Below are 72,089 nucleotides of genomic sequence, written 5' to 3'. Positions count from 1 at the left end.
CTAAAACAATAAACGGTCATACTGAAACTGGCAGTTAAGCCAGAACCAGGATTGCCCTACCCCTTTGTAGGGTGGATAGTACCCTACACACCTGCAGAGTTTCAGCCTCCTAGCTTTTTCCCTCTTGGAGAAAAACAACTTTCCAGGGTTATTTTTCTCTATGCAGAAACATGCTTGAAATGCATAGGGAAAGCTAAAACAATAAACGGTCATACTGAAACTGGCAGTTAAGCCAGAACCAGGATTGCCCTACCCCTTTGTAGGGTGGATAGTACCCTACACACCTGCAGAGTTTCAGCCTCCTAGCTTTTTCCCTCTTGGAGAAAAACAACTTTCCAGGGTTATTTTTTTCTCTATGCAGAAACATGCTTGAAATGCATAGGGAAAGCTAAAAACAATAAACGGTCATACTGAAACTGGCAGTTAAGCCAGAACCAGGATTGCCCTACCCTTTGTAGGGTAGATAGTACCCTGCACATCTACAAAGTTTCAGCCTCCTAGCTTTTTCCCTCTTGGAGAAAACCAACTTTCCTCAGGTATTTTTTTCTCTATGCAGAAATATGCTTGAAATGCAAAAAGAAAGCTAAAAACAATAAACAGTCATACTGAAACTGGCAGTTAAGCCAGAACCAGGATTGCCCTACCCCTTTGTAGGGTGGATAATACCCTACACACCTGCAGAGTTTCAGCCTCCTAGCTTTTTTCCTCTTGGAGAAAAACAACTTTCCAGGGTTATTTTTTCTCCATGCAGAAACATGCTTGAAATGCATAGGGAAAGCTAAAAACAATAAACAGTCATACTGAAACTGGCAGTTAAGCCAGAACCAGGATTGCCCTACCCCTTTGTAGGGTGGATAGCACCCTACACACCTGCAGAGTTTCAGCCTCCTAGCTTTTTCCCTCTTGGAGAAAAACAACTTTCCAGGGTTATTTTTTCTCTATGCAGAAACATGCATGAAATGCAAAAAGAAAGCTAAAAACAATAAATGGTCATACTGAAACTGGCAGTTAAGCCAGAACCAGGATTGCCCTACCCCTTTGTAGGGTGGATAATACCCTACACACCTGCAGAGTTTCAGCCTCTTAGCTTTTTTCCTCTTGGAGAAAAACAACTTTCCAGGGTTATTATTTCTCTATGCAGAAACATGCTTGAAATGCAAAGGGAAAGCTAAAAACAATAAACGGTCATACTGAAACTGGCAGTTAAGCCAGAACCAGGATTGCCCTACCCCTTTGTAGGGTGGATAGTAACCTACACACCTGCAGAGTTTCAGCCTCCTAGCTTTTTCCCTCTTGGAGAAAAACAACTTTCCAGGGTTATTTTTTCTCTATGCAGAAACATGCTTGAAATGCATAGGGAAAGCTAAAAACAATAAACGGTCATACTGAAACTGGCAGTTAAGCCAGAACCAGGATTGCCCTACCCCTTTGTAGGGTGGATAGTACCCTACACACCTGCAGAGTTTCAGCCTCATAGCTTTTTTCCTCTTGGAGAAAAACAACTTTCCAGGGTTATTTTTTCTCTATGCAGAAACATGGTTGAAATGCATAGGGAAAGCTAAAAACAATAAACGGTCATACTGAAAATGACAGTTAAGCCAGAACCAGGATTGCCCTGCCCCTTTGTAGGGTGGATAGTACCCTACACACCTGCAGAGTTTTAGCCTCCTAGCTTTTTCCCTCTTGGAGAAAAACAACTTTCCAGGGTTATTTTTCTCTATGCAAAAACATGCTTGAAATACATAGGGAAAGCTAAAAACAATAAACGGTCATACTGAAACTGGCAGTTAAGTCAGAACCAGGATTGCCCTACCCTTTGTAGGGTAGATAGTACCCTGCACATCTACAAAGTTTCAGCCTCCTACCTTTTTCCCTCTTGGAGAAAACCAACTTTCCACAGGTATTTTTTTCTCTATGCAGAAATATGCTTGAAATGCAAAAAGAAAGCTAAAAACAATAAACGGTCATACTGAAACTGGCAGTTAAGCCAGAACCAGGATTGCCCTCCCCCTTTGTAGGGTGGATAATACCCTAAACACCTGCAGAGTTTCAGCCTCCTAGCTTTTTTCCTCTTGGAGAAAAACAACTTTCCAGGGTTATTTTTTCTCCATGCAGAAACATGCTTGAAATGCATAGGGAAAGCTAAAAACAATAAACGGTCATACTAAAACTGGCAGTTAAGCCAGAACCAGGATTGCCCTACCCCTGTGTAGGGTGGATAGCACCCTACACACCTGCAGAGTTTCAGCCTCCTAGCTTTTTCCCTCTTGGAGAAAAACAACTTTCCAGGGTTATTATTTCTCTATGCAGAAACATGCTTGAAATGCATAGGGAAAGCTAAAAATAATAAACGGTCATACTGAAACTGGCAGTTAAGCCAGAACCAGGATTGCCCTACCCCTTTGTAGGGTGGAGAGTACCCTACACACCTGCAGAGTTTCTGCCTCCTAGCTTTTTCCCTCTTGGAGAAAAACAACTTTCCAGGGTTACTTTTTCTCTATGCAGAAACATGCTTGAAATGCATAGGGAAAGCTAAAAACAATAAATGGTCATACTGAAACTGGCAGTTAAGCCAGAACCAGGATTACCCTACCCCTTTGTAGGGTGGATAGTACCCTACACACCTGCAGAGTTTCAGCATCCTAGCTTTTTCCCTCTTGGAGAAAAACAACTTTCCACAGGTATTTTTTCTCTATGCAGAAACATGCTTGAAATGCAAAAAGAAAGCTAAAAAAAATAAATGGTCATACTGAAACTGGCAGTTAAGCCAGAACCAGGATTGCCCTACCCCTTTGTAGGGTGGATAATACCCTACTCACCTGCAGAGTTTCAGCCTCCTAGCTTTTTTCTTCTTGGAGAAAAACAACTTTCCAGGGTTATTTTTTCTTCATGCAGAAACATGCTTGAAATGCATAGGGAAAGCTAAAAACAATAAACGGTCATACTGAAACTGGCAGTTAAGCCAGAACCAGGATTGCCCTACCCCTTTGTAGCGTGGATAGTACCCTACACACCTGCAGAGTTTCAGCCTCCTAGCTTTTTCCCTCTTGGAGAAAAACAACTTTCCACAGGTATTTTTTCTCTATGCAGAAACATGCTTGAAATGCAAAAAGAAAGCTAAAAACAATAAACGGTCATACTGAAACTGGCAGTTAAGCCAGAACCAGGATTGCCCTACCCCTTTGTAGGGTGGATAATACCCTACACACCTGCAGAGTTTCAGCCTCCTAGCTTTTTCCCTCTTGGAGAAAAACAACTTTCCAGGGTTATTATTTCTCTATGCAGAAACATGCTTGAAATGCAAAGGGAAAGCTAAAAACAATAAACGGTCATACTGAAACTGGCAGTTAAGCCAGAACCAGGATTGCCCTACCCCTTTGTAGGGTGGATAGTACCCTACACACCTGCAGAGTTTCAGCCTCCTAGCTTTTTACCTCTTGGAGAAAAACAACTTTCCATGGTTACTTTTTCTCTATGCAGAAACATGCTTGAAATGCATAGGGAAAGCTAAAAACAATAAACGGTCATACTGAAACTGGCAGTTAAGCCAGAACCAGGATTGCCCTACCCCTTTGTAGGGTGGATAGTACCCTACACACCTGCAGAGTTTCAGCCTCCTAGCTTTTTCCCTCTTGGAGAAAAACAACTTTCCAGGGTTATTTTTTCTCTATGCAGAAACATGCTTGAAATGCATAGGGAAAGCTAAAAACAATAAACGGTCATACTGAAACTGGCAGTTAAGCCAGAACCAGGATTGCCCTACCCTTTGTAGGGTGGATAGTACCCTACACACCTGCAGAGTTTCAGCCTCCTAGCTTTTTCCCTCTTGGAGAAAAACAACTTTCCAGGGTTATTTTTTCTCTATGCAGAAACATGCTTGAAATGCAAAAGAAAGCTAAAAACAATAAACGGTCATACTGAAACTGGCAGTTAAGCCAGAACCAGGATTGCCCTACCCCTTTGTAGGGTGGATAGTACCCTACACACCTGCAGAGTTTCAGCCTCCTAGCTTTTTCCCTCTTGGAGAAAAACAACTTTCCAGGGTTATTTTTTCTCTATGCAGAAACATGCTTGAAATGCATAGGGAAAGCTAAAAACAATAAACGGTCATACTGAAACTGGCAGTTAAGCCAGAACCAGGATTGCCCTACCCCTTTGTAGGGTGGATAGTACCCTACACACCTGCAGAGTTTCAGCCTCCTAGCTTTTTCCCTCTTGGAGAAAAACAACTTTCCAGGGTTATTTTTCTCTATGCAGAAACATGCTTGAAATGCATAGGAAAGCTAAAAACAATAAACGGTCATACTGAAACTGGCAGTTAAGCCAGAACCAGGATTGCCCTACCCCTTTGTAGGGTGGATAGTACCCTACACACCTGCAGAGTTTCAGCCTCCTAGCTTTTTCCCTCTTGGAGAAAAACAACTTTCCAGGGTTATTTTTTCTCTATGCAGAAACATGCTTGAAATGCATAGGGAAAGCTAAAACAATAAACGGTCATACTGAAACTGGCAGTTAAGCCAGAACCAGGATTGCCCTACCCCTTTGTAGGGTGGATAGTACCCTACACACCTGCAGAGTTTCAGCCTCCTAGCTTTTTCCCTCTTGGAGAAAAACAACTTTCCACAGGTATTTTTTCTCTATGCAGAAACATGCTTGAAATGCAAAAAGAAAGCTAAAACAATAAACGGTCATACTGAAACTGGCAGTTAAGCCAGAACCAGGATTGCCCTACCCCTTTGTAGGGTGGATAGTACCCTACACACCTGCAGAGTTTCAGCCTCCTAGCTTTTTCCCTCTTGGAGAAAAACAACTTTCCAGGGTTATTTTTCTCTATGCAGAAACATGCTTGAAATGCATAGGGAAAGCTAAAAACAATAAACGGTCATACTGAAACTGGCAGTTAAGCCAGAACCAGGATTGCCCTACCCCTTTGTAGGGTGGATAGTACCCTACACACCTGCAGAGTTTCAGCCTCCTAGCTTTTTCCCTCTTGGAGAAAAACAACTTTCCAGGGTTATTTTTGCTCTATGCAGAAACATGCTTGAAATGCATAGGGAAAGCTAAAACAATAAACGGTCATACTGAAACTGGCAGTTAAGCCAGAACCAGGATTGCCCTACCCCTTTGTAGGGTGGATAGTACCCTACACACCTGCAGAGTTTCAGCCTCCTAGCTTTTTCCCTCTTGGAGAAAAACAACTTTCCAGGGTTATTTTTCTCTATGCAGAAACATGCTTGAAATGCATAGGGAAAGCTAAAAACAATAAACGGTCATACTGAAACTGGCAGTTAAGCCAGAACCAGGATTGCCCTACCCCTTTGTAGGGTGGATAGTACCCTACACACCTGCAGAGTTTCAGCCTCCTAGCTTTTTCCCTCTTGGAGAAAAACAACTTTCCACAGGTATTTTTTCTCTATGCAGAAACATGCTTGAAATGCAAAAGAAAGCTAAAAACAATAAACGGTCATACTGAAACTGGCAGTTAAGCCAGAACCAGGATTGCCCTACCCCTTTGTAGGGTGGATAATACCCTACACACCTGCAGAGTTTCAGCCTCCTAGCTTTTTCCCTCTTGGAGAAAAACAACTTTCCAGGGTTATTTTTTCTCTATGCAGAAACATGCTTGAAATGCATAGGGAAAGCTAAAACAATAAACGGTCATACTGAAACTGGCAGTTAAGCCAGAACCAGGATTGCCCTACCCCTTTGTAGGGTGGATAGTACCCTACACACCTGCAGAGTTTCAGCCTCCTAGCTTTTTCCCTCTTGGAGAAAAACAACTTTCCAGGGTTATTTTTCTCTATGCAGAAACATGCTTGAAATGCATAGGGAAAGCTAAAAACAATAAACGGTCATACTGAAACTGGCAGTTAAGCCAGAACCAGGATTGCCCTACCCCTTTGTAGGGTGGATAGTACCCTACACACCTGCAGAGTTTCAGCCTCCTAGCTTTTTCCCTCTTGGAGAAAAACAACTTTCCAGGGTTATTTTTCTCTATGCAGAAACATGCTTGAAATGCATAGGGAAAGCTAAAACAATAAACGGTCATACTGAAACTGGCAGTTAAGCCAGAACCAGGATTGCCCTACCCCTTTGTAGGGTGGATAGTACCCTACACACCTGCAGAGTTTCAGCCTCCTAGCTTTTTCCCTCTTGGAGAAAAACAACTTTCCAGGGTTATTTTTTCTCTATGCAGAAACATGCTTGAAATGCATAGGGAAAGCTAAAAACAATAAACGGTCATACTGAAACTGGCAGTTAAGCCAGAACCAGGATTGCCCTACCCCTTTGTAGGGTGGATAGTACCCTACACACCTGCAGAGTTTCAGCCTCCTAGCTTTTTCCCTCTTGGAGAAAAACAACTTTCCAGGGTTATTTTTCTCTATGCAGAAACATGCTTGAAATGCATAGGGAAAGCTAAAAACAATAAACGGTCATACTGAAACTGGCAGTTAAGCCAGAACCAGGATTGCCCTACCCTTTGTAGGGTGGATAGTACCCTACACACCTGCAGAGTTTCAGCCTCCTAGCTTTTTCCCTCTTGGAGAAAAACAACTTTCCACAGGTATTTTTTCTCTATGCAGAAACATGCTTGAAATGCAAAAAGAAAGCTAAAAACAATAAACGGTCATACTGAAACTGGCAGTTAAGCCAGAACCAGGATTGCCCTACCCCTTTGTAGGGTGGATAATACCCTACACACCTGCAGAGTTTCAGCCTCCTAGCTTTTTTCCTCTTGGAGAAAAACAACTTTCCAGGGTTATTTTTCTCTATGCAGAAACATGCTTGAAATGCATAGGGAAAGCTAAAAACAATAAACGGTCATACTGAAACTGGCAGTTAAGCCAGAACCAGGATTGCCCTACCCCTTTGTAGGGTGGATAGTACCCTACACACCTGCAGAGTTTCAGCCTCCTAGCTTTTTCCCTCTTGGAGAAAAACAACTTTCCAGGGTTATTTTTCTCTATGCAGAAACATGCTTGAAATGCATAGGGAAAGCTAAAACAATAAACGGTCATACTGAAACTGGCAGTTAAGCCAGAACCAGGATTGCCCTACCCCTTTGTAGGGTGGATAGTACCCTACACACCTGCAGAGTTTCAGCCTCCTAGCTTTTTCCCTCTTGGAGAAAAACAACTTTCCAGGGTTATTTTTCTCTATGCAGAAACATGCTTGAAATGCATAGGGAAAGCTAAAACAATAAACGGTCATACTGAAACTGGCAGTTAAGCCAGAACCAGGATTGCCCTACCCCTTTGTAGGGTGGATAGTACCCTACACACCTGCAGAGTTTCAGCCTCCTAGCTTTTTCCCTCTTGGAGAAAAACAACTTTCCAGGGTTATTTTTCTCTATGCAGAAACATGCTTGAAATGCATAGGGAAAGCTAAAAACAATAAACGGTCATACTGAAACTGGCAGTTAAGCCAGAACCAGGATTGCCCTACCCCTTTGTAGGGTGGATAGTACCCTACACACCTGCAGAGTTTCAGCCTCCTAGCTTTTTCCCTCTTGGAGAAAAACAACTTTCCAGGGTTATTTTTCTCTATGCAGAAACATGCTTGAAATGCATAGGAAAGCTAAAAACAATAAACGGTCATACTGAAACTGGCAGTTAAGCCAGAACCAGGATTGCCCTACCCCTTTGTAGGGTGGATAGTACCCTACACACCTGCAGAGTTTCAGCCTCCTAGCTTTTTCCCTCTTGGAGAAAAACAACTTTCCAGGGTTATTTTTCTCTATGCAGAAACATGCTTGAAATGCATAGGAAAGCTAAAACAATAAACGGTCATACTGAAACTGGCAGTTAAGCCAGAACCAGGATTGCCCTACCCCTTTGTAGGGTGGATAGTACCCTACACACCTGCAGAGTTTCAGCCTCCTAGCTTTTTCCCTCTTGGAGAAAAACAACTTTCCAGGGTTATTTTTCTCTATGCAGAAACATGCTTGAAATGCATAGGGAAAGCAAAAACAATAAACGGTCATACTGAAACTGGCAGTTAAGCCAGAACCAGGATTGCCCTACCCCTTTGTAGGGTGGATAGTACCCTACACACCTGCAGAGTTTCAGCCTCCTAGCTTTTTCCCTCTTGGAGAAAAACAACTTTCCAGGGTTATTTTTCTCTATGCAGAAACATGCTTGAAATGCATAGGGAAAGCTAAAAACAATAAACGGTCATACTGAAACTGGCAGTTAAGCCAGAACCAGGATTGCCCTACCCTTTGTAGGGTGGATAGTACCCTACACACCTGCAGAGTTTCAGCCTCCTAGCTTTTTCCCTCTTGGAGAAAAACAACTTTCCAGGGTTATTTTTTCTCTATGCAGAAACATGCTTGAAATGCAAAAGAAAGCTAAAAACAATAAACGGTCATACTGAAACTGGCAGTTAAGCCAGAACCAGGATTGCCCTACCCCTTTGTAGGGTGGATAGTACCCTACACACCTGCAGAGTTTCAGCCTCCTAGCTTTTTCCCTCTTGGAGAAAAACAACTTTCCAGGGTTATTTTTCTCTATGCAGAAACATGCTTGAAATGCATAGGGAAAGCTAAAACAATAAACGGTCATACTGAAACTGGCAGTTAAGCCAGAACCAGGATTGCCCTACCCCTTTGTAGGGTGGATAGTACCCTACACACCTGCAGAGTTTCAGCCTCCTAGCTTTTTCCCTCTTGGAGAAAAACAACTTTCCAGGGTTATTTTTTCTCTATGCAGAAACATGCTTGAAATGCATAGGAAAGCTAAAAACAATAAACGGTCATACTGAAACTGGCAGTTAAGCCAGAACCAGGATTGCCCTACCCCTTTGTAGGGTGGATAGTACCCTACACACCTGCAGAGTTTCAGCCTCCTAGCTTTTTCCCTCTTGGAGAAAAACAACTTTCCAGGGTTATTTTTCTCTATGCAGAAACATGCTTGAAATGCATAGGGAAAGCTAAAAACAATAAACGGTCATACTGAAACTGGCAGTTAAGCCAGAACCAGGATTGCCCTACCCCTTTGTAGGGTGGATAGTACCCTACACACCTGCAGAGTTTCAGCCTCCTAGCTTTTTCCCTCTTGGAGAAAAACAACTTTCCAGGGTTATTTTTCTCTATGCAGAAACATGCTTGAAATGCATAGGGAAAGCTAAAAACAATAAACGGTCATACTGAAACTGGCAGTTAAGCCAGAACCAGGATTGCCCTACCCCTTTGTAGGGTGGATAGTACCCTACACACCTGCAGAGTTTCAGCCTCCTAGCTTTTTCCCTCTTGGAGAAAAACAACTTTCCAGGGTTATTTTTCTCTATGCAGAAACATGCTTGAAATGCATAGGGAAAGCTAAAAACAATAAACGGTCATACTGAAACTGGCAGTTAAGCCAGAACCAGGATTGCCCTACCCCTTTGTAGGGTGGATAGTACCCTACACACCTGCAGAGTTTCAGCCTCCTAGCTTTTTCCCTCTTGGAGAAAAACAACTTTCCAGGGTTATTTTTCTCTATGCAGAAACATGCTTGAAATGCATAGGGAAAGCTAAAAACAATAAACGGTCATACTGAAACTGGCAGTTAAGCCAGAACCAGGATTGCCCTACCCTTTGTAGGGTGGATAGTACCCTACACACCTGCAGAGTTTCAGCCTCCTAGCTTTTTCCCTCTTGGAGAAAAACAACTTTCCACAGGTATTTTTTCTCTATGCAGAAACATGCTTGAAATGCATAAAGAAAGCTAAAAACAATAAACGGTCATACTGAAACTGGCAGTTAAGCCAGAACCAGGATTGCCCTACCCCTTTGTAGGGTGGATAATACCCTACACACCTGCAGAGTTTCAGCCTCCTAGCTTTTTCCCTCTTGGAGAAAAACAACTTTCCAGGGTTATTTTTCTCTATGCAGAAACATGCTTGAAATGCATAGGGAAAGCTAAAACAATAAACGGTCATACTGAAACTGGCAGTTAAGCCAGAACCAGGATTGCCCTACCCCTTTGTAGGGTGGATAGTACCCTACACACCTGCAGAGTTTCAGCCTCCTAGCTTTTTCCCTCTTGGAGAAAAACAACTTTCCAGGGTTATTTTTCTCTATGCAGAAACATGCTTGAAATGCATAGGGAAAGCTAAAAACAATAAACGGTCATACTGAAACTGGCAGTTAAGCCAGAACCAGGATTGCCCTACCCCTTTGTAGGGTGGATAATACCCTACACACCTGCAGAGTTTCAGCCTCCTAGCTTTTTCCCTCTTGGAGAAAAACAACTTTCCAGGGTTATTTTTCTCTATGCAGAAACATGCTTGAAATGCATAGGGAAAGCTAAAAACAATAAACGGTCATACTGAAACTGGCAGTTAAGCCAGAACCAGGATTGCCCTACCCCTTTGTAGGGTGGATAGTACCCTACACACCTGCAGAGTTTCAGCCTCCTAGCTTTTTCCCTCTTGGAGAAAAACAACTTTCCACAGGTATTTTTTCTCTATGCAGAAACATGCTTGAAATGCATAAAGAAAGCTAAAACAATAAACGGTCATACTGAAACTGGCAGTTAAGCCAGAACCAGGATTGCCCTACCCCTTTGTAGGGTGGATAATACCCTACACACCTGCAGAGTTTCAGCCTCCTAGCTTTTTCCCTCTTGGAGAAAAACAACTTTCCAGGGTTATTTTTCTCTATGCAGAAACATGCTTGAAATGCATAGGGAAAGCTAAAAACAATAAACGGTCATACTGAAACTGGCAGTTAAGCCAGAACCAGGATTGCCCTACCCCTTTGTAGGGTGGATAATACCCTACACACCTGCAGAGTTTCAGCCTCCTAGCTTTTTCCCTCTTGGAGAAAAACAACTTTCCACAGGTATTTTTTCTCTATGCAGAAACATGCTTGAAATGCATAAAGAAAGCTAAAAACAATAAACGGTCATACTGAAACTGGCAGTTAAGCCAGAACCAGGATTGCCCTACCCCTTTGTAGGGTGGATAATACCCTACACACCTGCAGAGTTTCAGCCTCCTAGCTTTTTCCCTCTTGGAGAAAAACAACTTTCCAGGGTTATTTTTCTCTATGCAGAAACATGCTTGAAATGCATAGGGAAAGCTAAACACAATAAACGGTCATACTGAAACTGGCAGTTAAGCCAGAACCAGGATTGCCCTACCCCTTTGTAGGGTGGATAGTACCCTACACACCTGCAGAGTTTCAGCCTCCTAGCTTTTTCCCTCTTGGAGAAAAACAACTTTCCAGGGTTATTTTTCTCTATGCAGAAACATGCTTGAAATGCATAGGGAAAGCTAAAAACAATAAACGGTCATACTGAAACTGGCAGTTAAGCCAGAACCAGGATTGCCCTACCCCTTTGTAGGGTGGATAATACCCTACACACCTGCAGAGTTTCAGCCTCCTAGCTTTTTCCCTCTTGGAGAAAAACAACTTTCCAGGGTTATTTTTCTCTATGCAGAAACATGCTTGAAATGCATAGGGAAAGCTAAAAACAATAAACGGTCATACTGAAACTGGCAGTTAAGCCAGAACCAGGATTGCCCTACCCTTTGTAGGGTGGATAGTACCCTACACACCTGCAGAGTTTCAGCCTCCTAGCTTTTTCCCTCTTGGAGAAAAACAACTTTCCAGGGTTATTTTTCTCTATGCAGAAACATGCTTGAAATGCAAAAGAAAGCTAAAAACAATAAACGGTCATACTGAAACTGGCAGTTAAGCCAGAACCAGGATTGCCCTACCCCTTTGTAGGGTGGATAGTACCCTACACACCTGCAGAGTTTCAGCCTCCTAGCTTTTTCCCTCTTGGAGAAAAACAACTTTCCATAGGTATTTTTTCTCTATGCAGAAACATGCTTGAAATGCAAAAAGAAAGCTAAAAACAATAAACGGTCATACTGAAACTGGCAGTTAAGCCAGAACCAGGATTGCCCTACCCCTTTGTAGGGTGGATAATACCCTACACACCTGCAGAGTTTCAGCCTCCTAGCTTTTTCCCTCTTGGAGAAAAACAACTTTCCAGGGTTATTTTTTCTCTATGCAGAAACATGCTTGAAATGCATAGGAAATCCAAATTTATTTAAAAAACAAAAAAGAAACACAAAAGGAAAAGAAAAACCCAAGCAAACAGAGACAAATAGTAAAAGAAAACAATAACAAACAGCCCTAAAGAAAAACAGCATCATGACCCCACCTGGAAAGCCAATTCTTTAACATAAAAATCAATTGAGGCACAGGGATAACAACCTTTTGGTATAGAGCTTTGCATCTTGCAGACCATAATAAAAACATAATGGAACAGAGAACAAAATCAGCACGTCGAACAGCAGGTGTCCAAAAAGTCCGATAATCACCCAACTGACATTTAGAAAGACCTAAAGGAAAAAGATGCGGTACATGAAAAGTCCGGCGAAATAATCTCCAAAATCCCCGTAATCTCACACAGGAAATCAAAAAATGCAGAATAGTTTCTGGTTCATTGCAATGCATAAAACATAACGTGTCAGAGAGGTTACCAGTATGTAAATGGCACCGCAGAGGCAGCTTATCCAAGGAAAGGCGCCACAAAAAATCGTGCCACTGAGGCACAGCCAGCAGAAACCGCCTCCTACCAAGCAACCCAGAGGATTGATGAGCAGAAAGAGTCTCATAAGCATTGATCCGCACAGAAGAGTCCATAACTCGATCATACCAATCCGAAAATGATGTAGACACGTCAAAATCAGTAAGTTTATGCTTCCTAACTATTAAGGAAACATCACGGAGAGCCTGGACACCACCATTCGAAGGCCGTCTGCCAGCAAATAACGCATCCCAGAAACCAGGGAAAACCCCTCTGTATAATTCTGCAACAATGGAATATGACTGAGACCTCAATCTAGAAAACAATTTATGCAAAAAAGAAACCTGAAGAAACAAAACAGGATGCTTCAGGCCACAACCACCCCAATCTGAAGGGGCACAAACCGTGCCCCGAGAAACCGGGTTCAACCCCGTCTTCCAAAAAAAGTGAAAATAAACACGAAGAAACCAGGCTGACCATGCTACAGGAAAAAAATAAACAGAAAAAACATACAAAAACTTTGCTAAAAAAATAGAATTCAAAAGCAATGCCTTCTTACGAAAAGAAAGACGGAAAGTCTGCCAAAAATTCAAAGTAACTGTAGAAGAGGACAACAGCTGCTTACAACAACCAGCAGTAAAATCAGGGGGGCCAAAGGGAACACCCAAAATATGTACCCCCGCAGTCACTACAGGAAAGGTGCAAAAAACACTAGGCAAATCAGTACGGGCGGTGTAAAAAGAGGACTTGGACACATTGACCACCCAGCCAACCCTGGAAAGCATGGGAAGAAACTGCTGCAAAAAATAAGTATCCACCATCTGTGGATCCTCAACAAACATGGAAATATCATCTGCATATGAAACAACACGTGGAATCAAGACCCCAGCACAAGAAAAAGAATAAGGAGAAAAATGAGCAACATGACGAAAAGAAAAAATAGCCGCACCCACCACCAAAGCCAAAAGATAAGAACTCAGGGGGCAACCCTGTCGAATGCCATTCAACATGGGAAGGGAAGCACCCAAATGACCATTCACCAAAGGAACAATGGTAGAACCCCGAAAAATAGAAGTAAGACAGGAAAGAACTTTGCCACCGAAACCATAAGAACGGAGAACAGAAAAAAGAACAGAATGAGAGATGTGATCAAATGCCTGTGATAAATCACAAGACAAGACACCACCTTGAAAAGCCGGAAAACGAGAAAAAACACATTTATAGATATGTAATAGATCCCAAATAGGCCTGCCCGGCACCCCATAAACACCAGGATCAAGCAACAGAGAAAGAGAAGAAGACAGCCGAATCTGGAGAATCTTAGTAAAAATCTTGTAATCCGCATTACACAATGCAATAGGCCTCCAATTCTTCAAATCAGCCTTGCATCCCTTCTTCCAGATAAACTTCAAAGCTACAGAAAGAAAAGAAACATGATTAACACCCGAACCCAACCATTCATTAAACAGTGAAACCACCATCTGCAAATGCACATCATGTAAATGAGTGTAAAAAGAATAAGGCACCCCATCCAAACCCGGAACAGAATGTGGAGAAGAAAGGGTAAGGAGCACATGCTTCACTTCAGAAAGAGTAATGGGCCGTTCAATAGCAGCCCTGTGAGAGGCAGGCAAAACTGGTAATTCCCATAAATATGAAGAGGGAGGCTTCCCACCAAACAAGGAAAGCAAATATTCCCTGACAACTGTGTGCATGCCTTCCAAGGTATTATGCAGTACTCCACCAGAAGATCGGAGGCACAACATAGTAGTAGACTTCATGACATGAGCTTTCCCCACATACGGTAAATACTCCTTCCCTGTGCCACGAAGGGAGTGGGCCAGATTAAATAGCCTAGTCCTGACTCGCTCCATGTTCAAGTCATAAAGGCGCCTCAAAGCTGTAAGAGCAGAAGGTAAATCATTAGTAGCAACCCTGAGGTAATCATAGTAAGCAGCTGTTGTACGTGACTTCAACAAATAACAATAATCATTAACATAACACTTATACCTGCTAAGCAACTTTGATTTGAAATCCAACCACCAGGATGCCACCGAGTCATACAACTCCAAAAGGGTAACATGCCCTTGCCACAAATCTTGCCAAATAACATGCCACTCAGCAGCAGCAATGTGGGTAGGATTCATTTTAACGTAGCTCTTCCCTTTACGTAATGGAGTTGCATGACCAAAAGTATACATTAACAATGCGTGATCCGAAAATGGAAGAAAAACATGATTAAAAGTGGAACAAGAAAGTGTAGAAGTATGACAACAAAAATCAATCAAAGTTTGTACTGTACCTTGCCAAAAAGAAAATGATGGAGTAAAGCCCAAAATAAGCCCTGCCTGAGACAAAACTTTATGACATAGTTTGACATCACACTTTTCCCTATAGGCAGGATCCCCCAAATGAGCATTAAAATCTCCTGCCAAAATAACAGGATATTCTACCTGCAAATAAGGCAACAAAAATCTAAACAACCTGCACCTATCCCCCAGATTAGTATAAGCATATAAAAACAGGATACGATAGTACTCATCCTTATGCTTCACATCCAGACAGAGTAAACGGCCTGGAATAAGATGCATGACATCCTGGACTGAAACCGTGGTAGCATCCCACAATACCACCATACCGGAATGTTTATCCAAGCCGGTAGACCACAAAGCTTGATACGGACATAAATGAGACCACTGTTCCTGATCCTCTGAGGACAAGATGCCGACATCCAGGAGACACAAAATATCAAAGGAGAAGGTCTGAATCCAGTCCGCCACACATAAACGTTTAGACAAAGAAACCATTAAATTGATATTACAAAAGGCTATCAAAAGATTAGCCATTGTCAACATCCAATGGCCCCTCCTGGACCGAAGCACTAGACGAAGTTCGAATCTTTGGAGCAGACCTATCAGGCCGCCTTCTGGAAACCAAACCAGCAGTCGAACCACCCTTCGATAGAACTGGCAGGGCAGACCCCACCGCAGCTGATACAGAAGAGACATCTGCAACCAAATGTGCAGAAGAAGAAGCAGGAACAGAAGAATGAACAGCAGAAGAGTCAGATATGTCCATATCTACCACAGACTCATCCGAAGAAACAGGGACTCTCTCAGGAACCACCACCGGGGATGGAAGAACAGGAGACGGGAGTTGCCCAGGAGGAACACCAACAGAGGGTAAACCAACATTAGAGGGTCCGGCAACCTGCGAGGAATGAAATCCTGGAGCCTCGCGAACAACAAAGCCACTTTGCTCTTCAGCACCAGCAGCATGAGACTTATCAGGGGGAGGAGGCACAGCCGTAGCACCTGAAACAGGAGACGAAAAAGAAGTCCCAGCATCCTCCAGGGGCGGCTCCACCAAAGGGCACTTGGACCAATGATGTGCCTCCCCACAATGAGGACACTTATTAGGACAAGCCCTTGAAAAGTGTTGAAGAGAACCACACCGGGTACATTTTTTAGCAGGGCATTCCGAAATCAAATGGGTAAAGTCTCCACAGAAAAAACAGATGCGAGGCTGCCCAGCATAACGAACAGTCCCCCTATGACCTCCAACAAAGCAAACCCCCGGAATATGTTGTATACCAGTTTCAGTAACCCCCATGGTGACCCACGCCTCCCACCCACCATCCCAAACACCAGGCAGCTCAAGAGAGCAAGACTTAGTAACAGTGTGAATCTCCGAACAGTGACGTGATAGATATGCCCTAACCATATCCGCAGACATGTAAATAGTTTTAAACTGTATCCGCAGCTTCTTCTTTAACTGCACATTTAATTGAGAAATCTCATATTTATTCCAAGGGGAAATAAGCTTGTGAGCCTGAAAAGCTGCACAAAAATTAGTAGCTGCGATTGGGGTCTCAAAAAACACCTCAATCATCGATTCATTGAGCCAGGGGATAACCCCCGCAAGATCCAACAATTTTAAACCTGCTGGAGCCAAGACATCAGCCCACAGACCTTTTAATGACATCGAGGCAGCTTTGACTGCTTTAATCCGTATGCATGACTTTTGTACAAACTTCTGTGATGTAGGGGATAAAGAGGCTGCCTGTGAATACAACCTGCCAGATTTCATGTGTGCAGGAGGTGTATCAGCTGTGCAAGCAGCAGAAGAAGTGGGCAATGCTGTCATGACATTCGCGGTATCGGAAAAGCCGGTTTTGGCGCCAATTTTAAAATGCGATGTGCACTTTTTTTCTTTAGCGTGTAAATCCGATTCTACAGTCAAATCTGAAGCATCTACAGCAGCAAATGGCCTTTTAACATGATGCTGTACCTTATCCGAAGCATTAGAAGTATGCAAAGAGGCAGGAGAAGCAGCAGAATGATCCAACAAAACGGAAGCTGCCAGTGAATCAGCCGGCGGCGGAAAGTCAGCATCCTCTTCACTCCAGTCAAACATAGCAGCCGTTTGCGCGTTTCTTGCAATGACAGAATCCTCAGGCAGCTCACTTAAAGGAGGCAGGTTAGCCATAGAATAGGAATCCACAATCTGCACAGCAGGAGAAGAAGCACCAGGAGTAGAAAGAACAGGAACAGGAACAGAATCCATCTCCACACTCTGCTGCAGTGCCACAGACCCCACCTCCTCCACTGAGGGAAGTGAGGTCATACTGAAACTGGCAGTTAAGCCAGAACCAGGATTGCCCTACCCCTTTGTAGGGGGGATTGTACCCTACACACCTGCAGAGTTTCAGCCTCCTAGCTTTTTCCCTCTTGGAGAAAAACAACTTTCCATAGGTATTTTTTCTCTATGCAGAAACATGCTTGAAATGCATAGGGAAAGCTAAAAACAATAAACGGTCATACTGAAACTGGCAGTTAAGCCAGAACCAGGATTGCCCTACCCCTTTGTAGGGTGGATTGTACCCTACACACCTGCAGAGTTTCAGCCTCCTAGCTTTTTCCCTCTTGGAGAAAAACAACTTTCCATAGGTATTTTTTCTCTATGCAGAAACATGCTTGAAATGCAAAAAGAAAGCTAAAAACAATAAACGGTCATACTGAAACTGGCAGTTAAGCCAGAACCAGGATTGCCCTACCCCTTTGTAGGGTGGATTGTACCCTACACACCTGCAGAGTTTCAGCCTCCTAGCTGTTTCCCTCTTGGAGAAAAACAACTTTCCAGGGTTATTTTTTCTCTATGCAGAAACATGCTTGAAATGCATAGGGAAAGCTAAAAACAATAAACGGTCATACTGAAACTGGCAGTTAAGCCAGAACCAGGATTGCCCTACCCCTTTGTAGGGTGGATTGTACCCTACACACCTGCAGAGTTTCAGCCTCCTAGCTTTTTCCCTCTTGGAGAAAAACAACTTTCCAGGGTTATTTTTCTCTATGCAGAAACATGCTTGAAATGCATAGGGAAAGCTAAAAACAATAAACGGTCATACTGAAACTGGCAGTTAAGCCAGAACCAGGATTGCCCTACCCCTTTGTAGGGTGGATTGTACCCTACACACCTGCAGAGTTTCAGCCTCCTAGCTTTTTCCCTCTTGGAGAAAAACAACTTTCCAGGGTTATTTTTCTCTATGCAGAAACATGCTTGAAATGCATAGGAAAGCTAAAACAATAAACGGTCATACTGAAACTGGCAGTTAAGCCAGAACCAGGATTGCCCTACCCCTTTGTAGGGTGGATTGTACCCTACACACCTGCAGAGTTTCAGCCTCCTAGCTTTTTCCCTCTTGGAGAAAAACAACTTTCCATAGGTATTTTTTCTCTATGCAGAAACATGCTTGAAATGCATAAAGAAAGCTAAAAACAATAAACGGTCATACTGAAACTGGCAGTTAAGCCAGAACCAGGATTGCCCTACCCCTTTGTAGGGTGGATAATACCCTACACACCTGCAGAGTTTCAGCCTCCTAGCTTTTTCCCTCTTGGAGAAAAACAACTTTCCAGGGTTATTTTTCTCTATGCAGAAACATGCTTGAAATGCATAGGGAAAGCTAAAAACAATAAACGGTCATACTGAAACTGGCAGTTAAGCCAGAACCAGGATTGCCCTACCCCTTTGTAGGGTGGATTGTACCCTACACACCTGCAGAGTTTCAGCCTCCTAGCTTTTTCCCTCTTGGAAAAACAACTTTCCAGGGTTATTTTTCTCTATGCAGAAACATGCTTGAAATGCATAGGGAAAGCTAAAAACAATAAACGGTCATACTGAAACTGGCAGTTAAGCCAGAACCAGGATTGCCCTACCCCTTTGTAGGGTGGATTGTACCCTACACACCTGCAGAGTTTCAGCCTCCTAGCTTTTTCCCTCTTGGAGAAAAACAACTTTCCAGGGTTATTTTTTCTCTATGCAGAAACATGCTTGAAATGCATAGGGAAAGCTAAAAACAATAAACGGTCATACTGAAACTGGCAGTTAAGCCAGAACCAGGATTGCCCTACCCCTTTGTAGGGTGGATTGTACCCTACACACCTGCAGAGTTTCAGCCTCCTAGCTTTTTCCCTCTTGGAGAAAAACAACTTTCCAGGGGTATTTTTTCTCTATGCAGAAACATGCTTGAAATGCATAGGAAATCCAAATTTATTTAAAAAACAAAAAAGAAACACAAAAGGAAAAGAAAAACCCAAGCAAACAGAGACAAATAGTAAAAGAAAACAATAACAAACAGCCCTAAAGAAAAACAGCATCATGACCCCACCTGGAAAGCCAATTCTTTAACATAAAAATCAATTGAGGCACAGGGATAACAACCTTTTGGTATAGAGCTTTGCATCTTGCAGACCATAATAAAAACATAATGGAACAGAGAACAAAATCAGCACGTCGAACAGCAGGTGTCCAAAAAGTCCGATAATCACCCAACTGACATTTAGAAAGACCTAAAGGAAAAAGATGCGGTACATGAAAAGTCCGGCGAAATAATCTCCAAAATCCCCGTAATCTCACACAGGAAATCAAAAAATGCAGAATAGTTTCTGGTTCATTGCAATGCATAAAACATAACGTGTCAGAGAGGTTACCAGTATGTAAATGGCACCGCAGAGGCAGCTTATCCAAGGAAAGGCGCCACAAAAATCGTGCCACTGAGGCACAGCCAGCAGAAACCGCCTCCTACCAAGCAACCCAGAGGATTGATGAGCAGAAAGAGTCTCATAAGCATTGATCCGCACAGAAGAGTCCATAACTCGATCATACCAATCCGAAAATGATGTAGACACGTCAAAATCAGTAAGTTTATGCTTCCTAACTATTAAGGAAACATCACGGAGAGCCTGGACACCACCATTCGAAGGCCGTCTGCCAGCAAATAACGCATCCCAGAAACCAGGGAAAACCCCTCTGTATAATTCTGCAACAATGGAATATGACTGAGACCTCAATCTAGAAAACAATTTATGCAAAAAAGAAACCTGAAGAAACAAAACAGGATGCTTCAGGCCACAACCACCCCAATCTGAAGGGGCACAAACCGTGCCCCGAGAAACCGGGTTCAACCCCGTCTTCCAAAAAAAGTGAAAATAAACACGAAGAAACCAGGCTGACCATGCTACAGGAAAAAAATAAACAGAAAAAACATACAAAAACTTTGCTAAAAAAATAGAATTCAAAAGCAATGCCTTCTTACGAAAAGAAAGACGGAAAGTCTGCCAAAAATTCAAAGTAACTGTAGAAGAGGACAACAGCTGCTTACAACAACCAGCAGTAAAATCAGGGGGGCCAAAGGGAACACCCAAAATATGTACCCCCGCAGTCACTACAGGAAAGGTGCAAAAAACACTAGGCAAATCAGTACGGGCGGTGTAAAAAAAGGACTTGGACACATTGACCACCCAGCCAACCCTGGAAAGCATGGGAAGAAACTGCTGCAAAAAATAAGTATCCACCATCTGTGGATCCTCAACAAACATGGAAATATCATCTGCATATGAAACAACACGTGGAATCAAGACCCCAGCACAAGAAAAAGAATAAGGAGAAAAATGAGCAACATGACGAAAAGAAAAAATAGCCGCACCCACCACCAAAGCCAAAAGATAAGAACTCAGGGGGCAACCCTGTCGAATGCCATTCAACATGGGAAGGGAAGCACCCAAATGACCATTCACCAAAGGAACAATGGTAGAACCCCGAAAAATAGAAGTAAGACAGGAAAGAACTTTGCCACCGAAACCATAAGAACGGAGAACAGAAAAAAGAACAGAATGAGAGATGTGATCAAATGCCTGTGATAAATCACAAGACAAGACACCACCTTGAAAAGCCGGAAAACGAGAAAAAACACATTTATAGATATGTAATAGATCCCAAATAGGCCTGCCCGGCACCCCATAAACACCAGGATCAAGCAACAGAGAAAGAGAAGAAGACAGCCGAATCTGGAGAATCTTAGTAAAAATCTTGTAATCCGCATTACACAATGCAATAGGCCTCCAATTCTTCAAATCAGCCTTGCATCCCTTCTTCCAGATAAACTTCAAAGCTACAGAAAGAAAAGAAACATGATTAACACCCGAACCCAACCATTCATTAAACAGTGAAACCACCATCTGCAAATGCACATCATGTAAATGAGTGTAAAAAGAATAAGGCACCCCATCCAAACCGGAACAGAATGTGGAGAAGAAAGGGTAAGGAGCACATGCTTCACTTCAGAAAGAGTAATGGGCCGTTCAATAGCAGCCCTGTGAGAGGCAGGCAAAACTGGTAATTCCCATAAATATGAAGAGGGAGGCTTCCCACCAAACAAGGAAAGCAAATATTCCCTGACAACTGTGTGCATGCCTTCCAAGGTATTATGCAGTACTCCACCAGAAGATCGGAGGCACAACATAGTAGTAGACTTCATGACATGAGCTTTCCCCACATACGGTAAATACTCCTTCCCTGTGCCACGAAGGGAGTGGGCCAGATTAAATAGCCTAGTCCTGACTCGCTCCATGTTCAAGTCATAAAGGCGCCTCAAAGCTGTAAGAGCAGAAGGTAAATCATTAGTAGCAACCCTGAGGTAATCATAGTAAGCAGCTGTTGTACGTGACTTCAACAAATAACAATAATCATTAACATAACACTTATACCTGCTAAGCAACTTTGATTTGAAATCCAACCACCAGGATGCCACCGAGTCATACAACTCCAAAAGGGTAACATGCCCTTGCCACAAATCTTGCCAAATAACATGCCACTCAGCAGCAGCAATGTGGGTAGGATTCATTTTAACGTAGCTCTTCCCTTTACGTAATGGAGTTGCATGACCAAAAGTATACATTAACAATGCGTGATCCGAAAATGGAAGAAAAACATGATTAAAAGTGGAACAAGAAAGTGTAGAAGTATGACAACAAAAATCAATCAAAGTTTGTACTGTACCTTGCCAAAAAGAAAATGATGGAGTAAAGCCCAAAATAAGCCCTGCCTGAGACAAAACTTTATGACATAGTTTGACATCACACTTTTCCCTATAGGCAGGATCCCCCAAATGAGCATTAAAATCTCCTGCCAAAATAACAGGATATTCTACCTGCAAATAAGGCAACAAAAATCTAAACAACCTGCACCTATCCCCCAGATTAGTATAAGCATATAAAAACAGGATACGATAGTACTCATCCTTATGCTTCACATCCAGACAGAGTAAACGGCCTGGAATAAGATGCATGACATCCTGGACTGAAACCGTGGTAGCATCCCACAATACCACCATACCGGAATGTTTATCCAAGCCGGTAGACCACAAAGCTTGATACGGACATAAATGAGACCACTGTTCCTGATCCTCTGAGGACAAGATGCCGACATCCAGGAGACACAAAATATCAAAGGAGAAGGTCTGAATCCAGTCCGCCACACATAAACGTTTAGACAAAGAAACCATTAAATTGATATTACAAAAGGCTATCAAAAGATTAGCCATTGTCAACATCCAATGGCCCCTCCTGGACCGAAGCACTAGACGAAGTTCGAATCTTTGGAGCAGACCTATCAGGCCGCCTTCTGGAAACCAAACCAGCAGTCGAACCACCCTTCGATAGAACTGGCAGGGCAGACCCCACCGCAGCTGATACAGAAGAGACATCTGCAACCAAATGTGCAGAAGAAGAAGCAGGAACAGAAGAATGAACAGCAGAAGAGTCAGATATGTCCATATCTACCACAGACTCATCCGAAGAAACAGGGACTCTCTCAGGAACCACCACCGGGGATGGAAGAACAGGAGACGGGAGTTGCCCAGGAGGAACACCAACAGAGGGTAAACCAACATTAGAGGGTCCGGCAACCTGCGAGGAATGAAATCCTGGAGCCTCGCGAACAACAAAGCCACTTTGCTCTTCAGCACCAGCAGCATGAGACTTATCAGGGGGAGGAGGCACAGCCGTAGCACCTGAAACAGGAGACGAAAAAGAAGTCCCAGCATCCTCCAGGGGCGGCTCCACCAAAGGGCACTTGGACCAATGATGTGCCTCCCCACAATGAGGACACTTATTAGGACAAGCCCTTGAAAAGTGTTGAAGAGAACCACACCGGGTACATTTTTTAGCAGGGCATTCCGAAATCAAATGGGTAAAGTCTCCACAGAAAAAACAGATGCGAGGCTGCCCAGCATAACGAACAGTCCCCCTATGACCTCCAACAAAGCAAACCCCCGGAATATGTTGTATACCAGTTTCAGTAACCCCCATGGTGACCCACGCCTCCCACCCACCATCCCAAACACCAGGCAGCTCAAGAGAGCAAGACTTAGTAACAGTGTGAATCTCCGAACAGTGACGTGATAGATATGCCCTAACCATATCCGCAGACATGTAAATAGTTTTAAACTGTATCCGCAGCTTCTTCTTTAACTGCACATTTAATTGAGAAATCTCATATTTATTCCAAGGGGAAATAAGCTTGTGAGCCTGAAAAGCTGCACAAAAATTAGTAGCTGCGATTGGGGTCTCAAAAAACACCTCAATCATCGATTCATTGAGCCAGGGGATAACCCCCGCAAGATCCAACAATTTTAAACCTGCTGGAGCCAAGACATCAGCCCACAGACCTTTTAATGACATCGAGGCAGCTTTGACTGCTTTAATCCGTATGCATGACTTTTGTACAAACTTCTGTGATGTAGGGGATAAAGAGGCTGCCTGTGAATACAACCTGCCAGATTTCATGTGTGCAGGAGGTGTATCAGCTGTGCAAGCAGCAGAAGAAGTGGGCAATGCTGTCATGACATTCGCGGTATCGGAAAAGCCGGTTTTGGCGCCAATTTTAAAATGCGATGTGCACTTTTTTTCTTTAGCGTGTAAATCCGATTCTACAGTCAAATCTGAAGCATCTACAGCAGCAAATGGCCTTTTAACATGATGCTGTACCTTATCCGAAGCATTAGAAGTATGCAAAGAGGCAGGAGAAGCAGCAGAATGATCCAACAAAACGGAAGCTGCCAGTGAATCAGCCGGCGGCGGAAAGTCAGCATCCTCTTCACTCCAGTCAAACATAGCAGCCGTTTGCGCGTTTCTTGCAATGACAGAATCCTCAGGCAGCTCACTTAAAGGAGGCAGGTTAGCCATAGAATAGGAATCCACAATCTGCACAGCAGGAGAAGAAGCACCAGGAGTAGAAAGAACAGGAACAGGAACAGAATCCATCTCCACACTCTGCTGCAGTGCCACAGACCCCACCTCCTCCACTGAGGGAAGTGAGGTCATACTGAAACTGGCAGTTAAGCCAGAACCAGGATTGCCCTACCCCTTTGTAGGGTGGATAATACCCTACACACCTGCAGAGTTTCAGCCTCCTAGCTTTTTCCCTCTTGGAGAAAAACAACTTTCCAGGGTTATTTTTTCTCTATGCAGAAACATGCTTGAAATGCATAGGGAAAGCTAAAAACAATAAACGGTCATACTGAAACTGGCAGTTAAGCCAGAACCAGGATTGCCCTACCCCTTTGTAGGGTGGATAATACCCTACACACCTGCAGAGTTTCAGCCTCCTAGCTTTTTCCCTCTTGGAGAAAAACAACTTTCCAGGGGTATTTTTTCTCTATGCAGAAACATGCTTGAAATGCAAAAGAAAGCTAAAAACAATAAACGGTCATACTGAAACTGGCAGTTAAGCCAGAACCAGGATTGCCCTACCCCTTTGTAGGGTGGATAATACCCTACACACCTGCAGAGTTTCAGCCTCCTAGCTTTTTCCCTCTTGGAGAAAAACAACTTTCCAGGGTTATTTTTCTCTATGCAGAAACATGCTTGAAATGCATAGGGAAAGCTAAAACAATAAACGGTCATACTGAAACTGGCAGTTAAGCCAGAACCAGGATTGCCCTACCCCTTTGTAGGGTGGATAATACCCTACACACCTGCAGAGTTTCAGCCTCCTAGCTTTTCCCTCTTGGAGAAAAACAACTTTCCAGGGTTATTTTTTCTCTATGCAGAAACATGCTTGAAATGCATAGGGAAAGCTAAAAACAATAAACGGTCATACTGAAACTGGCAGTTAAGCCAGAACCAGGATTGCCCTACCCCTTTGTAGGGTGGATAATACCCTACACACCTGCAGAGTTTCAGCCTCCTAGCTTTTTCCTCTTGGAGAAAAACAACTTTCCAGGGTTATTTTTTCTCTATGCAGAAACATGCTTGAAATGCAAAAGAAAGCTAAAACAATAAACGGTCATACTGAAACTGGCAGTTAAGCCAGAACCAGGATTGCCCTACCCCTTTGTAGGGTGGATAATACCCTACACACCTGCAGAGTTTCAGCCTCCTAGCTTTTTCCTCTTGGAGAAAAACAACTTTCCAGGGTTATTTTTTCTCTATGCAGAAACATGCTTGAAATGCAAAAGAAAGCTAAAAACAATAAACGGTCATACTGAAACTGGCAGTTAAGCCAGAACCAGGATTGCCCTACCCCTTTGTAGGGTGGATAATACCCTACACACCTGCAGAGTTTCAGCCTCCTAGCTTTTTCCCTCTTGGAGAAAAACAACTTTCCAGGGTTATTTTTCTCTATGCAGAAACATGCTTGAAATGCATAGGAAAGCTAAAAACAATAAACGGTCATACTGAAACTGGCAGTTAAGCCAGAACCAGGATTGCCCTACCCCTTTGTAGGGTGGATAATACCCTACACACCTGCAGAGTTTCAGCCTCCTAGCTTTTTCCTCTTGGAGAAAAACAACTTTCCAGGGTTATTTTTCTCTATGCAGAAACATGCTTGAAATGCATAGGAAAGCTAAAACAATAAACGGTCATACTGAAACTGGCAGTTAAGCCAGAACCAGGATTGCCCTACCCCTTTGTAGGGTGGATAATACCCTACACACCTGCAGAGTTTCAGCCTCCTAGCTTTTTCCCTCTTGGAGAAAAACAACTTTCTAGGGTTATTTTTTCTCTATGCAGAAAAATGCTTGAAATGCATAGGGAAAGCTAAAAACAATAAACGGTCATACTAAAACTGGCAGTTAAGCCAGAACCAGGATTGCCCTACCCCTTTGTAGGGTGGATAATACCCTACACACCTGCAGAGTTTCAGCCTCCTAGCTTTTTCCCTCTTGGAGAAAAACAACTTTCCAGGGTTATTTTTTCTCTATGCAGAAACATGCTTGAAATGCATAGGGAAAGCAAAAATCAATAAACGGTCATACTGAAACTGGCAGTTAAGCCAGAACCAGGATTGCCCTACCCCTTTGTAGGGTGTATAATACCCTACACACCTGCAGAGTTTCAGCCTCCTAGCTTTTTCCTCTTGGAGAAAAACAACTTTCCAGGGTTATTTTTCTCTATGCAGAAACATGCTTGAAATGCATAGGGAAAGCTAAAACAATAAACGGTCATACTGAAACTGGCAGTTAAGCCAGAACCAGGATTGCCCTACCCCTTTGTAGGGTGGATAATACCCTACACACCTGCAGAGTTTCAGCCTCCTAGCTTTTTCCTCTTGGAGAAAAACAACTTTCCAGGGGTATTTTTTCTCTATGCAGAAACATGCTTGAAATGCAAAAAGAAAGCTAAAAACAATAAACGGTCATACTGAAACTGGCAGTTAAGCCAGAACCAGGATTGCCCTACCCCTTTGTAGGGTGGATAATACCCTACACACCTGCAGAGTTTCAGCCTCCTAGCTTTTTCCCTCTTGGAGAAAAACAACTTTCCAGGGTTAATTTTTCTCTATACAGAAATATGCTTGAAATGCAAAAAGAAAGCTAATAACAATAAACGGTCATACTGAAACTGGCAGTTAAGCCAGAACCAGGATTGCCCTACCCCTTTGTAGGGTGGATAATACCCTACACACCTGCAGAGTTTCAGCCTCCTAGCTTTTTCCTCTTGGAGAAAAACAACTTTCCAGGGTTATTTTTTCTCTATGCAGAAACATGCTTGAAATGCAAAAGAAAGCTAAAAACAATAAACGGTCATACTGAAACTGGCAGTTAAGCCAGAACCAGGATTGCCCTACCCCTTTGTAGGGTGGATAATACCCTACACACCTGCAGAGTTTCAGCCTCCTAGCTTTTTCCTCTTGGAGAAAAACAACTTTCCAGGGTTATTTTTCTCTATGCAGAAATATGCTTGAAATGCAAAAGAAAGCTAAAAACAATAAACGGTCATACTGAAACTGGCAGTTAAGCCAGAACCAGGATTGCCCTACCCCTTTGTAGGGTGGATAATACCCTACACACCTGCAGAGTTTCAGCCTCCTAGCTTTTTCCTCTTGGAGAAAAACAACTTTCCAGGGTTATTTTTCTCTATGCAGAAACATGCTTGAAATGCATAGGGAAAGCTAAAAACAATAAACGGTCATACTGAAACTGGCAGTTAAGCCAGAACCAGGATTGCCCTACCCCTTTGTAGGGTGGATAATACCCTACACACCTGCAGAGTTTCAGCCTCCTAGCTTTTTCCCTCTTGGAGAAAAACAACTTTCCAGGGGTATTTTTTCTCTATGCAGAAACATGCTTGAAATGCAAAAAGAAAGCTAAAAACAATAAACGGTCATACTGAAACTGGCAGTTAAGCCAGAACCAGGATTGCCCTACCCCTTTGTAGGGTGGATAATACCCTACACACCTGCAGAGTTTCAGCCTCCTAGCTTTTCCCTCTTGGAGAAAAACAACTTTCCAGGTTTATTTTTTTTCTATACAGAAACATGCTTGAAATGCATAGGGAAAGCTAAAAACAATAAACGGTCATACTGAAATTGGCAGTTAAGCCAGAACCAGGATTGCCCTACCACTTTGTAGGGTGGATAATACCCTACACACCTGCAGAGTTTCAGCCTCCTAGCTTTTTCCTCTTGGAGAAAAACAACTTTCCAGGGTTATTTTTTCTCTATGCAGAAACATGCTTGAAATGCAAAAAGAAAGCTAAAAACAATAAACGGTCATACTGAAACTGGCAGTTAAGCCAGAACCAGGATTGCCCTACCCCTTTGTAGGGTGGATAATACCCTACACACCTGCAGAGTTTCAGCCTCCTAGCTTTTTCCCTCTTGGAGAAAAACAACTTTCCAGGGTTATTTTTCTCTATGCAGAAACATGCTTGAAACGCATAGGGAAAGCAAAAACAATAAACGGTCATACTGAAACTGGCAGTTAAGTCAGAACCAGGATTGCCCTACCCCTTTGTAGGGTGGATAATACCCTACACACCTGCAGAGTTTCAGCCTCCTAGCTTTTTCCCTCTTGGAGAAAAACAACTTTCCATGGTTATTTTTCTCTATGCAGAAACATGCTTGAAATGTAGAAGAAAGCTAAAAACAATAAACGGTCATACTGAAACTGGCAGTTAAGCCAGAACCAGGATTGCCCTACCCCTTTGTAGGGTGGATAATACCCTACACACCTGCAGAGTTTCAGCCTCCTAGCTTTTTCCCTCTTGGAGAAAAACAACTTTCCAGGGTTATTTTTCTCTATGCAGAAACATGCTTGAAATGCATAGGGAAAGCTAAAACAATAAACGGTCATACTGAAACTGGCAGTTAAGCCAGAACCAGGATTGCCCTACCCCTTTGTAGGGTGGATAATACCCTACACACCTGCAGAGTTTCAGCCTCCTAGCTTTTTCCTCTTGGAGAAAAACAACTTTCCAGGGTTATTTTTTCTCTATGCAGAAACATGCTTGAAATGCAAAAGAAAGCTAAAAACAATAAACGGTCATACTGAAACTGGCAGTTAAGCCAGAACCAGGATTGCCCTACCCCTTTGTAGGGTGGATAATACCCTACACACCTGCAGAGTTTCAGCCTCCTAGCTTTTTCCCTCTTGGAGAAAAACAACTTTCCAGGGTTATTTTTCTCTATGCAGAAACATGCTTGAAAAGCAATAAGAAAGCTAAAAACAATAAACGGTCATACTGAAACTGGCAGTTAAGCCAGAACCAGGATTGCCCTACCCCTTTGTAGGGTGGATAATACCCTACACACCTGCAGAGTTTCAGCCTCCTAGCTTTTTCCCTCTTGGAGAAAAACAACTTTCCAGGGTTATTTTTTCTCTATGCAGAAACATGCTTGAAATGCCAATAAACGGTCATACTGAAACTGGCAGTTAAGCCAGAACCAGGATTGCCCTACCCCTTTGTAGGGTGGATAATACCCTACACACCTGCAGAGTTTCAGCCTCCTAGCTTTTTCCCTCTTGGAGAAAAACAACTTTCCAGGGTATTTTTTCTCTATGCAGAAACATGCTTGAAATGCAAAAGAAAGCTAAAAACAATAAACGGTCATACTGAAACTGGCAGTTAAGCCAGAACCAGGATTGCCCTACCCCTTTGTAGGGTGGATAATACCCTACACACCTGCAGAGTTTCAGCCTCCTAGCTTTTTCCCTCTTGGAGAAAAACAACTTTCCAGGGTTATTTTTTCTCTATGCAGAAACATGCTTGAAATGCATAGGAAAGCTAAAAACAATAAACGGTCATACTGAAACTGGCAGTTAAGCCAGAACCAGGATTGCCCTACCCCTTTGTAGGGTGGATAATACCCTACACACCTGCAGAGTTTCAGCCTCCTAGCTTTTTTCCTCTTGGAGAAAAACAACTTTCCAGGGTTATTTTTCTCTATGCAGAAACATGCTTGAAATGCATAGGGAAAGCTAAAAACAATAAACGGTCATACTGAAACTGGCAGTTAAGCCAGAACCAGGATTGCCCTACCCCTTTGTAGGGTGGATAATACCCTACACACCTGCAGAGTTTCAGCCTCCTAGCTTTTTCCCTCTTGGAGAAAAACAACTTTCCAGGGGTATTTTTTCTCTATGCAGAAACATGCTTGAAATGCAAAAAGAAAGCTAAAAACAATAAACGGTCATACTGAAACTGGCAGTTAAGCCAGAACCAGGATTGCCCTACCCCTTTGTAGGGTGGATAATACCCTACACACCTGCAGAGTTTCAGCCTCCTAGCTTTTTCCCTCTTGGAGAAAAACAACTTTCCAGGGTTATTTTTTTCTATACAGAAACATGCTTGAAATGCATAGGAAAGCTAAAAACAATAAACGGTCATACTGAAACTGGCAGTTAAGCCAGAACCAGGATTGCCCTACCCCTTTGTAGGGTGGATAATACCCTACACACCTGCAGAGTTTCAGCCTCCTAGCTTTTTCCCTCTTGGAGAAAAACAACTTTCCAGGGTTATTTTTTCTCTATGCAGAAACATGCTTGAAATGCAAAAGAAAGCTAAAAACAATAAACGGTCATACTGAAACTGGCAGTTAAGCCAGAACCAGGATTGCCCTACCCCTTTGTAGGGTGGATAATACCCTACACACCTGCAGAGTTTCAGCCTCCTAGCTTTTTCCCTCTTGGAGAAAAACAACTTTCCAGGGGTATTTTTCTCTATGCAGAAACATGCTTGAAATGCATAGGAAAGCTAAAAACAATAAACGGTCATACTGAAACTGGCAGTTAAGCCAGAACCAGGATTGCCCTACCCCTTTGTAGGGTGGATAATACCCTACACACCTGCAGAGTTTCAGCCTCCTAGCTTTTCCCTCTTGGAGAAAAACAACTTTCCAGGGTTATTTTTTCTCTATGCAGAAACATGCTTGAAATGCAAAAAGAAAGCTAAAAACAATAAACGGTCATACTGAAACTGGCAGTTAAGCCAGAACCAGGATTGCCCTACCCCTTTGTAGGGTGGATAATACCCTACACACCTGCAGAGTTTCAGCCTCCTAGCTTTTTCCTCTTGGAGAAAAACAACTTTCCAGGGTTATTTTTCTCTATGCAGAAACATGCTTGAAATGCACAGGAAAGCTAAAAACAATAAACGGTCATACTGAAACTGGCAGTTAAGCCAGAACCAGGATTGCCCTACCCCTTTGTAGGGTGGATAATACCCTACACACCTGCAGAGTTTCAGCCTCCTAGCTTTTTCCCTCTTGGAGAAAAACAACTTTCCAGGGTTAATTTTTCTCTATGCAGAAACATGCTTGAAATGACTAGGGAAAGCTAAAAACAATAAACAGTCAAACTGAAACTTGCACTTAAGCCAGAACCAGGATTGCCCTACCCCTTTGTAGGCTGGATAGTACCCTACACACCTGCAGAGTTTCAGCCTCTTATTGTTTTTAGCTTTCTTTTTGCATTTCAAGCATGTTTCTGCATAGAGAAAAAAATACCTGTGGAAAGTTGTTTTTCTCCAAGAGGGAAAAAGCTAGGAGGCTGAAACTCTGCAGGAGTGTAGGGTATTATCCACCCTTCATTGTGGTAGGGCAATCCTGGTTCTGGCTTAACTGCCAGTTTCAGTATGACCGTTTATTGTTTTTAGCTTTCCCTATGTATTTCAAGCATGTTTCTGCATAGAGAAAAAATAACCCTAGAAAGTTCTTTTTCTCCAAGAGAGAAAAAGCTAGGAGGCTGAAACTCTGCAGGTGTGTAGAGTATTATCCACCCTACAAAGGGGTAGGGCAATCCTGGTTCTGGCTTAACTGCCAGTTTCAGTATGACCGTTTATTGTTTTTAGCTTTCTTTTTGCATTTCAAGCATATTTCTGCATAGAGAAAATATACCCCTGGAAAGTTGTTTTTCTCCAAGAGGGAAAAAGCTAGGAGGCTGAAACTCTTCAGGTGTGTAGGGTATTATCCACCCTACAAAGGGGTAGGGCAATCCTGGTTCTGGCTTAACTGCCAGTTTCAGTATGACCGTTTATTGTTTTTAGCTTTCCCTATGCATTTCAAGCATGTTTCTGCATAGAGAAAAATAACCCTGGAATGTTGTTTTTCTCCAAGAGAGAAAAAGCTAGGAGGCTGAAACTCTGCAGGTGTGTAGAGTATTATCCACCCTACAAAAAGGTAGGGCAATCCTGGTTCTGGCTTAACTGCCAGTTTCATTATGGCCGACCTGCCTGTGTGAGAAGTCATGCAGCAGGAAGGCTTTACTGAATAGCTGTCGGGTATGACGGCTTCTACTAACTCTCTTTTTTTCTTTTCAGGTGAGGAGAATGAAATCCAAAGGAAGAATGTTTTAAAAATACAGAATCCAAACTTTGAGGAGAATTCCCGTGTTTCTATGTTTACTGAAGCTGATAGGAGCGTTATACAGCATGGAGCCGAACAGGCTGATGAACAGTGTAAGTTTACACGACCAGGGCATCTCAATTCCGGCTTAAAAGGTACTGTAAGTCCCGGAAAGGCCTGAATGTATTCATGAAAAAAATCCTATAAAAGTTGCAAATAATGAAAGCATGAGCCTAAATGTTGTCAAAATAGGATTGAATGACTTCCGATCACAGAATGTTAATGAAAATGTTAAAAATGTTGCTTATAACACTGTAAATAAAGAACGAGAAAAAGCTCCATAGAGGCAGGAGAAGCTACATTTTCCTGCCCGCAGGGAGACACTATTTTGGGCTTAGAAACTGTCATACAACCGCCGATTTCATCAAATGTATGTAATGTTAAACAAAGTGGTTTTTTAAGTGCAAATAATGAGAATATGCCTAAAGATTCACAAAAAAACAAGATTAGAGAGTGTCAGATCCCATAATATGTATGCAAGAATACAAAATGTGATATTTAACAGTGATAATATAGAACCAGAAAAGAGATCCATAGAGGCGGGAGAAGCTGCATTTCCCTGCCCACCGGGAGGCACTATTTCTGGCTTGCAAACTGTCATACAACCGCGGCAGACATCCAATGCATGTAGTGTTGAACAAAGTGTTTTGTTTGGTGCAAATAATGAAAATATGCTAACAGAACTACAAAATACAAGTTTAGAAGGTGCCAGATCACACAATATGCATGCAAAAATACAAAATGTGATATTTAATAATAAAAATGCAGAACCTGAAAAGAACCATAGAGGCAGGAGAAGCTGCTTTTTCCTGCCCACAGGGAGACACTATTTTCGGCTTGCAAACTGCCATACAACCGCGGCTGTTCACTAATGGTTCTTTTGTATTCCAGGAACAAAATAAAGCTATTTTACTTACAGAAAATGTTACAGGAGAATTACAAAAGGCAAGAAATGATGGCACAGGTAAATCTTTTGAGAATAAAGAAGATGGGCATACAAATAAAACTGTAAGTATAAATAATACTAATTTTCCTGCAATATGGGAAAATATAATAACAATGGCTAAACATGTAAGCATGACAGAAGCATTTAAACTGTTGCAAACTGTAGCTGCAATGGCAGAAAGCCCTCCAGGTTTTTTAATGTTTTCTTAGATGTTATAATGAAAAGAGAACAAGATGAATTAAGAAAAACTCCAAATGTAAATATGTCACAAGGTAACGTTGAAATGACTTTTTCCATAAATGAAGAAACGAATAGAAATGATGGGAATATAAATACAAATGTAATTAATGAAGTAAGTGAAGAAAGCATGCAGTGTCAAAATTCTGAAATGTCTGTATGGAACAGAATACTAGAAGCAGCAAGACAGTCAGATTTCAAAACTGCATTTTATTTATTTGATAATGCACCAACAAATGAGTTACAACCATTAGGTTTTTTCAGTAACCTTATGAACCTAGTGATGCAAGAAAACAATTCTTTGTCATTAGAAGAAAAACAACAGGTAATTAAAGAAAGAATATATTCCCATCATTTCTATTCGTTTCTTCATTTATGGAAAAAGTCATTTCAACGTTACCTTGTGACATATTTACATTTGGAGTTTTTCTTAATTCATCTTGTTCTCTTTTCATTATAACATCTAAGAAAACATTAAAAAAACCTGGAGGGCTTTCTGCCATTGCAGCTACAGTTTGCAACAGTTTAAGTGCTTCTGTCATGCTTACATGTTTAGCCATTGTTATTATATTTTCCCATATTGCAGGAAAATTAGTATTATTTATACTTACAGTTTTATTTGTATGTCCATCTTCTTTATTCTGAAAAGATTTACCTGTGCCATCATTTCTTGCCTTTTGTAATTCTCCTGTAACATTTTCTGTAAGTAAAATAGCTTTATTTTGTTCCTGGAATACAAAAGAACCATTAGTGAACAGCCGCGGTTGTATGGCAGTTTGCAAGCCGAAAATAGTGTCTCCCTATGGGCAGGAAAAAGCAGCTTCTCCTGCCTCTATGGTTCTTTTTTCAGGTTCTGCATTTTTATTATTAAATATCACATTTTGTATTTTTGCATGCATATTGTGTGATCTGGCACCTTCTAAACTTGTATTTTGTAGTTCTGTTAGCATATTTTCATTATTTGCACCAAACAAAACACTTTGTTCAACACTACATGCATTGGATGTCTGCCGCGGTTGTATGACAGTTTGCAAGCCAGAAATAGTGCTTCCCGGTGGGCAGGGAAATGCAGCTTCTCCCGCCTCTATGGATCTATTTTCTGGTTCTATATTATCACTGTTAAATAACACATTTTGTATTCTTGCATACATATTATGGGATCTGACACTCTCTAATCTTGTTTTTGTGAATCTTTAGGCATATTCTCATTATTTGCACTTAAAAAAACACTTTGTTTAACATTACATACATTTGATGAAATCGGCGGTTGTATGACAGTTTCTAAGCCCAAAATAGTGTCTCCCTGCGGGCAGGAAAATGTAGCTTCTCCTGCCTCTATGGAGCTTTTTTCTCGTTCTTTATTTACAGTGTTATAAGCAACATTTTAACATTTTCATTAAAATTCTGTGATCGGAAGTCATTCAATCCTATTTTGACAACATTTAGGCTCATGCTTTCATTATTTGCAACTTTTATAGGATTTTTTTCATGAATACATTCAGGCCTTTCCGCGGGACTTACAGTACCTTTTAAGACGGAATTGAGATGCCCTGGTCGGGTAAACTCACACAGTTCATCAGCCTGTTAGGCTCCATGCTGTATAACGCTCCTATCAGCTTCAGTAAACATAGAAACACGGGGATTCTCCTCAAAGTTTGGATTCTGTATTTTTAAAGCATTCTTCCTTTGGATTTCATTCTCCTCACCTGAAAAGAAAAAAGAGAGTTAGTAGAAGCTGTCATACCCGACAGGTATTCAGTAAAGCCTTCCTGCTGCATGACTTCTCACACAGGCAGGTCGGCCATACTGAAACTGGCAGTTAAGCCAGAACCAGGATTGCCCTACCCCTTTGTAGGGTGGATAATACCCTACACACCTGCAGAGTTTCAGCCTCCTAGCTTTTTCCCTCTTGGAGAAAAACAACTTTCCAGGGGTATTTTTCTCTATGCAGAAATATGCTTGAAATGCAAAAGAAAGCTAAAAACAATAAACGGTCATACTGAAACTGGCAGTTAAGCCAGAACCAGGATTGCCCTACCCCTTTGTAGGGTGGATAATACCCTACACACCTGCAGAGTTTCAGCCTCCTAGCTTTTTCCTCTTGGAGAAAAACAACTTTCCAGGGTTATTTTTTCTCTATGCAGAAACATGCTTGAAATGCATAGGGAAAGCTAAAACAATAAACGGTCATACTGAAACTGGCAGTTAAGCCAGAACCAGGATTGCCCTACCCCTTTGTAGGGTGGATAATACCCTACACACCTGCAGAGTTTCAGCCTCCTAGCTTTTTCCCTCTTGGAGAAAAACAACTTTCCAGGGGTATTTTTTCTCTATGCAGAAACATGCTTGAAATGCAAAGGAAAGCTAAAACAATAAACGGTCATACTGAAACTGGCAGTTAAGCCAGAACCAGGATTGCCCTACCCCTTTGTAGGGTGGATAATACCCTACACACCTGCAGAGTTTCAGCCTCCTAGCTTTTCCCTCTTGGAGAAAAACAACTTTCCAGGTTTATTTTTTCTATGCAGAAACATGCTTGAAATGCAAAAGAAAGCGAAAACAATAAACGGTCATACTGAAACTGGCAGTTAAGCCAGAACCAGGATTGCCCTACCCCTTTGTAGGGTGGATAATACCCTACACACCTGCAGAGTTTCAGCCTCCTAGCTTTTCCCTCTTGGAGAAAAACAACTTTCCAGGGTTATTTTTTCTCTATGCAGAAACATGCTTGAAATGCAAAAAGAAAGCTAAAAACAATAAACGGTCATACTGAAACTGGCAGTTAAGCCAGAACCAGGATTGCCCTACCCCTTTGTAGGGTGGATAATACCCTACACACCTGCAGAGTTTCAGCCTCCTAGCTTTTTCCCTCTTGGAGAAAAACAACTTTCCAGGGTTATTTTTTCTCTATGCAGAAACATGCTTGAAATGCATAGGAAAGCTAAAAACAATAAACGGTCATACTGAAACTGGCAGTTAAGCCAGAACCAGGATTGCCCTACCCCTTTGTAGGGTGGATAATACCCTACACACCTGCAGAGTTTCAGCCTCCTAGCTTTTTCCCTCTTGGAGAAAAACAACTTTCCAGGGGTATTTTTTCTCTATGCAGAAATATGCTTAAAATGCAAAAAGAAAGCGAAAAAAATAAACGGTCATTCTGAAACTGGCAGTTAAGCCAGAACCAGGATTGCCCTGCCCCTTTGTAGGGTGGATAATACTCTACACACCTGCAGAGTTTCAGCCTCCTAGCTTTTTCTCTCTTGGAGAAAAACAACTTTCTAGGGTTATTTTTTCTCTATGCAGAAACATGCTTGAAATGCAACAAGAAAGCTAAAAACAATAAACGGTCATACTGAAACTGGCAGTTAAGCCAGAACCAGGATTGCCCTTCCTCTTTGTAGGGTGGATAATACTCTACACACCTGCAGAGTTTCAGCCTCCTAGCTTTTTCCCTCTTGGAGAAAAACAACTTTCCAGGGTTATTTTTTCTCTATGCAGAAACATGCTTGAAATGCATAGAAAGCTAAAAACAATAAACGGTCATACTGAAACTGGCAGTTAAGCCAGAACCAGGATTGCCCTACCCCTTTGTAGGGTGGATAATACCCTACACACCTGCAGAGTTTCAGCCTCCTAGCTTTTTCCCTCTTGGAGAAAAACAACTTTCCAGGGTTATTTTTCTCTATGCAGAAACATGCTTGAAATGCATAGGGAAAGCTAAAAACAATAAACGGTCATACTGAAACTGGCAGTTAAGCCAGAACCAGGATTGCCCTACCCCTTTGTAGGGTGGATAATACCCTACACACCTGCAGAGTTTCAGCCTCCTAGCTTTTTCCCTCTTGGAGAAAAACAACTTTCCAGGGTTATTTTTTCTCTATGCAGAAACATGCTTGAAATGCATAGGAAAGCTAAAACAATAAACGGTCATACTGAAACTGGCAGTTAAGCCAGAACCAGGATTGCCCTACCCCTTTGTAGGGTGGATAATACCCTACACACCTGCAGAGTTTCAGCCTCCTAGCTTTTTCCCTCTTGGAGAAAAACAACTTTCCAGGGTTATTTTTCTCTATGCAGAAACATGCTTGAAATGCAAAAGAAAGCTAAAAACAATAAACGGTCATACTGAAACTGGCAGTTAAGCCAGAACCAGGATTGCCCTACCCCTTTGTAGGGTGGATAATACCCTACACACCTGCAGAGTTTCAGCCTCCTAGCTTTTTCCCTCTTGGAGAAAAACAACTTTCCAGGGTTATTTTTTCTCTATGCAGAAACATGCTTGAAATGCATAGGAAAGCTAAAAACAATAAACGGTCATACTGAAACTGGCAGTTAAGCCAGAACCAGGATTGCCCTACCCCTTTGTAGGGTGGATAATACCCTACACACCTGCAGAGTTTCAGCCTCCTAGCTTTTTCCCTCTTGGAGAAAAACAACTTTCCAGGGTTATTTTTCTCTATGCAGAAACATGCTTGAAATGCAAAAAGAAAGCTAAAAACAATAAACGGTCATACTGAAACTGGCAGTTAAGCCAGAGCCAGGATTGCCCTACCCCTTTGTAGGGTGGATAATACCCTACACACCTGCAGAGTTTCAGCCTCCTAGCTTTTTCCCTCTTGGAGAAAAACAACTTTCCAGGGTTAATTTTTCTCTATGCAGAAACATGCTTGAAATGCATAGGGAAAGCTAAAAACAATAAACAGTCATACTGAAACTGGCAGTTAAGCCAGAACCAGGATTGCCCTACCCCTTTGTAGGCTGGATAGTACCCTACACACCTGCAGAGTTTCAGCCTCTTATTGTTTTTAGCTTTCTTTTTGCAATTCAAGCATGTTTCTGCATAGAGAAAAAAATACCTGTGGAAAGTTGTTTTTCTCCAAGAGGGAAAAAGCTAGGAGGCTGAAACTCTGCAGGAGTGTAGGGTATTATCCACCCTTCATTGTGGTAGGGCAATCCTGGTTCTGGCTTAACTGCCAGTTTCAGTATGACCGTTTATTGTTTTTAGCTTTCCCTATGTATTTCAAGCATGTTTCTGCATAGAGAAAAAATAACCCTAGAAAGTTCTTTTTCTCCAAGAGAGAAAAAGCTAGGAGGCTGAAACTCTGCAGGTGTGTAGAGTATTATCCACCCTACAAAGGGGTAGGGCAATCCTGGTTCTGGCTTAACTGCCAGTTTCAGTATGACCGTTTATTGTTTTTAGCTTTTTGCATTTCAAGCATATTTCTGCATAGAGAAAAAATACCCCTGGAAAGTTGTTTTTCTCCAAGAGGGAAAAAGCTAGGAGGCTGAAACTCTTCAGGTGTGTAGGGTATTATCCACCCTACAAAGGGGTAGGGCAATCCTGGTTCTGGCTTAACTGCCAGTTTCAGTATGACCGTTTATTGTTTTTAGCTTTCCCTATGCATTTCAAGCATGTTTCTGCATAGAGAAAAATAACCCTGGAATGTTGCTTTTCAACAAGAGAGAAAAAGCTAGGAGGCTGAAACTCTGCAGGTGTGTAGAGTATTATCCACCCTACAAAAAGGTAGGGCAATCCTGGTTCTGGCTTAACTGCCAGTTTCATTATGGCCGACCTGCCTGTGTGAGAAGTCATGCAGCAGGAAGGCTTTACTGAATAGCTGTCGGGTATGACGGCTTCTACTAACTCTCTTTTTTTCTTTTCAGGTGAGGAGAATGAAATCCAAAGGAAGAATGTTTTAAAAATACAGAATCCAAACTTTGAGGAGAATTCCCGTGTTTCTATGTTTACTGAAGCTGATAGGAGCGTTATACAGCATGGAGCCGAACAGGCTGATGAACAGTGTAAGTTTACACGACCAGGGCATCTCAATTCCGGCTTAAAAGGTACTGTAAGTCCCGCGGAAAGGCCTGAATGTATTCATGAAAAAAATCCTATAAAAGTTGCAAATAATGAAAGCATGAGCCTAAATGTTGTCAAAATAGGATTGAATGACTTCCGATCACAGAATGTTAATGAAAATGTTAAAAATGTTGCTTATAACACTGTAAATAAAGAACGAGAAAAAGCTCCATAGAGGCAGGAGAAGCTACATTTTCCTGCCCGCAGGGAGACACTATTTTGGGCTTAGAAACTGTCATACAACCGCCGATTTCATCAAATGTATGTAATGTTAAACAAAGTGGTTTTTTAAGTGCAAATAATGAGAATATGCCTAAAGATTCACAAAAAAACAAGATTAGAGAGTGTCAGATCCCATAATATGTATGCAAGAATACAAAATGTGATATTTAACAGTGATAATATAGAACCAGAAAAGAGATCCATAGAGGCGGGAGAAGCTGCATTTCCCTGCCCACCGGGAGGCACTATTTCTGGCTTGCAAACTGTCATACAACCGCGGCAGACATCCAATGCATGTAGTGTTGAACAAAGTGTTTTGTTTGGTGCAAATAATGAAAATATGCTAACAGAACTACAAAATACAAGTTTAGAAGGTGCCAGATCACACAATATGCATGCAAAAATACAAAATGTGATATTTAATAATAAAAATGCAGAACCTGAAAAGAACCATAGAGGCAGGAGAAGCTGCTTTTTCCTGCCCACAGGGAGACACTATTTTCGGCTTGCAAACTGCCATACAACCGCGGCTGTTCACTAATGGTTCTTTTGTATTCCAGGAACAAAATAAAGCTATTTTACTTACAGAAAATGTTACAGGAGAATTACAAAAGGCAAGAAATGATGGCACAGGTAAATCTTTTCAGAATAAAGAAGATGGGCATACAAATAAAACTGTAAGTATAAATAATACTAATTTTCCTGCAATATGGGAAAATATAATAACAATGGCTAAACATGTAAGCATGACAGAAGCATTTAAACTGTTGCAAACTGTAGCTGCAATGGCAGAAAGCCCTCCAGGTTTTTTAATGTTTTCTTAGATGTTATAATGAAAAGAGAACAAGATGAATTAAGAAAAACTCCAAATGTAAATATGTCACAAGGTAACGTTGAAATGACTTTTTCCATAAATGAAGAAACGAATAGAAATGATGGGAATATAAATACAAATGTAATTAATGAAGTAAGTGAAGAAAGCATGCAGTGTCAAAATTCTGAAATGTCTGTATGGAACAGAATACTAGAAGCAGCAAGACAGTCAGATTTCAAAACTGCATTTTATTTATTTGATAATGCACCAACAAATGAGTTACAACCATTAGGTTTTTTCAGTAACCTTATGAACCTAGTGATGCAAGAAAACAATTCTTTGTCATTAGAAGAAAAACAACAGGTAATTAAAGAAAGAATATATTCCCATCATTTCTATTCGTTTCTTCATTTATGGAAAAAGTCATTTCAACGTTACCTTGTGACATATTTACATTTGGAGTTTTTCTTAATTCATCTTGTTCTCTTTTCATTATAACATCTAAGAAAACATTAAAAACCTGGAGGGCTTTCTGCCATTGCAGCTACAGTTTGCAACAGTTTAAGTGCTTCTGTCATGCTTACATGTTTAGCCATTGTTATTATATTTTCCCATATTGCAGGAAATTAGTATTATTTATACTTACAGTTTTATTTGTATGTCCATCTTCTTTATTCTGAAAAGATTTACCTGTGCCATCATTTCTTGCCTTTTGTAATTCTCCTGTAACATTTTCTGTAAGTAAAATAGCTTTATTTTGTTCCTGGAATACAAAAGAACCATTAGTGAACAGCCGGTTGTATGGCAGTTTGCAAGCCGAAAATAGTGTCTCCCTATGGGCAGGAAAAAGCAGCTTCTCCTGCCTCTATGGTTCTTTTTCAGGTTCTGCATTTTTATTATTAAATATCACATTTTGTATTTTTGCATGCATATTGTGTGATCTGGCACCTTCTAAACTTGTATTTTGTAGTTCTGTTAGCATATTTTCATTATTTGCACCAAACAAAACACTTTGTTCAACACTACATGCATTGGATGTCTGCCGCGGTTGTATGACAGTTTGCAAGCCAGAAATAGTGCCTCCCGTGGGCAGGGAAATGCAGCTTCTCCCGCCTCTATGGATCTCTTTTCTGGTTCTATATTATCACTGTTAAATATCACATTTTGTATTCTTGCATACATATTATGGGATCTGACACTCTCTAATCTTGTTTTTGTGAATCTTTAGGCATATTCTCATTATTTGCACTTAAAAAAACACTTTGTTTAACATTACATACATTTGATGAAATCGGCGGTTGTATGACAGTTTCTAAGCCCAAAATAGTGTCTCCCTGCGGGCAGGAAAATGTAGCTTCTCCTGCCTCTATGGAGCTTTTTTCTCGTTCTTTATTTACAGTGTTATAAGCAACATTTTAACATTTTCATTAAAATTCTGTGATCGGAAGTCATTCAATCCTATTTTGACAACATTTAGGCTCATGCTTTCATTATTTGCAACTTTTATAGGATTTTTTTCATGAATACATTCAGGCCTTTCCGCGGGACTTACAGTACCTTTTAAGACGGAATTGAGATGCCCTGGTCGGGTAAACTCACACAGTTCATCAGCCTGTTAGGCTCCATGCTGTATAACGCTCCTATCAGCTTCAGTAAACATAGAAACACGGGGATTCTCCTCAAAGTTTGGATTCTGTATTTTTAAAGCATTCTTCCTTTGGATTTCATTCTCCTCACCTGAAAAGAAAAAAGAGAGTTAGTAGAAGCTGTCATACCCGACAGGTATTCAGTAAAGCCTTCCTGCTGCATGACTTCTCACACAGGCAGGTCGGCCATACTGAAACTGGCAGTTAAGCCAGAACCAGGATTGCCCTACCCCTTTGTAGGGTGGATAATACCCTACACACCTGCAGAGTTTCAGCCTCCTAGCTTTTTCCCTCTTGGAGAAAAACAACTTTCCAGGGTATTTTTCTCTATGCAGAAACATGCTTGAAATGCAAAAAGAAAGCTAAAAACAATAAACGGTCATACTGAAACTGGCAGTTAAGCCAGAACCAGGATTGCCCTACCCCAATGTAGGGTGGATAATAGCCTACACACCTGCAGAGTTTCAGCCTCCTAGCTTTTTCCCTCTTGGAGAAAAACAACTTTCCAGGGTTATTTTTTCTCTATGCAGAAACATGCTTGAAATGCATAGGGAAAGCTAAAATCAATAAACGGTCATACTGAAACTGGCAGTTAAGCCAGAACCAGGATTGCCCTACCCCTTTGTAGGGTGGATAATACCCTACACACCTGCAGAGTTTCAGCCTCCTAGCTTTTTCCCTCTTGGAGAAAAACAACTTTCCAGAGGTATTTTTCTCTATGCAGAAACATGCTTGAAATGCAAAAGAAAGCTAAAAACAATAAACGGTCATACTGAAACTGGCAGTTAAGCCAGAACCAGGATTGCCCTACCCCTTTGTAGGGTGGATAATACCCTACACACCTGCAGAGTTTCAGCCTCCTAGCTTTTTCCCTCTTGGAGAAAAACAACTTTCCAGGGTTATTTTTCTCTATGCAGAAACATGCTTGAAATGCATAGGGAAAGCTAAAAACAATAAACGGTCATACTGAAACTGGCAGTTAAGCCAGAACCAGGATTGCCCTACCCCTTTGTAGGGTGGATAATACCCTACACACCTGCAGAGTTTCAGCCTCCTAGCTTTTTCCCTCTTGGAGAAAAACAACTTTCCAGGGTTATTTTTTCTCTATGCAGAAACATGCTTGAAATGCAAAAAGAAAGCTAAAAACAATAAACGGTCATACTGAAACTGGCAGTTAAGCCAGAACCAGGATTGCCCTACCCCTTTGTAGGGTGGATAATACCCTACACACCTGCAGAGTTTCAGCCTCCTAGCTTTTTCCCTCTTGGAGAAAAACAACTTTCCAGGGTTATTTTTCTCTATGCAGAAACATGCTTGAAATGCATAGGGAAAGCTAAAAACAATAAACGGTCATACTGAAACTGGCAGTTAAGCCAGAACCAGGATTGCCCTACCCCTTTGTAGGGTGGATAATACCCTACACACCTGCAGAGTTTCAGCCTCCTAGCTTTTTCCCTCTTGGAGAAAAACAACTTTCCAGGGTTATTTTTCTCTATGCAGAAACATGCTTGAAATGCAAAAGAAAGCCTAAAACAATAAACGGTCATACTGAAACTGGCAGTTAAGCCAGAACCAGGATTGCCCTACCCCTTTGTAGGGTGGATAATACCCTACACACCTGCAGAGTTTCAGCCTCCTAGCTTTTTCCCTCTTGGAGAAAAACAACTTTCCAGGGTTATTTTTCTCTATGCAGAAACGTGCTTGAAATGCATAGAAGCTAAAAACAATAAACGGTCATACTGAAACTGGCAGTTAAGCCAGAACCAGGATTGCCCTACCCCTTTGTAGGGTGGATAATACCCTACACACCTGCAGAGTTTCAGCCTCCTAGCTTTTTCCCTCTTGGAGAAAAACAACTTTCCAGGGTTATTTTTTCTCTATGCAGAAACATGCTTGAAATGCAAAAAGAAAGCTAAAAACAATAAACGGTCATACTGAAACTGGCAGTTAAGCCAGAACCAGGATTGCCCTACCCCTTTGTAGGGTGGATAATACCCTACACACCTGCAGAGTTTCAGCCTCCTAGCTTTTTCCCTCTTGGAGAAAAACAACTTTCCAGGGTTATTTTTCTCTATGCAGAAACATGCTTGAAATGCATAGGAAAGCTAAAAACAATAAACGGTCATACTGAAACTGGCAGTTAAGCCAGAACCAGGATTGCCCTACCCCTTTGTAGGGTGGATAATACCCTACACACCTGCAGAGTTTCAGCCTCCTAGCTTTTTCCCTCTTGGAGAAAAACAACTTTCCAGGGTTATTTTTCTCTATGCAGAAACATGCTTGAAATGCAATAAGAAAGCTAAAAACAATAAACGGTCATACTGAAACTGGCAGTTAAGCCAGAACCAGGATTGCCCTACCCCTTTGTAGGGTGGATAATACCCTACACACCTGCAGAGTTTCAGCCTCCTAGCTTTTTCCCTCTTGGAGAAAAACAACTTTCCAGGGTTATTTTTCTCTATGCAGAAACATGCTTGAAATGCAAAAAGAAAGCTAAAAACAATAAACGGTCATACTGAAACTGGCAGTTAAGCCAGAACCAGGATTGCCCTACCCCTTTGTAGGGTGGATAATACCCTACACACCTGCAGAGTTTCAGCCTCCTAGCTTTTTCCCTCTTGGAGAAAAACAACTTTCCAGGGTTATTTTTTCTCTATGCAGAAACATGCTTGAAATGCATAGGGAAAGCTAAAAACAATAAACGGTCATACTGAAACTGGCAGTTAAGCCAGAACCAGGATTGCCCTACCCCTTTGTAGGGTGGATAATACCCTACACACCTGCAGAGTTTCAGCCTCCTAGCTTTTTCCCTCTTGGAGAAAAACAACTTTCCAGGGTTATTTTTCTCTATGCAGAAACATGCTTGAAATGCAAAAAGAAAGCTAAAAACAATAAACGGTCATACTGAAACTGGCAGTTAAGCCAGAACCAGGATTGCCCTACCCCTTTGTAGGGTGGATAGCACCCTACACACCTGCAGAGTTTCAGCCTCCTAGCTTTTTCCCTCTTGGAGAAAAACAACTTTCCAGGGTTATTTTTTCTCTATGCAGAAACATGCTTGAAATGCATAGGGAAAGCTAAAAACAATAAACGGTCATACTGAAACTGGCAGTTAAGCCAGAACCAGGATTGCCCTACCCCTTTGTAGGCTGGATAGTACCCTACACACCTGCAGAGTTTCAGCCTCTTATTGTTTTTAGCTTTCTTTTTGCATTTCAAGCATGTTTCTGCATAGAGAAAAAATACCCCTGGAAAGTTGTTTTTCTCCAAGAGGGAAAAAGCTAGGAGGCTGAAACTCTGCAGGTGTGTAGGGTATTATCCACCCTACAAAGGGGTAGGGCAATCCTGGTTCTGGCTTAACTGCCAGTTTCAGTATGACCGATTATTGTTTTTAGCTTTCTTTTTGCATTTCAAGCATGTTTCTGCATAGAGAAAAAATAACCCTGGAAAGTTGTTTTTCTCCAAGAGAGAAAAAGCTAGGAGGCTGAAACTCTTCAGGTGTGTAGGGTATTATCCACCCTACAAAGGGTAGGGCAATCCTGGTTCTGGCTTAACTGCCAGTTTCAGTATGACCGTTTATTGTTTTTAGCTTTCCCTATGCATTTCAAGCATGTTTCTGCATAGAGAAAAATAACCCTGGAATGTTGTTTTTCTCCAAGAGAGAAAAGCTAGGAGGCTGAAACTCTGCAGGTGTGTAGAGTATTATCCACCCTACAAAAAGGTAGGGCAATCCTGGTTCTGGCTTAACTGCCAGTTTCATTATGGCCGACCTGCCTGTGTGAGAAGTCATGCAGCAGGAAGGCTTTACTGAATAGCTGTCGGGTATGACGGCTTCTACTAACTCTCTTTTTTTCTTTTCAGGTGAGGAGAATGAAATCCAAAGGAAGAATGTTTTAAAAATACAGAATCCAAACTTTGAGGAGAATTCCCGTGTTTCTATGTTTACTGAAGCTGATAGGAGCGTTATACAGCATGGAGCCGAACAGGCTGATGAACAGTGTAAGTTTACACGACCAGGGCATCTCAATTCCGGCTTAAAAGGTACTGTAAGTCCCGCGGAAAGGCCTGAATGTATTCATGAAAAAAATCCTATAAAAGTTGCAAATAATGAAAGCATGAGCCTAAATGTTGTCAAAATAGGATTGAATGACTTCCGATCACAGAATGTTAATGAAAATGTTAAAAATGTTGCTTATAACACTGTAAATAAAGAACGAGAAAAAGCTCCATAGAGGCAGGAGAAGCTACATTTTCCTGCCCGCAGGGAGACACTATTTTGGGCTTAGAAACTGTCATACAACCGCCGATTTCATCAAATGTATGTAATGTTAAACAAAGTGGTTTTTTAAGTGCAAATAATGAGAATATGCCTAAAGATTCACAAAAAAACAAGATTAGAGAGTGTCAGATCCCATAATATGTATGCAAGAATACAAAATGTGATATTTAACAGTGATAATATAGAACCAGAAAAGAGATCCATAGAGGCGGGAGAAGCTGCATTTCCCTGCCCACCGGGAGGCACTATTTCTGGCTTGCAAACTGTCATACAACCGCGGCAGACATCCAATGCATGTAGTGTTGAACAAAGTGTTTTGTTTGGTGCAAATAATGAAAATATGCTAACAGAACTACAAAATACAAGTTTAGAAGGTGCCAGATCACACAATATGCATGCAAAAATACAAAATGTGATATTTAATAATAAAAATGCAGAACCTGAAAAGAACCATAGAGGCAGGAGAAGCTGCTTTTTCCTGCCCACAGGGAGACACTATTTTCGGCTTGCAAACTGCCATACAACCGCGGCTGTTCACTAATGGTTCTTTTGTATTCCAGGAACAAAATAAAGCTATTTTACTTACAGAAAATGTTACAGGAGAATTACAAAAGGCAAGAAATGATGGCACAGGTAAATCTTTTCAGAATAAAGAAGATGGGCATACAAATAAAACTGTAAGTATAAATAATACTAATTTTCCTGCAATATGGGAAAATATAATAACAATGGCTAAACATGTAAGCATGACAGAAGCATTTAAACTGTTGCAAACTGTAGCTGCAATGGCAGAAAGCCCTCCAGGTTTTTTAATGTTTTCTTAGATGTTATAATGAAAAGAGAACAAGATGAATTAAGAAAAACTCCAAATGTAAATATGTCACAAGGTAACGTTGAAATGACTTTTTCCATAAATGAAGAAACGAATAGAAATGATGGGAATATAAATACAAATGTAATTAATGAAGTAAGTGAAGAAAGCATGCAGTGTCAAAATTCTGAAATGTCTGTATGGAACAGAATACTAGAAGCAGCAAGACAGTCAGATTTCAAAACTGCATTTTATTTATTTGATAATGCACCAACAAATGAGTTACAACCATTAGGTTTTTTCAGTAACCTTATGAACCTAGTGATGCAAGAAAACAATTCTTTGTCATTAGAAGAAAAACAACAGGTAATTAAAGAAAGAATATATTCCCATCATTTCTATTCGTTTCTTCATTTATGGAAAAAGTCATTTCAACGTTACCTTGTGACATATTTACATTTGGAGTTTTTCTTAATTCATCTTGTTCTCTTTTCATTATAACATCTAAGAAAACATTAAAAAAACCTGGAGGGCTTTCTGCCATTGCAGCTACAGTTTGCAACAGTTTAAGTGCTTCTGTCATGCTTACATGTTTAGCCATTGTTATTATATTTTCCCATATTGCAGGAAAATTAGTATTATTTATACTTACAGTTTTATTTGTATGTCCATCTTCTTTATTCTGAAAAGATTTACCTGTGCCATCATTTCTTGCCTTTTGTAATTCTCCTGTAACATTTTCTGTAAGTAAAATAGCTTTATTTTGTTCCTGGAATACAAAAGAACCATTAGTGAACAGCCGCGGTTGTATGGCAGTTTGCAAGCCGAAAATAGTGTCTCCCTATGGGCAGGAAAAAGCAGCTTCTCCTGCCTCTATGGTTCTTTTTTCAGGTTCTGCATTTTTATTATTAAATATCACATTTTGTATTTTTGCATGCATATTGTGTGATCTGGCACCTTCTAAACTTGTATTTTGTAGTTCTGTTAGCATATTTTCATTATTTGCACCAAACAAAACACTTTGTTCAACACTACATGCATTGGATGTCTGCCGCGGTTGTATGACAGTTTGCAAGCCAGAAATAGTGCTTCCCGGTGGGCAGGGAAATGCAGCTTCTCCCGCCTCTATGGATCTATTTTCTGGTTCTATATTATCACTGTTAAATAACACATTTTGTATTCTTGCATACATATTATGGGATCTGACACTCTCTAATCTTGTTTTTGTGAATCTTTAGGCATATTCTCATTATTTGCACTTAAAAAAACACTTTGTTTAACATTACATACATTTGATGAAATCGGCGGTTGTATGACAGTTTCTAAGCCCAAAATAGTGTCTCCCTGCGGGCAGGAAAATGTAGCTTCTCCTGCCTCTATGGAGCTTTTTTCTCGTTCTTTATTTACAGTGTTATAAGCAACATTTTAACATTTTCATTAAAATTCTGTGATCGGAAGTCATTCAATCCTATTTTGACAACATTTAGGCTCATGCTTTCATTATTTGCAACTTTTATAGGATTTTTTTCATGAATACATTCAGGCCTTTCCCCGGGACTTACAGTACCTTTTAAGACGGAATTGAGATGCCCTGGTCGGGTAAACTCACACAGTTCATCAGCCTGTTAGGCTCCATGCTGTATAACGCTCCTATCAGCTTCAGTAAACATAGAAACACGGGGATTCTCCTCAAAGTTTGGATTCTGTATTTTTAAAGCATTCTTCCTTTGGATTTCATTCTCCTCACCTGAAAAGAAAAAAGAGAGTTAGTAGAAGCTGTCATACCCGACAGGTATTCAGTAAAGCCTTCCTGCTGCATGACTTCTCACACAGGCAGGTCGGCCATACTGAAACTGGCAGTTAAGCCAGAACCAGGATTGCCCTACCCCTTTGTAGGGTGGATAATACCCTACACACCTGCAGAGTTTCAGCCTCCTAGCTTTTTCCCTCTTGGAGAAAAACAACTTTCCAGGGGTATTTTTTCTCTATGCAGAAATGTGCTTGAAATGCAAAAAGAAAGCTAAAAACAATAAACGGTCATACTGAAACTGGCAGTTAAGCCAGAACCAGTATTGCCCTACCCCAATGTAGGGTGGATAATAGCCTACACTCCTGCAGAGTTTCAGCCTCCTAGCTTTTTCCCTCTTGGAGAAAAACAACTTTCCAGGGTTATTTTTTCTCTATGCAAAAACATGCTTGAAATGCATAGGGAAAGCTAAAATCAATAAACGGTCATACTGAAACTGGCAGTTAAGCCAGAACCAGGATTGCCCTACCCCTTTGTAGGGTGGATAATACCCTACACACCTGCAGAGTTTCAGCCTCCTAGCTTTTTCCCTCTTGGAGAAAAACAACTTTCCAGGGTATTTTTCTCTATGCAGAAACATGCTTGAAATGCAAAAAAAAAAGCTAAAAACAATAAACGGTCATACTGAAACTGGCAGTTAAGCCAGAACCAGGATTGCCCTACCCCTTTGTAGGGTGGATAATACCCTACACACCTGCAGAGTTTCAGCCTCCTAGCTTTTTCCCTCTTGGAGAAAAACAACTTTCCAGGGTTATTTTTCTCTATGCAGAAACATGCTTGAAATGCATAGGGAAAGCTAAAACAATAAACGGTCATACTGAAACTGGCAGTTAAGCCAGAACCAGGATTGCCCTACCCCTTTGTAGGGTGGATAATACCCTACACACCTGCAGAGTTTCAGCCTCCTAGCTTTTTCCCTCTTGGAGAAAAACAACTTTCCAGGGTTATTTTTCTCTATGCAGAAACATGCTTGAAATGCAAAAAGAAAGCTAAAAACAATAAACGGTCATACTGAAACTGGCAGTTAAGCCAGAACCAGGATTGCCCTACCCCTTTGTAGGGTGGATAATACCCTACACACCTGCAGAGTTTCAGCCTCCTAGCTTTTTCCCTCTTGGAGAAAAACAACTTTCCAGGGTTATTTTTCTCTATGCAGAAACATGCTTGAAATGCATAGGAAAGCTAAAAACAATAAACGGTCATACTGAAACTGGCAGTTAAGCCAGAACCAGGATTGCCCTACCCCTTTGTAGGGTGGATAATACCCTACACACCTGCAGAGTTTCAGCCTCCTAGCTTTTTCCCTCTTGGAGAAAAACAACTTTCCAGGGTTATTTTTCTCTATGCAGAAACATGCTTGAAATGCATAGGAAAGCTAAAACAATAAACGGTCATACTGAAACTGGCAGTTAAGCCAGAACCAGGATTGCCCTACCCCTTTGTAGGGTGGATAATACCCTACACACCTGCAGAGTTTCAGCCTCCTAGCTTTTTCCCTCTTGGAGAAAAACAACTTTCCAGGGTTATTTTTCTCTATGCAGAAACATGCTTGAAATGCAAAAAGAAAGCTAAAAACAATAAACGGTCATACTGAAACTGGCAGTTAAGCCAGAACCAGGATTGCCCTACCCCTTTGTAGGGTGGATAATACCCTACACACCTGCAGAGTTTCAGCCTCCTAGCTTTTTCCCTCTTGGAGAAAAACAACTTTCCAGGGTTATTTTTTCTCTATGCAGAAACATGCTTGAAATGCATAGGGAAAGCTAAAAACAATAAACGGTCATACTGAAACTGGCAGTTAAGCCAGAACCAGGATTGCCCTACCCCTTTGTAGGGTGGATAATACCCTACACACCTGCAGAGTTTCAGCCTCCTAGCTTTTTCCCTCTTGGAGAAAAACAACTTTCCAGGGTTATTTTTTCTCTATGCAGAAACATGCTTGAAATGCAAAAAGAAAGCTAAAAACAATAAACGGTCATACTGAAACTGGCAGTTAAGCCAGAACCAGGATTGCCCTACCCCTTTGTAGGGTGGATAATACCCTACACACCTGCAGAGTTTCAGCCTCCTAGCTTTTTCCCTCTTGGAGAAAAACAACTTTCCAGGGTTATTTTTCTCTATGCAGAAACATGCTTGAAATGCATAGAAAGCTAAAAACAATAAACGGTCATACTGAAACTGGCAGTTAAGCCAGAACCAGGATTGCCCTACCCCTTTGTAGGGTGGATAATACCCTACACACCTGCAGAGTTTCAGCCTCCTAGCTTTTTCCCTCTTGGAGAAAAACAACTTTCCAGGGTTATTTTTCTCTATGCAGAAACATGCTTGAAATGCATAGGGAAAGCTAAAACAATAAACGGTCATACTGAAACTGGCAGTTAAGCCAGAACCAGGATTGCCCTACCCCTTTGTAGGGTGGATAATACCCTACACACCTGCAGAGTTTCAGCCTCCTAGCTTTTTCCCTCTTGGAGAAAAACAACTTTCCAGGGTTATTTTTTCTCTATGCAGAAACATGCTTGAAATGCATAGGGAAAGCTAAAAACAATAAACGGTCATACTGAAACTGGCAGTTAAGCCAGAACCAGGATTGCCCTACCCCTTTGTAGGGTGGATAATACCCTACACACCTGCAGAGTTTCAGCCTCTTATTGTTTTTAGCTTTCTTTTTGCATTTCAAGCATATTTTTGCATAGAGAAAAAAATACCTGAGGAAAGTTGGTTTTCTCCAAGAGGGAAAAAGCTAGGAGTCTGAAACTCTGCAGGTGTGTAGGGTACTATCCACCCTACAAAGGGGTAGGGCAATCCTGGTTCTGGCTTAACTGCCAGTTTCAGTATGACCGTTTATTGTTTTTAGCTTTCCCTAGCATGGAGGGTGTAAAAAGCGATCATGCTGCCTTTGCAGCTGCTACTGACGACGATTCCCAGGGATTCAGCTCCATCTCGACTTCAGAATTGATGGAAATGAATGTCCAAGACGAAGGAGAACAACTACAGGAATTTTCAGACCGATCTCGGCAAGAACGACAGCTCCCAACTACTTCCTTGTTAAGTTGGGCCGAGGAAATGGAACTGGCGAGCCCCATCGAGCTAAATTTACAGCAGCCCTTCTCAGGGCTCTCATCTCGGGCTTCTGGAGCTTCAAACCAACCGGTAAATGGCTTTAAACATAATTTTGCGATGACAGGGAAATCCCCTAACATCGCTAATATAAAAACAGTTGCGAGCCACTCTGCAATGTATCTACAACAGATACAAAGAGAAACGATGATAATACAAGCAAATATAGGCCATAACTTTCAGAAGGAAGGTCGGGAAAGGAAAAACTCAACTTCGGACAACTCCTTACAACTAGCGACCTCACGGGAACAACATGACAACTTTTCAGGACTTAATGAACAACGGAAAGGGGATAGAATAGGACAAAGTGCTTTGCAACACAACCAAAGGAAGGCGACAGGTTCAATACCATCAAAGGTGAGTCGGGAAGATAGCGGAAGAGACACGGATGACGGCCAGATGAGCGAAACTTCATCATCCTTTTTCTCCCATTCCGATGAGGTTAACGGTGCATCCTTGGGCTCCGATCGCCGTTCCACACAATTATCAAGTATAGAAGGGCTGGATCTACACATATCCACAGATCCCTCGCATTCTCCCGACGATTTAGCCATAAAGGAAGGTCGCTCTAAAGGGATGGGCACGGTCGGCCTAAATATTACTGCGGAAACTATACAGAAGCAGGACAAGGGACAGATGAGGCAGGTGGAAGGTGCGACACAGGGAGATGGTCTCGCAGCACCCCCAGCTGCATACACGGAGCCTTCTGACTCAGTAAAGGGCTATACAAGTCCAAATGCGCAGAGGGGACTAAATAAGCAGGTAGGTGCACCTGCTAATTCGATTAAAATAATAACAGATGGTGTGACAAAAGGAACGCACAATGTTTTTTCAGGAGGGGATTCTACAGAAAGGAGAATGGTGCAGGTAGCGTATACCGACTGGAGCACCAACGATGGCACTAACGATGCTATGGCTGCTGACCACTTACAACAGGAACGAAATGAGGCGCACTTTAGGCAAGACAATCAGCAGAGGTTGTCTGTCATCCCGCCATATATGGCGCGGGAGCAAAGAACAACACGGGAACGCTCCTCGGTGATTGCTTCACCTTTGTGTATGACAGAGATGAGAGAAACTGGTACCTCCTCTTCCATCCATGCTGACGGGGGCCGTGATGTTTCCTTAAAGAGAGGAGGGGATGGTGACTCCATGCCAGATTATACAAGAGCAAGATCGACAAAACAACGTCGTTTTTCTGGACCGCATTCGGAAATACAGGAAGAAGTGGCTTCTACTCCTAGGGAAGAAGTTGAAGGGAGGCAAGGAGAGGGTCTTTCATATGCAAGGGCAACGGCAGCGACAATACAGGATGCCATACCACCGCAAAGATTTCGCATCGTTCACAAGCCTTCTGTCAAGGTACAAACGGCTTCGGGAGCGCCCACAAGCAGGGCGGACATCTGGAACGATCTTTTAAAGCCATTGGGATTCCCACTTCCCACCATCTGTGCCCTGTTACATTGGGGACGGGAGTCGGTGGGAGAAATATTTTTCGAAACACAGGTAATGGCGCTTCGCTTTCAGGCCAGTTTCTTGGCGAAAGGGGACATTCCATCTGTGGCGAAGTATCGATTGCTCAAAGTCAATGTGCAATTTCGGAGGAAGGTATCAATACACTTCCGAACGATACAATTGGACCCCGAGCAGATCAAACAGTATTTACTGAGACATGTCGATACAGTGCTGTCCTTGGAGAAGTCTTGTGATGAAGCGGCCTGAGGAGCGTGGGACTGCGGATGGACGGCGACTGTTGATTTTAAGCTGACAGATACCGGACCTACCCACATACCGGGCGTATGCTTTGTGATGGGGCATGTCCTGCGTTATGCCGGACAGCCCCGTACTTGCTATTTCTGCGGTGACTTCACGCATGTGGTGTCCGACTGTCCCGCAAAAAAGTGTTCCAGATGTGGACAAAGAGATCATTTTGCCCGGGACTGCAAGACTTTTTGCATGCTGTGCTCAGGACGACATGCTACGTCAGCTTGTGATGCATTCATGTCTCCAGTGGTTCCAGAAGAACGCTGCACAATGACGGATATAGCACAGGACTCACAGCCATTTGAACCTTGTGCCCCTCTACAGGTAGCAGAGACGGTACCAGCGGACTTTCCACCAATTACACAGAAGGAAGCTTCCACGGAAGTACAACCCAAACCAACATCGGCCCCGAAGACGATGCCCCCGAGGGAGGACGCCTTAGCCCCTCCACCTCAGGAGGATTCACCACTACTATTTTCGGAGGGCTCTCAAGAAGAAAATTCGCAGGAGGGCGAATCCTTCTCACAGGATGCGCAGTTACAAGCTACTCCTCTACCTGATGAAGCAGAAGTGGACCTATTGATTATCTCTGACGACATAGAAGATGGCTCAGACGATGCTGATAACACAAAGGTCAAAGACGGGCCATCATGGAAGGTGGTCGGAAAAAAGAAACCTCGCACAGGTAGGTCAAAGACTTCCCGTAAAACTAGCTTCATAGGCAAAAAGAAGGTGGGGAAAGCAGTACATACCAATGATCATGGCTGAATTTTTGTTGACGTCTTGCAACGTCAATTCAGTATGTTCGTTGCGAAAAAGAGCCTTGGTTTTAAATTGGATTATGACTTTAAACTTTTCCATGCTGTGCCTATTAGACACAGGATTATTGACTGATGATCATGTACTACAAATTACTACAGCTTGGGGGAAACACCATGTTTGGTCCAAAGGACTGGATGTACACTCAGGTATTTTGATACTATACGACTCTTCAGAAGTACAAATACGGGATGTTGCCCACATTATACCAGGCCGTTTACTACTTATAGATGTCAAAGTACAACAACAGTTTTTCAGGGTGATAGTTCTTTATGGATTACTGGACATTGAGGACAGATGCCGCATGTTTCGCATGCTCTCCCCGTTTGTCATGACTTCTTTCCCAGTCATAGTGGTGGGGGACTTTAACTCCCATTTGTTGACAGGCCCGAAGAGTCAGGAACGAGATGTTCGGGTATGCTGGAAGATAATGGCAGATGCCTCGTTAAAGTTAGCCCCCTCTCCAGCGTACACTTATCATCGGGGAGATCATCGAACTTCCATAGACTATTGTTTGCATTCTCCATCTTTAACTTGCAAATCCATGACGTCAGAGCTGCTATGTTTTACAGATCATTCCGCATTAACTTACACTTTTGGAAGTACTTTAAGAGTATCTGCAGGACGAGGACACTTTCGCATGGCTCCGGCTTTGCTGAAATTAGACATATGGAAGTGCATATTGGACGAATTGTGGCAGGATCATTGTACATTGCGCTCCATGTATTCTACCACACAGGACTGGTGGGTGGATATGAAAACCAAGGTGAAAGATCGGTATGAATGGATGTCTCATAGATATCATATATGTCTTAAACAACGGACAAATGATGCATATGACAACTATGTTGCTGTGTCTAGGTCAAATGTCTCTAATGTTTTGTTGTATTTAAAAGAAATGTATACTTTAGCGTTGTCTAGGGTTCATTCTCAATTGCAAAGATTAGCTAGATCGACTCAAGGAAAAGCGGATCACTGTCTTCCCTTTTTGACTAGAAAAGTGGGGAACAAGCATAGCTTAATGCGCTGCTTGAGAGATTCCCAGGGCCGGTTATGCAATAACCAGAGGGGGATGCTAGGCATAGCTAATAAATATTTGAAGGAACAATATATTGATAAGGGACCCTTTCTACAAAATTGGGAAATGTTTCCTATGCCAGCAGCTTTGAAAGCGAAAATGGAGAGGGAGATTCAGTTGGATGAGGTACAGGAGGCTTTACATCAGCTAGCCAAAAAAGATACAGCGCCGGGCCCAGATGGTATCCCATATGCTTTTTATACCCTATTGCCCCCAGATTGCCTTAAATGTTTGGTAGCATTGTTTAATGATTGGTTGATGAATGGATTTGTGGATGGTGTGCCATTGTTAACTGCGATTCATTTCATTTGGAAAAAGGGGGACCGTGCCTCCTTGTCTAATTGGCGTCCTATAGCGCTTTGTAATACTGACTACAAGCTATTTACAAAGGTATTACAATTGCGGTTACGGACGATTTTACCTCAAATTTTGGAATCTGGTGTGTATGGTGTTCCAGGCCGATCAATGGCAGAGATTTTGCATACAGTTAAACAAATAGTCTCATTTGTGGCTGATCACCCCCCTTCTTTGGTGGTTACCGCTGATATTGCAAAGGCCTTCGACAATGTGTCTCATTCTGCTTTAAATGCGATAATTGCTGCGTATGGTTTTGGTGAAAGTTTTTGCAAATGTCTTCGTACTTTACATGCTTATTCTGCCGTAACGCCGGTGATTAATGGATGGGTTGGAAAGGAGGTACGGTTGCGTTGTGGAATTAGACAAGGATGTCCACTTAGCGCTTTTTTACTCGCATTGGTGGTGAGTGCAGTGTTTTTGCAATTTAGGAAGACATTATGTTTACCTCCCCATTCATATAACTGTTTGGGAATTTTGACCCCGCGACTCTTTTCATATGCTGATGATATCACTTATTTAGCGGAAGATAGAGGGGTATTTAATGCACAATTTTATAATACGTTGATACCAATGTTTTCCTACGTGGGTCTATCTCTTAACTTGACAAAGTCGGCAGGTTTTACGGCTTCTTCTACTTCATTATTCTCTACCCAACAGATTCCATTCAGTACAGAAGGAGTCACTGTTTTGGGAGTTCCTTTTGGAACTATATCGTTTGTCAGAGAAAAATGTTTTCAGTTGGTGCAGTTGGCCTTGGCCCGAATGAAGTTTTGGGCGACCTTTCCCATGACGTATGCAAAGAGGGTATTCATGTTAAATACCTTTTTTATTCCAAAGCTTCAATATGTTTTCACGGTGTATTTCTTTCCCATGGCCTGGATGGCGTTAGTGTTGAAGCAATGCTTTAATTTCTTTTGGGCTTCTCAACTGAATCCAGTCAGGAGAGGAGTGGTGTACTCTCCCTCAACTAAAGGTGGATTGGCTTTACACCATCCGATCCTATTTCTCCAGATTCAGTTTTTGCATTTCTTGTGGGCTCACCTGAAGAGTAAGGAAACTTCCTTGGTTGGAGCTTTGACGTATACAGCAAATTTCCCCTTTTGGGAAAAGATGTTGCATGGAAAACGTTCCAGAGGCCTGGATTCCCAAGAATTACAGGACATTCAATTGGTTGTAATGAAGTATAAAATCCCCACTCTTTCTATAGCCTCACCCCGAACGGTTTGGTACTCTGAAACAATGAATAATTTTGTTTGGGTAGATGGTTTCTCAGGGTACACTACAATGCAATTGCATGGTCTTCGTCGAAGACGTGTTAGATATAAAGATATTCCTCAGTGGAGTGATTTGTTATGGAGGGCTTCGCTAAACAAATTGCCGGTACGAGCATCCCTGCCCTTTAGGCAGGTAGAGGATAAGATTTGTCGCCGATTGGGTTGTTCAGCTCCTGAAGACTCTGCACATGTATTCTTGCAATGCCCAAGAGCAGTTACCTTCTGGGCACAGGTAAGGCGATTTTTTAGGGTTCAGACTTTGTTTCCGCTTTCTATGAGCAAGATCTTATATGGAGATTATGGACTCTATTGGAATGAAAATGTTCAGACGTTAGACTTTATATTAGTTTCATGTCTTTATCTTCTCTGGACAGCCAGATGTTATGAGAATAGGTCTTCTCAAATGTATCCCATATCAGTGATGCTTAAAAAGTTAAAATTTTGTTTAACGCAACATGGATATGTACAATTTATAGTTAAATAATTTGTTTTACATGTAGCTAATCCCCTTTTCTTTTTCATATTCTTAATGTAACCTAAATAAGGGCACAGTGGTGCCAACATATGTAATTCATGTAATGTTTTATTTACCTGTACTGTAATGTTCTTTCATTGAATATTTAATAAACGTGGATTTAACTCCCTATGCATTTCAAGCATGTTTCTGCATAGAGAAATAATAACCCTGGAAAGTTGTTTTTCTCCAAGAGGGAAAAAGTTAGGAGGCTGAAACTCTGCAGGTGTGTAGGGTATTATCCACCCTACAAAGGGGTAGGGCAAGCCTGGTTCTGGCTTAACTGCCAGTTTCAGTATGACCGTTTATTGTTTTTAGCTTTCTTTTTGCATTTCAAGCATGTTTCTGCATAGAGAAAAAAATACCTGTGGAAAGTTGTTTTTCTCCAAGAGGGAAAAAGCTAGGAGGCTGAAACTATGCAGGTGTGCAGGGTACTATCCACCCTACAAAGGGGTAGGGCAATCCTGGTTCTGGCTTAACTGCCAGTTTCAGTATGACCGTTTATTGTTTTTAGCTTTCCCTATGAATTTCAAGCATGTGTTTGCATAGAGAAAAAATTCCCCTGGAAAGTTGTTTTTCTCCAAGAGGGAAAAAGCAAGGAGGCTGAAACTCTGCAGGTGTGTATGGTATTATCCACCCTACAAAGCGGTAGGGCAATCCTGGTTCTGGCTTAACTGTTATTTTCAGTATGACCATTTATTGTTTTTAGCTTTCTTTTTGCATTTCAAGCATGTTTCTGCATAGAGAAAAAATAACCCTGGAAAGTTGTTTTTCTCCAAGAGGGAAAAAGCTAGGAGGCTGAAACTATGCAGGTGTGTAGGGTACTATCCACCGTACAAAGGGGCAGGGCAATCCTGGTTCTGGATTAACTGTCAGTTTCAGTATGACCGTTTATTGTTTTTAGCTTTCCCTATGCATTTCAAGCATGTTTCTGCATAGAGAAAAAATAACCCTGGAAAGTTGTTTTTCTCCAAGAGGGAAAAAGCTAGGAGGCTGAAACTCTGCAGGTGTGTAGGGTACTATCCACCCTACAAAGGGGTTGGGCAATCCTGGTTCTGGCTTAACTGCCAGATTCAGTATGACCGTTTATTGTTTTTAGCTTTCTCTTTGCATTTCAAGCATGTTACTGCATAGAGAAAAAATAACCCTGGAAAGTTGTTTTTCTCCAAGAGGGAAAAAGCTAGGAGGCTGAAACTCTGCAGGTGTGTAGGGTACTATCCACCCTACAAAGGGGTAGGGCAATCCTGGTTCTGGCTTAACTGCCAGTTTAAGTATGACTGTTTATTGTTTTTAGCTTTCCCTATGCAGTCCAAGCATGTTTCTGCATAGAGAAAAAATAACCATGGAAAGTTGTTTTTCTCCAAGAGGGAAAAAGCTAGGAGGCTGAAACTTTGCAGATGTGTAGGGTATTATCCACCCTACAAAGGGGTAGGGCAATCCTGGTTCTGGCTTAACTGCCAGTTTCAGTATGACCGTTTATTGTTTTTAGCTTTCCCTATGCATTTCAAGCATGTTTCTGCATAGAGAAAAAATAACCCTGGAAAGTTGTTTTTCTCCAAGAGGGAAAAAGCTAGGAGGCTGAAACTCTGCAGGTGTGTAGGGTACTATTCACCCTACAAAGGGATAGGGCAATCCTGGTTCTGGCTTAACTGCCAGTTTCAGTATGACCGTTTATTGTTTTTAGCTTTCCCTATGCAGTCCAAGCATGTTTCTGCATAGAGAAAAAATAACCATGGAAAGTTGTTTTTCTCCAAGAGGGAAAAAGCTAGGAGGCTGAAACTTTGCAGGTGTGTAGGGTATTATCCACCCTACAAAGGGGTAGGGCTATCCTGGTTCTGGCTTAACTGCCAGTTTCAGTATGACCGTTTATTGTTTTTAGCTTTCTTTTTGCATTTCAAGCATGTTTCTGCATAGAGAAAAAAATACCTGTGGAAAGTTGTTTTTCTCCAAGAGCGAAAAAGCTAGGAGGCTGAAACTATGCAGGTGTGTAGGGTACCATCCACCCTACAAAGGGGTAGGGCAATCCTGTTTCTGGCTTAACTGCCAGTTTCAGTATGAACGTTTATTGTTTTTAGCTTTCCCTATGCATTTCAAGCATGTTTCTGCATAGGGAAAAAATAACCCTGGAAAGTTGTTTTTCTGCAAGAGGGAAAAGCAAGGAGGCTGAAACTCTGCAGGTGTGTAGGGTATTATCCACCCTACAAAGGGGCAGGGCAGTCCTGGTTCTGGCTTAACTGCCAGTTTCAGTATGACCGTTTATTGTTTTTAGCTTTCCCTATGCATTTCAAGCATGTTTCTGCATAGAGAAAAAATAACCCTGGAAAGTTGTTTTTCTCCAAGAGGGAACAAGCTAGGAGGCTGAAACTCTGCAGGTGTGTAGGGTACTATCCACCCTACAAAGAGGTAGGGCAATCCTGGTTCTGGCTTAACTGCCAGGTTTCAGTATGACCGTTTATTGTTTTTAACTTTCCCTTTCCATTTCAAGCATGTTTCTGCATAGAGAAATAATAACCCTGGAAAGTTGTTTTTCTCCAAGAGGAAAAAAGCTAGGAGGCTGAAACTCTGCAGGTGTGTAGAGTATTATCCACCCTACAAAGGGGTAGGGCAATCCTGGTTCTGGCTTAACTGCCAGTTTCAGTATGACCATTTATTGTTTTTAGCTTTCCCTTTGCATTTCAAGCATGTTTCTGCATAGAGAAAAAATAACCCTGGAAAGTTGTTTTTCTCCAAGAGGGAAAAAGCTAGGAGGCTGAAACTCTGCAGGTGTGTAGGGTACTATCCACCCTTCAAAGGGGTAGGGCAATCCTGGTTCTGGCTTAACTGCCAGTTTCAGTATGACCGTTTATTGTTTTTAGCTTTCTCTATGCATTTCAAGCATGTTTCTGCATAGAGAAAAATAACCCTGGAAAGTTGTTTTTCTCCAAGAGGGAAAAAGCTAGGAGGCTGAAACTCTGCAGGTGTGTAGGGTACTATCCACCCTATAAAGGGGTAGGGCAATCCTGGTTCTGGCTTAACTGCCAGTTTCAGTATGACCATTTATTGTTTTTAGCTTTCCCTATGCATTTCAAGCATGTTTCTGCATAGAGAAAAATAACCCTGGAAAGTTGTTTTTCTCCAAGAGGGAAAAAGCTAGGAGGCTGAAACTCTGCAGGTGTGTAGGGTACTATCCACCCTACAAAGGGGTAGGGCAATCCTGGTTCTGGCTTAACTGCCAGTTTCAGTATGACCGCTTATTGTTTTTAGCTTTCCCTATGCATTTCAAGCATGTTTCTGCATAGAGAAAAAATAACCCTGAAAAGTTGTTTTTCTCCAAGAGGGAAAAAGCTAGGAGGCTGAAACTCTGCAGGTGTGTAGGGTACTATCCACCCTACAAAGGGGTAGGGCAATCCTGGTTCTGGCTTAACTGCCAGTTTCAGTATGACCGTTTATTGTTTTAGCTTTCCTATGCATTTCAAGCATGTTTCTGCATAGAGAAAAATAACCCTGGAAAGTTGTTTTTCTCCAAGAGGGAAAAAGCTAGGAGGCTGAAACTCTGCAGGTGTGTAGGGTACTATCCACCCTACAAAGGGGTAGGGCAATCCTGGTTCTGGCTTAACTGCCAGTTTCAGTATGACCGTTTATTGTTTTAGCTTTCCCTATGCATTTCAAGCATGTTTCTGCATAGAGAAAAATAACCCTGGAAAGTTGTTTTTCTCCAAGAGGGAAAAAGCTAGGAGGCTGAAACTCTGCAGGTGTGTAGGGTATTATCCACCCTACAAAGGGGTAGGGCAATCCTGGTTCTGGCTTAACTGCCAGTTTCAGTATGACCGTTTATTGTTTTTAGCTTTCCTATGCATTTCAAGCATGTTTCTGCATAGAGAAAAAATAACCCTGGAAAGTTGTTTTTCTCCAAGAGGGAAAAAGCTAGGAGGCTGAAACTCTGCAGGTGTGTAGGGTACTATCCACCCTACAAAGGGGTAGGGCAATCCTGGTTCTGGCTTAACTGCCAGTTTCAGTATGACCGTTTATTGTTTTAGCCTTTCCTATGCATTTCAAGCATGTTTCTGCATAGAGAAAAATAACCCTGGAAAGTTGTTTTTCTCCAAGAGGGAAAAAGCTAGGAGGCTGAAACTCTGCAGGTGTGTAGGGTACTATCCACCCTACAAAGGGGTAGGGCAATCCTGGTTCTGGCTTAACTGCCAGTTTCAGTATGACCGTTTATTGTTTTTAGCTTTTCCTATGCATTTCAAGCATGTTTCTGCATAGAGAAAAATAACCCTGGAAAGTTGTTTTTCTCCAAGAGGGAAAAAGCTAGGAGGCTGAAACTCTGCAGGTGTGTAGGGTACTATCCACCCTACAAAGGGGTAGGGCAATCCTGGTTCTGGCTTAACTGCCAGTTTCAGTATGACCGTTTATTGTTTTAGCTTTCCTATGCATTTCAAGCATGTTTCTGCATAGAGAAAAATAACCCTGGAAAGTTGTTTTTCTCCAAGAGGAAAAAGCTAGGAGGCTGAAACTCTGCAGGTGTGTAGGGTACTATCCACCCTACAAAGGGGTAGGGCAATCCTGGTTCTGGCTTAACTGCCAGTTTCAGTATGACCGTTTATTGTTTTTAGCCTTTCCTATGCATTTCAAGCATGTTTCTGCATAGAGAAAAAATAACCCTGGAAAGTTGTTTTTCTCCAAGAGGGAAAAAGCTAGGAGGCTGAAACTCTGCAGGTGTGTAGGGTACTATCCACCCTACAAAGGGGTAGGGCAATCCTGGTTCTGGCTTAACTGCCAGTTTCAGTATGACCGTTTATTGTTTTAGCTTTCCTTTGCATTTCAAGCATGTTTCTGCATAGAGAAAAATAACCCTGGAAAGTTGTTTTTCTCCAAGAGGGAAAAAGCTAGGAGGCTGAAACTCTGCAGGTGTGTAGGGTACTATCCACCCTACAAAGGGGTAGGGCAATCCTGGTTCTGGCTTAACTGCCAGTTTCAGTATGACCGTTTATTGTTTTAGCTTTCCTATGCATTTCAAGCATGTTTCTGCATAGAGAAAAATAACCCTGGAAAGTTGTTTTTCTCCAAGAGGGAAAAAGCTAGGAGGCTGAAACTCTGCAGGTGTGTAGGGTACTATCCACCCTACAAAGGGGTAGGGCAATCCTGGTTCTGGCTTAACTGCCAGTTTCAGTATGACCGTTTATTGTTTTTAGCTTTCCCTATGCATTTCAAGCATGTTTCTGCATAGAGGAAAAATAACCCTGGAAAGTTGTTTTTCTCCAAGAGGGAAAAAGCTAGGAGGCTGAAACTCTGCAGGTGTGTAGGGTACTATCCACCCTATAAAGGGGTAGGGCAATCCTGGTTCTGGCTTAACTGCCAGTTTCAGTATGACCGCTTATTGTTTTTAGCTTTCCCTATGCATTTCAAGCATGTTTCTGCATAGAGAAAAAAATACCTGGAAAGTTGTTTTTCTCCAAGAGGGAAAAAGCTAGGAGGCTGAAACTCTGCAGGTGTGTAGGGTACTATCCACCCTACAAAGGGTAGGGCAATCCTGGTTCTGGCTTAACTGCCAGTTTCAGTATGACCGTTTATTGTTTTTAGCTTTCCCTATGCATTTCAAGCATGTTTCTGCATAGAGAAAAAATAACCCTGGAAAGTTGTTTTTCTCCAAGAGGGAAAAAGCTAGGAGGCTGAAACTCTGCAGGTGTGTAGGGTACTATCCACCCTACAAAGGGGTAGGGCAATCCTGGTTCTGGCTTAACTGCCAGTTTCAGTATGACCGTTTATTGTTTTTAGCTTTCCCTATGCATTTCAAGCATGTTTCTGCATAGAGAAAAAATAACCCTGGAAAGTTGTTTTTCTCCAAGAGGAAAAAGCTAGGAGGCTGAAACTCTGCAGGTGTGTAGGGTACTATCCACCCTACAAAGGGGTAGGGCAATCCTGGTTCTGGCTTAACTGCCAGTTTCAGTATGACCGCTTATTGTTTTTAGCTTTCCCTATGCATTTCAAGCATGTTTCTGCATAGAGAAAAATAACCCTGGAAAGTTGTTTTTCTCCAAGAGGGAAAAAGCTAGGAGGCTGAAACTCTGCAGGTGTGTAGGGTACTATCCACCCTACAAAGGGGTAGGGCAATCCTGGTTCTGGCTTAACTGCCAGTTTCAGTATGACCGTTTATTGTTTTAGCTTTCCCTATGCATTTCAAGCATGTTTCTGCATAGAGAAAAAATAACCCTGGAAAGTTGTTTTTCTCCAAGAGGGAAAAAGCTAGGAGGCTGAAACTCTGCAGGTGTGTAGGGTACTATCCACCCTACAAAGGGGTAGGGCAATCCTGGTTCTGGCTTAACTGCCAGTTTCAGTATGACCGTTTATTGTTTTTAGCTTTCCTATGCAATTCAAGCATGTTTCTGCATAGAGAAAAATAACCCTGGAAAGTTGTTTTTCTCCAAGAGGGAAAAAGCTAGGAGGCTGAAACTCTGCAGGTGTGTAGGGTACTATCCACCCTACAAAGGGGTAGGGCAATCCTGGTTCTGGCTTAACTGCCAGTTTCAGTATGACCGTTTATTGTTTTTAGCTTTCCTATGCATTTCAAGCATGTTTCTGCATAGAGAAAAAATAACCCTGGAAAGTTGTTTTTCTCCAAGAGGGAAAAAGCTAGGAGGCTGAAACTCTGCAGGTGTGTAGGGTACTATCCACCCTACAAAGGGGTAGGGCAATCCTGGTTCTGGCTTAACTGCCAGTTTCAGTATGACCGTTTATTGTTTTTAGCTTTCCCTATGCATTTCAAGCATGTTTCTGCATAGAGAAAAATAACCCTGGAAAGTTGTTTTTCCCCAAGAGGGAAAAAGCTAGGAGGCTGAAACTCTGCAGGTGTGTAGGGTACTATCCACCCTACAAAGGGGTAGGGCAATCCTGGTTCTGGCTTAACTGCCAGTTTCAGTATGACCATTTATTGTTTTAGCTTTCCCTATGCATTTCAAGCATGTTTCTGCATAGAGAAAAAATAACCCTGGAAAGTTGTTTTTCTCCAAGAGGGAAAAAGCTAGGAGGCTGAAACTCTGCAGGTGTGTAGGGTACTATCCACCCTACAAAGGGGTAGGGCAATCCTGGTTCTGGCTTAACTGCCAGTTTCAGTATGACCGTTTATTGTTTTTAGCTTTCCCTATGCATTTCAAGCATGTTTCTGCATAGAGAAAAAATAACCCTGGAAAGTTGTTTTTCTCCAAGAGGGAAAAAGCTAGGAGGCTGAAACTCTGCAGGTGTGTAGGGTATTATCCACCCTACAAAGGGGTAGGGCAATCCTGGTTCTGGCTTAACTGCCAGTTTCAGTATGACCGTTTATTGTTTTAGCTTTCCCTATGCATTTCAAGCATGTTTCTGCATAGAGAAAAAATAACCCTGGAAAGTTGTTTTTCTCCAAGAGGGAAAAAGCAAGGAGGCTGAAACTCTGCAGGTGTGTAGGGTATTATCCACCCTACAAAGGGGTAGGGCAATCCTGGTTCTGGCTTAACTGCCAGTTTCAGTATGACCGCTTATTGTTTTTAGCTTTCTTTTTGCATTTCAAGCATGTTTCTGCATAGAGAAAAAATACCTGAGGAAAGTTGTTTTTCTCCAAGAGGGAAAAAGCTAGGAGGCTGAAACTCTGCAGGTGTGTAGGGTACTATCCACCCTACAAAGGGGTAGGGCAATCCTGGTTCTGGCTTAACTGCCAGTTTCAGTATGACCGTTTATTGTTTTAGCTTTCCCTATGCATTTCAAGCATGTTTCTGCATAGAGAAAAAATAACCCTGGAAAGTTGTTTTTCTCCAAGAGGGAAAAAGCTAGGAGGCTGAAACTCTGCAGGTGTGTAGGGTATTATCCACCCTACAAAGGGGTAGGGCAATCCTGGTTCTGGCTTAACTGCCAGTTTCAGTATGACCGTTTATTGTTTTTAGCTTTCTTTTTGCATTTCAAGCATGTTTCTGCATAGAGAAAAATAACCCTGGAAAGTTGTTTTTCTCCAAGAGGGAAAAAGCTAGGAGGCTGAAACTATGCAGGTGTGTAGGGTACTATCCACCCTACAAAGGGGTAGGGCAATCCTGGTTCTGGCTTAACTGCCAGTTTCAGTATGACCGTTTATTGTTTTTAGCTTTCCCTATGCATTTCAAGCATGTTTCTGCATAGAGAAATAATAACCCTGGAAAGTTTTTTTTTCCAAGAGGGAAAAAGCTAGGAGGCTGAAACTCTGCAGGTGTGTAGGGTATTATCCACCCTACAAAGGGGTAGGGCAATCCTGGTTCTGGCTTAACTGCCAGTTTCAGTATGACCGTTTATTGTTTTTAGCTTTCTTTTTGCATTTCAAGCATGTTTCTGCATAGAGAAAAAATAACCCTGGAAAGTTGTTTTTCTCCAAGAGGGAAAAAGCTAGGAGGCTGAAACTCTGCAGGTGTGTAGGGTACTATCCACCCTACAAAGGGGTAGGGCAATCCTGGTTCTGGCTTAACTGCCAGTTTCAGTATGACCGTTTATTGCTTTTAGCTTTCCTATGCATTTCAAGCATGTTTCTGCATAGAGAAAAATAACCCTGGAAAGTTGTTTTTCTCCAAGAGGGAAAAAGCTAGGAGGCTGAAACTCTGCAGGTGTGTAGGGTACTATCCACCCTACAAAGGGGTAGGGCAATCCTGGTTCTGGCTTAACTGCCAGTTTCAGTATGACCGTTTATTGTTTTAGCTTCCCTATGCATTTCAAGCATGTTTCTGCATAGAGAAAAATAACCCTGGAAAGTTGTTTTTCTCCAAGAGGGAAAAAGCTAGGAGGCTGAAACTCTGCAGGTGTGTAGGGTACTATCCACCCTACAAAGGGGTAGGGCAATCCTGGTTCTGGCTTAACTGCCAGTTTCAGTATGACCGTTTATTGTTTTTAGCTTTCCTATGCATTTCAAGCATGTTTCTGCATAGAGAAAAAATAACCATGGAAAGTTGTTTTTCTCCAAGAGGGAAAAAGCTAGGAGGCTGAAACTTTGCAGGTGTGTAGGGTATTATCCACCCTACAAAGGGGTAGGGCAATCCTGGTTCTGGCTTAACTGCCAGTTTCAGTATGACCGTTTATTGTTTTTAGCTTTCCCTATGCATTTCAAGCATGTTTCTGCATAGAGAAAAATAACCCTGGAAAGTTGTTTTTCTCCAAGAGGGAAAAAGCTAGGAGGCTGAAACTCTGCAGGTGTGTAGGGTACTATCCACCCTACAAAGGGGTAGGGCAATCCTGGTTCTGGCTTAACTGCCAGTTTCAGTATGACCGTTTATTGTTTTAGCTTTCCCTATGCATTTCAAGCATGTTTCTGCATAGAGAAAAATAACCCTGGAAAGTTGTTTTTCTCCAAGAGGGAAAAAGCTAGGAGGCTGAAACTCTGCAGGTGTGTAGGGTATTATCCACCCTACAAAGGGGTAGGGCAATCCTGGTTCTGGCTTAACTGCCAGTTTCAGTATGACCGTTTATTGTTTTTAGCTTTCCCTATGCATTTCAAGCATGTTTCTGCATAGAGAAAAATAACCCTGGAAAGTTGTTTTTCTCCAAGAGGGAAAAAGCTAGGAGGCTGAAACTCTGCAGGTGTGTAGGGTACTATCCACCCTACAAAGGGGTAGGGCAATCCTGGTTCTGGCTTAACTGCCAGTTTCAGTATGACCGTTTATTGTTTTTAGCTTTCCTATGCATTTCAAGCATGTTTCTGCATAGAGAAAAATAACCCTGGAAAGTTGTTTTTCTCCAAGAGGGAAAAAGCTAGGAGGCTGAAACTCTGCAGGTGTGTAGGGTATTATCCACCCTACAAAGGGGTAGGGCAATCCTGGTTCTGGCTTAACTGCCAGTTTCAGTATGACCGTTTATTGTTTTTAGCTTTCCCTATGCATTTCAAGCATGTTTCTGCATAGAGAAAATATAACCCTGGAAAGTTGTTTTTCTCCAAGAGGGAAAAAGCTAGGAGGCTGAAACTCTGCAGGTGTGTAGGGTACTATCCACCCTACAAAGGGGTAGGGCAATCCTGGTTCTGGCTTAACTGCCAGTTTCAGTATGACCGTTTATTGTTTTTAGCTTTCCCTATGCATTTCAAGCATGTTTCTGCATAGAGAAAAATAACCCTGGAAAGTTGTTTTTCTCCAAGAGGGAAAAAGCTAGGAGGCTGAAACTCTGCAGGTGTGTAGGGTACTATCCACCCTACAAAGGGGTAGGGCAATCCTGGTTCTGGCTTAACTGCCAGTTTCAGTATGACCATTTATTGTTTTAGCTTTCCCTATGCATTTCAAGCATGTTTCTGCATAGAGAAAAATAACCCTGGAAAGTTGTTTTTCTCCAAGAGGGAAAAAGCTAGGAGGCTGAAACTCTGCAGGTGTGTAGGGTACTATCCACCCTACAAAGGGGTAGGGCAATCCTGGTTCTGGCTTAACTGCCAGTTTCAGTATGACCGTTTATTGTTTTTAGCTTTCCTACGCATTTCAAGCATGTTTCTGCATAGAGAAAAATAACCCTGGAAAGTTGTTTTTCTCCAAGAGGGAAAAAGCTAGGAGGCTGAAACTCTGCAGGTGTGTAGGGTACTATCCACCCTACAAAGGGGTAGGGCAATCCTGGTTCTGGCTTAACTGCCAGTTTCAGTATGACCGCTTATTGTTTTTAGCTTTCCTATGCATTTCAAGCATGTTTCTGCATAGAGAAAAATAACCCTGGAAAGTTGTTTTTCTCCAAGAGGGAAAAAGCTAGGAGGCTGAAACTCTGCAGGTGTGTAGGGTACTATCCACCCTACAAAGGGGTAGGGCAATCCTGGTTCTGGCTTAACTGCCAGTTTCAGTATGACCGCTTATTGTTTTAGCTTTCCTATGCATTACAAGCATGTTTCTGCATAGAGAAAAAAAAACCTGAGGAAAGTTGTTTTTCTCCAAGAGGGAAAAAGCTAGGAGGCTGAAACTCTGCAGGTGTGTAGGGTACTATCCACCCTACAAAGGGGTAGGGCAATCCTGGTTCTGGCTTAACTGCCAGTTTCAGTATGACCGTTTATTGTTTTTAGCTTTCCCTATGCATTTCAAGCATGTTTCTGCATAGAGAAAAATAACCCTGGAAAGTTGTTTTTCTCCAAGAGGGAAAAAGCTAGGAGGCTGAAACTCTGCAGGTGTGTAGGGTACTATCCACCCTACAAAGGGGTAGGGCAATCCTGGTTCTGGCTTAACTGCCAGTTTCAGTATGACCGTTTATTGTTTTAGCTTTCCCTATGCATTTCAAGCATGTTTCTGCATAGAGAAAAATAACCCTGGAAAGTTGTTTTTCTCCAAGAGGGAAAAAGCTAGGAGGCTGAAACTCTGCAGGTGTGTAGGGTACTATCCACCCTACAAAGGGGTAGGGCAATCCTGGTTCTGGCTTAACTGCCAGTTTCAGTATGACCGTTTATTGTTTTAGCTTTCCCTATGCATTTCAAGCATGTTTCTGCATAGAGAAAAATAACCCTGGAAAGTTGTTTTTCTCCAAGAGGGAAAAAGCTAGGAGGCTGAAACTCTGCAGGTGTGTAGGGTACTATCCACCCTACAAAGGGGTAGGGCAATCCTGGTTCTGGCTTAACTGCCAGTTTCAGTATGACCGTTTATTGTTTTTAGCTTTCCCTATGCATTTCAAGCATGTTTCTGCATAGAGAAAAATAACCCTGGAAAGTTGTTTTTCTCCAAGAGGGAAAAAGCTAGGAGGCTGAAACTCTGCAGGTGTGTAGGGTACTATCCACCCTACAAAGGGGTAGGGCAATCCTGGTTCTGGCTTAACTGCCAGTTTCAGTATGACCGTTTATTGTTTTAGCTTTCCTATGCATTTCAAGCATGTTTCTGCATAGAGAAAAATAACCCTGGAAAGTTGTTTTTCTCCAAGAGGGAAAAAGCTAGGAGGCTGAAACTCTGCAGGTGTGTAGGGTATTATCCACCCTACAAAGGGGTAGGGCAATCCTGGTTCTGGCTTAACTGCCAGTTTCAGTATGACCGTTTATTGTTTTAGCTTTCCTATGCATTTCAAGCATGTTTCTGCATAGAGAAAAATAACCCTGGAAAGTTGTTTTTCTCCAAGAGGGAAAAAGCTAGGAGGCTGAAACTCTGCAGGTGTGTAGGGTACTATCCACCCTACAAAGGGGTAGGGCAATCCTGGTTCTGGCTTAACTGCCAGTTTCAGTATGACCGTTTATTGTTTTTAGCTTTCCTATGCATTTCAAGCATGTTTCTGCATAGAGAAAAATAACCCTGGAAAGTTGTTTTTCTCCAAGAGGGAAAAAGCTAGGAGGCTGAAACTCTGCAGGTGTGTAGGGTACTATCCACCCTACAAAGGGGTAGGGCAATCCTGGTTCTGGCTTAACTGCCAGTTTCAGTATGACCGTTTATTGTTTTTAGCTTTCCTATGCATTTCAAGCATGTTTCTGCATAGAGAAAAATAACCCTGGAAAGTTGTTTTTCTCCAAGAGGGAAAAAGCTAGGAGGCTGAAACTCTGCAGGTGTGTAGGGTACTATCCACCCTACAAAGGGGTAGGGCAATCCTGGTTCTGGCTTAACTGCCAGTTTCAGTATGACCGTTTATTGTTTTTAGCTTTCCCTATGCATTTCAAGCATGTTTCTGCATAGAGAAAAATAACCCTGGAAAGTTGTTTTTCTCCAAGAGGGAAAAAGCTAGGAGGCTGAAACTCTGCAGGTGTGTAGGGTACTATCCACCCTACAAAGGGGTAGGGCAATCCTGGTTCTGGCTTAACTGCCAGTTTCAGTATGACCATTTATTGTTTTTAGCTTTCCCTATGCATTTCAAGCATGTTTCTGCATAGAGAAAAAATAACCCTGGAAAGTTGTTTTTCTCCAAGAGGGAAAAAGCTAGGAGGCTGAAACTCTGCAGGTGTGTAGGGTACTATCCACCCTACAAAGGGGTAGGGCAATCCTGGTTCTGGCTTAACTGCCAGTTTCAGTATGACCGTTTATTGTTTTAGCTTTCCCTATGCATTTCAAGCATGTTTCTGCATAGAGAAAAATAACCCTGGAAAGTTGTTTTTCTCCAAGAGGGAAAAAGCTAGGAGGCTGAAACTCTGCAGGTGTGTAGGGTACTATCCACCCTACAAAGGGGTAGGGCAATCCTGGTTCTGGCTTAACTGCCAGTTTCAGTATGACCGTTTATTGTTTTTAGCTTTCCTATGCATTTCAAGCATGTTTCTGCATAGAGAAAAAATAACCCTGGAAAGTTGTTTTTCTCCAAGAGGGAAAAAGCTAGGAGGCTGAAACTCTGCAGGTGTGTAGGGTATTATCCACCCTACAAAGGGGTAGGGCAATCCTGGTTCTGGCTTAACTGCCAGTTTCAGTATGACCGCTTATTGTTTTTAGCTTTTCCTTTGCATTTCAAGCATGTTTCTGCATAGAGAAAAAATAACCCTGGAAAGTTGTTTTTCTCCAAGAGGGAAAAAGCTAGGAGGCTGAAACTCTGCAGGTGTGTAGGGTACTATCCACCCTACAAAGGGGTAGGGCAATCCTGGTTCTGGCTTAACTGCCAGTTTCAGTATGACCGTTTATTGTTTTAGCTTTCCTATGCATTTCAAGCATGTTTCTGCATAGAGAAAAATAACCCTGGAAAGTTGTTTTTCTCCAAGAGGGAAAAAGCTAGGAGGCTGAAACTCTGCAGGTGTGTAGGGTATTATCCACCCTACAAAGGGGTAGGGCAATCCTGGTTCTGGCTTAACTGCCAGTTTCAGTATGACCGTTTATTGTTTTTAGCTTTCCTTTGCATTTCAAGCATGTTTCTGCATAGAGAAAAAATACCTGTGGAAAGTTGTTTTTCTCCAAGAGGGAAAAAGCTAGGAGGCTGAAACTCTGCAGGTGTGTAGGGTACTATCCACCCTACAAAGGGTAGGGCAATCCTGGTTCTGGCTTAACTGCCAGTTTCAGTATGACCGTTTATTGTTTTAGCTTTTCCTATGCATTTCAAGCATGTTTCTGCATAGAGAAAAATAACCCTGGAAAGTTGTTTTTCTCCAAGAGGGAAAAAGCTAGGAGGCTGAAACTCTGCAGGTGTGTAGGGTATTATCCACCCTACAAAGGGGTAGGGCAATCCTGGTTCTGGCTTAACTGCCAGTTTCAGTATGACCGTTTATTGTTTTTAGCTTTCCCTATGCATTTCAAGCATGTTTCTGCATAGAGAAAAATAACCCTGGAAAGTTGTTTTTCTCCAAGAGGGAAAAAGCTAGGAGGCTGAAACTCTGCAGGTGTGTAGGGTACTATCCACCCTACAAAGGGGTAGGGCAATCCTGGTTCTGGCTTAACTGCCAGTTTCAGTATGACCGTTTATTGTTTTTAGCTTTCCCTATGCATTTCAAGCATGTTTCTGCATAGAGAAAAATAACCCTGGAAAGTTGTTTTTCTCCAAGAGGGAAAAAGCTAGGAGGCTGAAACTCTGCAGGTGTGTAGGGTACTATCCACCCTACAAAGGGGTAGGGCAATCCTGGTTCTGGCTTAACTGCCAGTTTCAGTATGACCGTTTATTGTTTTTAGCTTTCCTATGCATTTCAAGCATGTTTCTGCATAGAGAAAAATAACCCTGGAAAGTTGTTTTTCTCCAAGAGGGAAA

The sequence above is a fragment of the Protopterus annectens genome, chromosome 7.part0 (genome assembly GCF_019279795.1).
Source record: "Protopterus annectens isolate FY-2018-M chromosome 7.part0, PAN1.0, whole genome shotgun sequence".
Classification (NCBI taxonomy): Eukaryota; Metazoa; Chordata; order Ceratodontiformes; family Protopteridae; genus Protopterus; species Protopterus annectens.
The sequence above is the reverse complement of the archived record's forward strand: the minus strand, read 5'-3'. Positions refer to the sequence as shown.